This window comes from Anomaloglossus baeobatrachus, chromosome 8, assembly GCF_048569485.1.
Source record: "Anomaloglossus baeobatrachus isolate aAnoBae1 chromosome 8, aAnoBae1.hap1, whole genome shotgun sequence".
Lineage (NCBI taxonomy): Eukaryota > Metazoa > Chordata > Amphibia > Anura > Aromobatidae > Anomaloglossus > Anomaloglossus baeobatrachus.
Genome location: NC_134360.1, coordinates 56,040,333 through 56,102,837, shown reverse-complemented (window position 1 = coordinate 56,102,837; position 62,505 = coordinate 56,040,333). Strand labels below are relative to the sequence as shown.

Sequence of the window (62,505 nt, the reverse complement as noted above, 5' to 3'; positions counted from 1 at the left end):
TAGGAATGACCTCACTACATGGGAGACAGCGGCCCCCTGTGGTCACTAATAGGAATGACCCCACTATATGTGAGACAGCGGCCCCCTGTGGTCACTAATAGGAATGACCCCACTACATGTGAGACAACAGCCCCCTGTGGTTATTAACAAGAATGACCTCACTACATGTGAGACAGCAGCCCCCTGTGGTCACTAATAGGAATGACCTCACTACATGGGAGACAGCGGCCCCCTGTGGTCACTAATAGGAATGACCCCACTATATGTGAGACAGCGGCCCCCTGTGGCCAATAATAAGAATGACCTCACTACATGTGAGACAGCGGACCCCTATGGTCACTAATAAGAATGACCCCACTACATGTGAGATAGCGGCCCCCTATGGTCACTAATAAGAATGACCCCACTACATGTGAGACAGCGGCCCCCTGTGGTCACTAATAAGAATGACCCCACTACATGTAAGATAGCGGCCCCCTGTGGTCACTAATAAGAATGACCCCACTACATGTGAGACAGCGGCCCCCTGTTGTCACTAATAGGAATGACCCCACTACATGTGAGACAGCGGCCCCCTGTGGCCAATAATAAGAATGACCTCACTACATGTGAGACAGCGGCCCCCTGTGGTCACTAATAGGAATGACCCCACTACATGTGAGATAGCGGCCCCCTGTGGTCACTAATAGGAATGACCCCACTACATGTGAGACAGCGGCCCCCTGTGGTCACTAATAAGAATGACCTCACTACATGTGAGACAGCGGCCCCCTGTGGTCACTAATAAGAATGACCCCACTACATGTGAGATAGCGGCCCCCTGTGGTCACTAATAGGAATGACCCCACTACATGTGAGACAGCGGCCCCCTGTGGTCCCTAGTAGGAATGACCCCACTACATGTGAGACAGCGGCCCCCTGTGGTCACTAATAAGAATGACCCCACTACATGTGAGACAGCGGCCCCCTGTGGTCACTAATAAGAATGACCCCACTACATGTGAGACAGCGGCCCCCTGTGGTCACTAATAGGAATGACCCCACTATATGTGAGACAGCGGCCCCCTGGGGTCACTAATAAGAATGACCCCACTACATGTGAGACAGCGGCCCCCTATGGTCACTAATAAGAATGACCCCACTACATGTGAGACAGCGGCCCCCTGTGGTCACTAATAAGAATGACCCCACTACATGTGAGACAGCGGCCCCCTATGGTCACTAATAAGAATGACCCCACTACATGTGAGATAGCGGCCCCCTGTGGTCACTAATAGGAATGACCCCATTACATGTGAGATAACGCCCCCCTGTGGTCACTAATAGGAATGACCCCACTAAATGTGAGATAGCGGCCCCCTGTGGTCACTATTAGGAATGACCCCACTACATGTGAGACAGCGGCCCCCTGTGGTCACTAATAGGAATGACCCCACTACATGTGAGACAGCGGCCCCCTGTGGTCACTAATAGGAATGACCCCACTACATTGGAGACAGCGGCCCCCTTTGGCCACTAATAAGAATGACCCCACTACAAGTGAGACAGCGGCCCCCTGTGGCCAATAATAAGAATGACCTCACTACATGTGAGACAGCGGCCCCCTGTGGTCACTAATAGGAATGACCCCACTACATGTGAGACAGGGCCCCCTATGGTCACTAATAGGAATGACCCCACTACATGTGAGATAGCGGCCCCCTGTGGTCACTATTAGGAAAGACCCCACTACATGTGAGACAGCGGCCCCCTGTGGTCACTAATAGGAATGACCCCACTACATGTGAGACAACAGCCCCCTGTGGTCATTAACAAGAATGACCCCACTACATGTGAGATAGCGGCCCCCTGTGGTCACTAATAGGAATGACCCCACTAAATGTGAGATAGCGGCCCCCTGTGGTCACTATTAGGAAAGACCCCACTACATGTGAGACAGCGGCCCCCTGTGGTCACTAATAGGAATGACCCCACTACATGTGAGACAACAGCCCCCTGTGGTCATTAACAAGAATGACCCCACTACATGTGAGATAGCGGCCCCCTGTGGTCACTAATAGGAATGACCCCACTACATGTGAGACAACAGCCCCCTGTGGTTATTAACAAGAATGACCTCACTACATGTGAGACAGCGGCCCCCTGTGGTTATTAACAAGAATGACCTCACTACATGTGAGATAGCAGCCCCCTGTGGTCACTAATAGGAATGACCTCACTACATGGGAGACAGCGGCCCCCTGTGGTCACTAATAGGAATGACCCCACTATATGTGAGACAGCGGCCCCCTGTGGTCACTAATAAGAATGACCCCACTACATGTGAGACAGCGGCCCCCTGTGGTCACTAATAAGAATGACCCCACTACATGTAAGATAGCGGCCCCCTGTGGTCACTAATAAGAATGACCCCACTACATGTGAGACAGCGGCCCCCTGTGGTCACTAATAGGAATGACCCCACTACATGTGAGACAGCGGCCCCCTGTGGTCAATATTAAGAATGACCTCACTACATGTGAGACAGCGGCCCCCTGTGGTCACTATTAAGAATGACCTCACTACATGTGAGACAGCGGCCCCCTGTGGTCACTAATAGGAATGACCCCACTACATGTGAGACAGCGGCCCCCTGTGGTCATTATTAAGAATGACCCCACTACATGTGAGACAGCGGCCCCCTATGGTCACTAATAAGAATGACCCCACTACATGTGAGACAGCGGCCCCCTGTGGTCACTAATAGGAATGACCCCACTACATGTGAGACAGCGGCCCCCTGTGGTCACTATTAAGAATGACCTCACTACATGTGAGACAGCGGCCCCCTGTGGTCACTATTAAGAATGACCTCACTACATGTGAGACAGCGGCCCCCTGTGGTCACTATTAAGAATGACCTCACTACATGTGAGACAGCGGCCCCCTGTGGTCACTAATAGGAATGACCCCACTACATGTGAGACAGCGGCCCCCTGTGGTCATTATTAAGAATGACCCCACTACATGTGGGACAGCGGCCCCCTATGGTCACTAATAAGAATGACCCCACTACATGTGAGATAGCGGCCCCCTATGGTCACTAATAAGAATGACCCCACTACATGTGAGACAGCGGCCCCCTGTGGTCACTAATAAGAATGACCCCACTACATGTGAGACAGCGGCCCCCTGTGGCCAATAATAAGAATGACCTCACTACATGTGAGACAGCGGCCCCCTGTGGTCACTAATAGGAATGACCCCACTACATGTGAGATAACGCCCCCCTGTGGTCACTAATAGGAATGACCCCACTAAATGTGAGATAGCGGCCTCCTGTGGTCACTATTAGGAATGACCCCACTACATGTGAGACAGCGGACCCCTGTGGTCACTAATAGGAATGACCCCACTACATGTGAGACAGCGGCCCCCTGTGGTCACTAATAAGAATGACCTCACTACATGTGAGACAGCGGCCCCCTGTGGTCACTAAGAAGAATGACCCCACTACATGTGAGACAGCGGCCCCCTGTGGTCACTAATAGGAATGACCCCACTACATGTGAGACAGCGGCCCCCTGTGGTCCCTAGTAGGAATGACCCCACTACATGTGAGACAGCGGCCCCCTGTGGTCACTAATAAGAATGACCCCACTACATGTGAGACAGCGGCCCCCTGTGGTCACTAATAAGAATGACCCCACTACATGTGAGACAGCGGCCCCCTGTGGTCACTAATAGGAATGACCCCACTATATGTGAGACAGCGGCCCCCTGTGGTCACTAATAGGAATGACCCCACTACATGTGAGACAGCGGCCCCCTGTGGTCACTAATAGGAATGACCCCACTACATGTGAGACAGCGGCCCCCTGTGGTCACTATTAAGAATGACCTCACTACATGTGAGACAGCGGCCCCCTATGGTCACTAATAAGAATGACCCCACTACATGTGAGATAGCGGCCCCCTATGGTCACTAATAAGAATGACCCCACTACATGTGAGACAGCGGCCCCCTGTGGTCACTAATAAGAATGACCCCACTACATGTGAGACAGCGGCCCCCTGTGGTCACTAATAAGAATGACCCCACTACATGTGAGACAGCGGCCCCCTGTGGTCACTAATAGGAATGACCCCACTACATGTGAGACAGCGGCCCCCTGTGGTCACTAATAGGAATGACCCCACTATATGTGAGACAGCGGCCCCCTGTGGTCACTAATAAGAATGACCCCACTACATGTGAGACAGCGGCCCCCTGTGGTCACTATAAGAATGACCCCACTACATGTGAGATAGCGGCCCCCTGTGGTCACTAATAAGAATGACCCCACTACATGTGAGACAGCGGCCCCCTGTGGTCACTATTAAGAATGACCTCACTACATGTGAGACAGCGGCCCCCTGTGGTCACTATTAAGAATGACCTCGCTACATGTGAGACAGCGGCCCCCTGTGGTCACTAATAGGAATGACCCCACTACATGTGAGACAGCGGCCCCCTGTGGTCACTATTAAGAATGACCCCACTACATGTGAGACAGCGGCCCCCTATGGTCACTAATAAGAATGACCCCACTACATGTGAGACAGCGGCCCCCTGTGGTCACTAATAAGAATGACCCCACTACATGTGAGACAGCGGCCCCCTGTGGTCACTAATAGGAATGACCCCATTACATGTGAGATAACGCCCCCCTGTGGTCACTAATAGGAATGACCCCACTAAATGTGAGATAGCGGCCCCCTGTGGTCACTATTAGGAATGACCCCACTACATGTGAGACAGCGGCCCCCTGTGGTCACTAATAGGAATGACCCCACTACATGTGAGACAGCGGCCCCCTGTGGTCACTAATAGGAATGACCCCACTACATTGGAGACAGCGGCCCCCTTTGGCCACTAATAAGAATGACCCCACTACATGTGAGACAGCGGACCCCTGTGGCCAATAATAAGAATGACCTCACTACATGTGAGACAGCGGCCCCCTGTGGCCAATAATAAGAATGACCTCACTACATGTGAGACAGCGGCCCCCTGTGGTCACTAATAGGAATGACCCCACTACATGTGAGACAGCGGCCCCCTGTGGTCACTAATAGGAATGACCCCACTACATGTGAGATAACGCACCCCTGTGGTCACTAATAGGAATGACCCCACTAAATGTGAGATAGCGGCCCCCTGTGGTCACTATTAGGAAAGACCCCACTACATGTGAGACAGCGGCCCCCTGTGGTCACTAATTGGAATGACCCCACTACATGTGAGACAACAGCCCCCTGTGGTTATTAACAAGAATGACCCCACTACATGTGAGATAGCGGCCCCCTGTGGTCACTAATAGGAATGACCCCACTACATGTGAGACAACAGCCCCCTGTGGTTATTAACAAGAATGACCTCACTACATGTGAGACAGCGGCCCCCCGTGGTCACTAATAGGAATGACCCCACTACATGTGAGACAACAGCCCCCTGTGGTTATTAACAAGAATGACCTCACTACATGTGAGACAGCAGCCCCCTGTGGTCACTAATAGGAATGACCTCACTACATGAGAGACAGCGGCCCCCTGTGGTCACTAATAGGAATGACCCCACTATATGTGAGACAGCGGCCCCCTGTGGCCAATAATAAGAATGACCTCACTACATGTGAGACAGCGGCCCCCTATGGTCACTAATAAGAATGACCCCACTACATGTGAGATAGCGGCCCCCTATGGTCACTAATAAGAATGACCCCACTACATGTGAGACAGCGGCCCCCTGTGGTCACTAATAAGAATGACCCCACTACATGTAAGATAGCGGCCCCCCTGTGGTCACTAATAAGAATGACCCCACTACATGTGAGACAGCGGCCCCCTGTGGTCACTAATAGGAATGACCCCACTACATGTGAGACAGCGGCCCCCTGTGGTCACTATTAAGAATGACCTCACTACATGTGAGACAGCGGCCCCCTGTGGTCACTATTAAGAATGACCCCACTACATGTGAGACAGCGGCCCCATGTGGTCATTATTAAGAATGACCCCACTACATGTGAGACAGCGGCCCCCTATGGTCACTAATAAGAATGACCCCACTACATGTGAGACAGCGGCCCCCTGTGGCCAATAATAAGAATGACCTCACTACATGTGAGACAGCGGCCCCCTGTGGTCACTAATAGGAATGACCCCACTACATGTGAGATAGCGGCCCCCTGTGGTCACTAATAGGAATGACCCCACTACATGTGAGACAGCGGCCCCCTGTGGTCACTAATAAGAATGACCTCACTACATGTGAGACAGCGGCCCCCTTTGGTCACTAATAAGAATGACCCCACTACATGTGAGATAGCGGCCCCCTGTGGTCACTAATAGGAATGACCCCACTACATGTGAGACAGCGGCCCCCTGTGGTCCCTAGTAGGAATGACCCCACTACATGTGAGACAGCGGCCCCCTGTGGTCACTAATAGGAATGACCTCACTACATGTGAGACAGCGGCCCCCTGTGGTCATTATTAAGAATGACCCCACTACATGTGAGACAGCGGCCCCCTATGGTCACTAATAAGAATGACCCCACTACATGTGAGACAGCGGCCCCCTGTGGCCAATAATAAGAATGACCTCACTACATGTGAGACAGCGGCCCCCTGTGGTCACTAATAAGAATGACCCCACTACATGTGAGGCAGCGGCCCCCTGTGGTCACTAATAAGAATGACCCCACTACATGTGAGATAGCGGCCCCCTGTGGTCACTAATAGGAATGACCCCACTACATGTGAGACAGCGGCCCCCTGTGGTCACTAATAAGAATGACCTCACTACATGTGAGATAGCGGCCCCCTGTGGTCACTAATAAGAATGACCCCACTACATGTGAGATAGCGGCCCCCTGTGGTCACTAATAGGAATGACCCCACTACATGTGAGACAGCGGCCCCCTGTGGTCCCTAGTAGGAATGACCCCACTACATGTGAGACAGCGGCCCCCTGTGGTCACTAATAAGAATGACCCCACTACATGTGAGACAGCGGCCCCCTGTGGTCACTAATAAGAATGACCCCACTACATGTGAGACAGCGGCCCCCTGTGGTCACTAATAGGAATGACCCCACTATATGTGAGACAGCGGCCCCCTGTGGTCACTAATAAGAATGACCCCACTACATGTGAGACAGCGGCCCCCTGTGGTCACTAATAAGAATGATCCCACTACATGTGAGATAGCGGCCCCCTGTGGTCACTAATAGGAATGACCCCACTACATGTGAGACAACAGCCCCCTGTGGTCATTAACAAGAATGACCCCACTACATGTGAGATAGCGGCCCCCTGTGGTCACTAATAAGAAAGACCCCACTACATGGGAGACAACGGCCCCCTGTGGTTATTAACAAGAATGACCTCACTACATGGGAGACAGCGGCCCCCTATGGTCACTAATAGGAATGACCCCACTATATGTGAGACAGCGGCCCCCTGTGGTTATTAACAAGAATGACCTCACTACATGTGAGACAGCGGCCCCCTGTGGTTATTAACAAGAATGACCTCACTACATGTGAGACAGCGGCCCCCTGTGGTCACTAATAGGAATGACCCCACTACATGTGAGACAGCGGCCCCCTGTGGTCACTATTAAGAATGACCTCACTACATGTGAGACAGCGGCCCCCTGTGGTCACTATTAAGAATGACCTCACTACATGTGAGACAGCGGCCCCCTGTGGTCACTAATAGGAATGACCCCACTACATGTGAGACAGCGGCCCCCTGTGGTCATTATTAAGAATGACCCCACTACATGTGAGACAGCGGCCCCCTATGGTCACTAATAAGAATGACCCCACTACATGTGAGACAGCGGCCCCCTGTGGTCACTAATAGGAATGACCCCACTACATGTGAGACAGCGGCCCCCTGTGGTCACTATTAAGAATGACCACACTACATGTGAGACAGCGGCCCCCTGTGGTCACTATTAAGAATGACCTCACTACATGTGAGACAGCGGCCCCCTGTGGTCACTAATAGGAATGACCCCACTACATGTGAGACAGCGGCCCCCTGTGGTCATTATTAAGAATGACCCCACTACATGTGAGACAGCGGCCCCCTATGGTCACTAATAAGAATGACCCCACTACATGTGAGATAGCGGCCCCCTATGGTCACTAATAAGAATGACCCCACTACATGTGAGACAGCGGCCCCCTGTGGTCACTAATAAGAATGACCCCACTACATGTGAGACAGCGGCCCCCTGTGGCCAATAATAAGAAAGACCTCACTACATGTGAGACAGCGGCCCCCTGTGGTCACTAATAGGAATGACCCCACTACATGTGAGATAACGCCCCCCTGTGGTCACTAATAGGAATGACCCCACTAAATGTGAGATAGCGGCCTCCTGTGGTCACTATTAGGAATGACCCCACTACATGTGAGACAGCGGCCCCCTGTGGTCACTAATAGGAATGACCCCACTACATGTGAGACAGCGGCCCCCTGTGGTCACTAATAAGAATGACCTCACTACATGTGAGACAGCGGCCCCCTGTGGTCACTAATAAGAATGACCCCACTACATGTGAGACAGCGGCCCCCTGTGGTCCCTAGTAGGAATGACCCCACTACATGTGAGACAGCGGCCCCCTGTGGTCACTAATAAGAATGACCCCACTACATGTGAGACAGCGGCCCCCTGTGGTCACTAATAAGAATGACCCCACTACATGTGAGACAGCGGCCCCCTGTGGTCACTAATAGGAATGACCCCACTATATGTGAGACAGCGGCCCCCTGTGGTCACTAATAGGAATGACCCCACTACATGTGAGACAGCGGCCCCCTGTGGTCACTAATAGGAATGACCCCACTACATGTGAGACAGCGGCCCCCTGTGGTCACTATTAAGAATGACCTCACTACATGTGAGACAGCGGCCCCCTATGGTCACTAATAAGAATGACCCCACTACATGTGAGATAGCGGCCCCCTATGGTCACTAATAAGAATGACCCCACTACATGTGAGACAGCGGCCCCCTGTGGTCACTAATAAGAATGACCCCACTACATGTGAGACAGCGGCCCCCTGTGGTCACTAATAAGAATGACCCCACTACATGTGAGACAGCGGCCCCCTGTGGTCACTAATAGGAATGACCCCACTACATGTGAGACAGCGGCCCCCTGTGGTCACTAATAGGAATGACCCCACTATATGTGAGACAGCGGCCCCCTGTGGTCACTAATAAGAATGACCCCACTACATGTGAGACAGCGGCCCCCTGTGGTCACTAATAAGAATGACCCCACTACATGTGAGATAGCGGCCCCCTGTGGTCACTAATAAGAATGACCCCACTACATGTGAGACAGCAGCCCCCTGTGGTCACTATTAAGAATGACCTCACTACATGTGAGACAGCGGCCCCCTGTGGTCACTATTAAGAATGACCTCGCTACATGTGAGACAGCGGCCCCCTGTGGTCACTAATAGGAATGACCCCACTACATGTGAGACAGCGGCCCCCTGTGGTCACTATTAAGAATGACCCCACTACATGTGAGACAGCGGCCCCCTATGGTCACTAATAAGAATGACCCCACTACATGTGAGACACCGGCCCCCTGTGGTCACTAATAAGAATGACCCCACTACATGTGAGACAGCGGCCTCCTGTGGTCACTAATAGGAATGACCCCATTACATGTGAGATAACGCCCCCCTGTGGTCACTAATAGGAATGACCCCACTAAATGTGAGATAGCGGCCCCCTGTGGTCACTATTAGGAATGACCCCACTACATGTGAGACAGCGGCCCCCTGTGGTCACTAATAGGAATGACCCCACTACATGTGAGACAGCGGCCCCCTGTGGTCACTAATAGGAATGACCCCACTACATTGGAGACAGCGGCCCCCTTTGGCCACTAATAAGAATGACCCCACTACATGTGAGACAGCGGACCCCTGTGGCCAATAATAAGAATGACCTCACTACATGTGAGACAGCGGCCCCCTGTGGCCAATAATAAGAATGACCTCACTACATGTGAGACAGCGGCCCCCTGTGGTCACTAATAGGAATGACCCCACTACATGTGAGACAGCGGCCCCCTGTGATCACTAATAGGAATGACCCCACTACATGTGAGATAACGCACCCCTGTGGTCACTAATAGGAATGACCCCACTAAATGTGAGATAGCGGCCCCCTGTGGTCACTATTAGGAAAGACCCCACTACATGTGAGACAGCGGCCCCCTGTGGTCACTAATAGGAATGACCCCACTACATGTGAGACAACAGCCCCCTGTGGTCATTAACAAGAATGACCCCACTACATGTGAGATAGCGGCCCCCTGTGGTCTCTAATAGGAATGACCCCACTACATGTGAGACAACAGCCCCCTGTGGTCACTAATAGGAATGACCCCACTACATGTGAGACAACAGCCCCCTGTGGTCACTAATAGGAATGACCCCACTACATGTGAGACAACAGCCCCCTGTGGTTATTAACAAGAATGACCTCACTACATGTGAGACAGCAGCCCCCTGTGGTCACTAATAGGAATGACCTCACTACATGGGAGACAGCGGCCCCCTGTGGTCACTAATAGGAATGACCCCACTATATGTGAGACAGCGGCCCCCTGTGGCCAATAATAAGAATGACCTCACTACATGTGAGACAGCGGCCCCCTATGGTCACTAATAAGAATGACCCCACTACATGTGAGACAGCGGCCCCCTGTGGTCACTAATAAGAATGACCCCACTACATGTAAGATAGCGGCCCCCTGTGGTCACTAATAAGAATGACCCCACTACATGTGAGACAGCGGCCCCCTGTGGTCACTAATAGGAATGACCCCACTACATGTGAGACAGCGGCCCCCTGTGGTCACTATTAAGAATGACCTCACTACATGTGAGACAGCGGCCCCCTGTGGTCACTATTAAGAATGACCTCACTACATGTGAGACAGCGGCCCCCTGTGGTCACTAATAGGAATGACCACACTACATGTGAGACAGCGGCCCCCTGTGGTCATTATTAAGAATGACCCCACTACATGTGAGACAGCGGCCCCCTATGGTCACTAATAAGAATGACCCCACTACATGTGAGACAGCGGCCCCCTGTGGCCAATAATAAGAATGACCTCACTACATGTGAGACAGCGGCCCCCTGTGGTCACTAATAGGAATGACCCCACTACATGTGAGATAGCGGCCCCCTGTGGTCACTAATAGGAATGACCCCACTACATGTGAGACAGCGGCCCCCTGTGGTCACTAATAAGAATGACCTCACTACATGTGAGACAGCGGCCCCCTGTGGTCACTTATAAGAATGACCCCACTACATGTGAGATAGCGGCCCCCTGTGGTCACTAATAGGAATGACCCCACTACATGTGAGATAGCGGCCCCCTGTGGTCCCTAGTAGGAATGACCCCACTACATGTGAGACAGCGGCCCCCTGTGGTCACTAATAGGAATGACCTCACTACATGTGAGACAGCGGCCCCCTGTGGTCATTATTAAGAATGACCCCACTACATGTGAGACAGCGGCCCCCTGTGGTCACTAATAAGAATGACCCCACTACATGTGAGACAGCGGCCCCCTGTGGTCACTAATAGGAATGACCCCACTACATGTGAGACAGCGGCCCCCTGTGGTCACTAATAAGAATGACCTCACTACATGTGAGACAGCGGCCCCCTATGGTCACTAATAAGAATGACCCCACTACATGTGAGACAGCGGCCCCCTGTGGCCAATAATAAGAATGACCTCACTACATGTGAGACAGCGGCCCCCTGTGGTCACTAATAGGAATGACCCCACTACATGTGAGATAGCGGCCCCCTGTGGTCACTAATAGGAATGACCCCACTACATGTGAGACAGCGGCCCCCTGTGGTCACTAATAAGAATGACCTCACTACATGTGAGACAGCGGCCCCCTGTGGTCACTAATAAGAATGACCCCACTACATGTGAGATAGCGGCCCCCTGTGGTCACTAATAGGAATGACCCCACTACATGTGAGACAGCGGCCCCCTGTGGTCCCTAGTAGGAATGACCCCACTACATGTGAGACAGCGGCCCCCTATGGTCACTAATAAGAATGACCCCACTACATGTGAGACAGCGGCCCCCTGTGGCCAATAATAAGAATGACCTCACTACATGTGAGACAGCGGCCCCCTGTGGTTACTAATAGGAATGACCCCACTACATGTGAGATAGCAGCCCCCTGTGGTCACTAATAGGAATGACCCCACTACATGTGAGACAGCGGCCCCCTGTGGTCACTAATAAGAATGACCCCACTACATGTGAGATAGCGGCCCCCTGTGGTCACTAATAGGAATGACCCCACTACATGTGAGACAGCGGCCCCCTGTGGTCCCTAGTAGGAATGACCCCACTACATGTGAGACAGCGGCCCCCTGTGGTCACTAATAAGAATGACCCCACTACATGTGAGACAGCGGCCCCCTGTGGTCACTAATAAGAATGACCCCACTACATGTGAGACAGCGGCCCCCTGTGGTCACTAATAAGAATGACCCCACTACATGTGAGACAGCGGCCCCCTGTGGTCACTAATAAGAATGACCCCACTACATGTGAGATAGCGGCCCCCTGTGGTCACTAATAGGAATGACCCCACTACATGTGAGACAACAGCCCCCTGTGGTCATTAACAAGAATGACCCCACTACATGTGAGATAGCGGCCCCCTGTGGTCACTAATAAGAAAGACCCCACTACATGGGAGACAACGGCCCCCTGTGGTTATTAACAAGAATGACCTCACTACATGTGAGACAGCGGCCCCCTGTGGTCACTAATAGGAATGACCTCACTACATGGGAGACAGCGGCCCCCTGTGGTCACTAATAGGAATGACCCCACTATATGTGAGACAGCGGCCCCCTGTGGTTATTAACAAGAATGACCTCACTACATGTGAGACAGCGGCCCCCTGTGGTTATTAACAAGAATGACCTCACTACATGTGAGACAGCGGCCCCCTGTGGTCACTAATAGGAATGACCTCACTACATGGGAGACAGCGGCCCCCTGTGGTCACTAATAGGAATGACCCCACTATATGTGAGACAGCGGCCCCCTGTGGCCAATAATAAGAATGACCTCACTACATGTGAGACAGCGGCCCCCTATGGTCACTAATAAGAATGACCCCACTACATGTGAGATAGCGGCCCCCTATGGTCACTAATAAGAATGACCCCACTACATGTGAGATAGCGGCCCCCTATGGTCACTAATAAGAATGACCCCACTACATGTGAGACAGCTGCCCCCTGTGGTCACTAATAAGAATGACCCCACTACATGTAAGATAGCGGCCCCCTGTGGTCACTAATAAGAATGACCCCACTACATGTGAGACAGCGGCCCCCTGTGGTCACTAATAGGAATGACCCCACTACATGTGAGACAGCGGCCCCCTGTGGTCACTAATAAGAATGACCCCACTACATGTGAGATAGCGGCCCCCTGTGGTCACTAATAGGAATGACCCCACTACATGTGAGACAGCGGCCCCCTGTGGTCCCTAGTAGGAATGACCCCACTACAAGTGAGACAGCGGCCCCCTGTGGTCACTAATAAGAATGACCCCACTACATGTGAGACAGCGGCCCCCTATGGTCACTAATAAGAATGACCCCACTACATGTGAGACAGCGGCCCCCTGTGGCCAATAATAAGAATGACCTCACTACATGTGAGACAGCGGCCCCCTGTGGTCACTAATAGGAATGACCCCACTACATGTGAGATAGCGGCCCCCTGTGGTCACTAATAGGAATGACCCCACTACATGTGAGACAGCGGCCCCCTGTGGTCACTAATAAGAATGACCCCACTACATGTGAGATAGCGGCCCCCTGTGGTCACTAATAGGAATGACCCCACTACATGTGAGACAGCGGCCCCCTGTGGTCCCTAGTAGGAATGACCCCACTACAAGTGAGACAGCGGCCCCCTGTGGTCACTAATAAGAATGACCCCACTACATGTGAGACAGCGGCCCCCTGTGGTCACTAATAAGAATGACCCCACTACATGTGAGACAGCGGCCCCCTGTGGTCACTAATAGGAATGACCCCACTATATGTGAGACAGCGGCCCCCTGTGGTCACTAATAAGAATGACCCCACTACATGTGAGACAGCGGCCCCCTGTGGTCACTAATAAGAATGACCCCACTACATGTGAGATAGCGTCCCCCTGTGGTCACTAATAAGAATGACCCCACTACATGTGAGACAGCGGCCCCCTGTGGTCACTATTAAGAATGACCTCACTACATGTGAGACAGCGGCCCCCTGTGGTCACTATTAAGAATGACCTCGCTACATGTGAGACAGCGGCCCCCTGTGGTCACTAATAGGAATGACCCCACTACATGTGAGACAGCGCCCCACTGTGGTCACTATTAAGAATGACCCCACTACATGTGAGACAGCGGCCCCCTATGGTCACTAATAAGAATGACCCCACTACATGTGAGACAGCGGCCCCCTGTGGTCACTAATAAGAATGACCCCACTACATGTGAGACAGCGGCCCCCTGTGGTCACTAATAGGAAAGACCCCATTACATGTGAGATAACGCCCCCCTGTGGTCACTAATAGGAATGACCCCACTAAATGTGAGATAGCGGCCCCCTGTGGTCACTATTAGGAATGACCCCACTACATGTGAGACAGCGGCCCCCTGTGGTCACTAATAGGAATGACCCCACTACATGTGAGACAGCGGCCCCCTGTGGTCACTAATAGGAATGACCCCACTACATTGGAGACAGCGGCCCCCTTTGGCCACTAATAAGAATGACCCCACTACATGTGAGACAGCGGCCCCCTGTGGCCAATAATAAGAATGACCTCACTACATGTGAGACAGCGGCCCCCTGGGGTCACTAATAGGAATGACCCCACTACATGTGAGACAGCGGCCCCCTGTGGTCACTAATAGGAATGACCCCACTACATGTGAGATAACGCACCCCTGTGGTCACTAATAGGAATGACCCCACTAAATGTGAGATAGCGGCCCCCTGTGGTCACTATTAGGAAAGACCCCACTACATGTGAGACAGCGGCCCCCTGTGGTCACTAATAGGAATGACCCCACTACATGTGAGACAACAGCCCCCTGTGGTCATTAACAAGAATGACCCCACTACATGTGAGATAGCGGCCCCCTGTGGTCACTAATAGGAATTACCCCACTACATGTGAGACAACAGCCCCCTGTGGTTATTAACAAGAATGACCTCACTACATGTGAGACAGCGGCCCCCTGTGGTCACTAATAGGAATGACCCCACTACATGAGAGACAGCGGCCCCCTGTGGTCACTAATAGGAATGACCCCACTACATGTGAGACAGCGGCCCCCTGTGGTCACTAATAGGAATGACCCCACTACATGTGAGACAACAGCCCCCTGTGGTTATTAACAAGAATGACCTCACTACATGTGAGACAGCAGCCCCCTGTGGTCACTAATAGGAATGACCTCACTACATGGGAGACAGCGGCCCCCTGTGGTCACTAATAGGAATGACCCCACTATATGTGAGACAGCGGCCCCCTGTGGCCAATAATAAGAATGACCTCACTACATGTGAGACAGCGGCCCCCTATGGTCACTAATAAGAATGACCCCACTACATGTGAGATAGCGGCCCCCTATGGTCACTAATAAGAATGACCCCACTACATGTGAGACAGCGGCCCCCTGTGGTCACTAATAAGAATGACCCCACTACATGTGAGACAGCGGCCCCCTGTGGTCACTAATAGGAATGACCCCACTACATGTGAGACAGCGGCCCCCTGTGTTCATTATTAAGAATGACCCCACTACATGTGAGACAGCGGCCCCCTATGGTCACTAATAAGAATGACCCCACTACATGTGAGACAGCGGCCCCCTGTGGTCACTAATAGGAATGACCCCACTACATGTGAGACAGCGGCCCCCTGTGGTCACTATTAAGAATGACCTCACTACATGTGAGACAGCGGCCCCCTGTGGTCACTATTAAGAATGACCTCACTACATGTGAGACAGCGGCCCCCTGTGGTCACTAATAGGAATGACCCCACTACATGTGAGACAGCGGCCCCCTGTGGTCATTATTAAGAATGACCCCACTACATGTGAGACAGCGGCCCCCTATGGTCACTAATAAGAATGACCCCACTACATGTGAGATAGCGGCCCCCTATGGTCACTAATAAGAATGACCCCACTACATGTGAGACAGCGGCCCCCTGTGGTCACTAATAAGAATGACCCCACTACATGTGAGACAGCGGCCCCCTGTGGTCACTAATAGGAATGACCCCACTACATGTGAGATAACGCCCCCCTGTGGTCACTAATAGGAATGACCCCACTAAATGTGAGATAGCGGCCCCCTGTGGTCACTATTAGGAATGACCCCACTACATGTGAGACAGCGGCCCCCTGTGGTCACTAATAGGAATGACCCCACTACATGTGAGACAGCGGCCCCCTGTGGTCACTAATAAGAATGACCTCACTACATGTGAGACAGCGGCCCCCTGTGGTCACTAATAAGAATGACCCCACTACATGTGAGACAGCGGCCCCCTGGGGTCACTAATAGGAATGACCCCACTACATGTGAGACAGCGGCCCCCTGTGGTCCCTAGTAGGAATGACCCCACTACATGTGAGACAGCGGCCCCCTGTGGTCACTAATAAGAATGACCCCACTACATGTGAGACAGCGGCCCCCTGTGGTCACTAATAAGAATGACCCCACTACATGTGAGACAGCGGCCCCCTGTGGTCACTAATAGGAATGACCCCACTATATGTGAGACAGCGGCCCCCTGTGGTCACTAATAGGAATGACCCCACTACATGTGAGACAGCGGCCCCCTGTGGTCACTAATAGGAATGACCCCACTACATGTGAGACAGCGGCCCCCTGTGGTCACTAGTAAGAATGACCTCACTACATGTGAGACAGCGGCCCCCTATGGTCACTAATAAGAATGACCCCACTACATGTGAGATAGCGGCCCCCTATGGTCACTAATAAGAATGACCCCACTACATGTGAGACAGCGGCCCCCTGTGGTCACTAATAAGAATGACCCCACTACATGTGAGACAGCGGCCCCCTGTGGTCACTAATAAGAATGACCCCACTACATGTGAGATAGCGGCCCCCTGTTGTCACTAATAAGAATGACCCCACTACATGTGAGACAGCGGCCCCCTGTGGTCACTATTAAGAATGACCTCACTACATGTGAGACAGCGGCCCCCTGTGGTCACTAATAGGAATGACCCCACTACATGTGAGACAGCGGCCCCCTGTGGTCACTATTAAGAATGACCCCACTACATGTGAGACAGCGGCCCCCTATGGTCACTAATAAGAATGACCCCACTACATGTGAGATAGCGGCCCCCTATGGTCACTAATAAGAATGACCCCACTACATGTGAGACAGCGCCCCCCTGTGGTCACTAATAAGAATGACCCCACTACATGTGAGACAGCGGCCCCCTGTGGTCACTAATAGGAATGACCCCACTACATGTGAGATAACGCCCCCCTGTGGTCACTAATAGGAATGACCCCACTAAATGTGAGATAGCGGCCCCCTGTGGTCACTATTAGGAATGACCCCACTACATGTGAGACAGCGGCCCCCTGTGGTCACTAATAGGAATGACCCCACTACATGTGAGACAGCGGCCCCCTGTGGTCACTAATAGGAATGACCCCACTACATTGGAGACAGCGGCCCCCTTTGGCCACTAATAAGAATGACCCCACTACATGTGAGACAGCGGCCCCCTGTGGCCAATAATAAGATTGACCTCACTACATGTGAGACAGCGGCCCCCTGTGGTCACTTAGAAGAATGACCCCACTACATGTGAGACAGCGGCCCCCTATGGTCACTAATAAGAATGACCTCACTACATGTGAGACAGCGGCCCCCTGTGGTCACTAATAGGAATGACCCCACTACATGTGAGACAGCGGCCCCCTGTGGTCACTAATAGGAATGACCCCACTACATGTGAGACAGCGGCCCCCTGTGGTCACTAATAGGAATGACCCCACTACATGTGAGATAACGCACCCCTTTGGTCACTAATAGGAATGACCCCACTAAATGTGAGATAGCGGCCCCCTATGGTCACTATTAGGAAAGACCCCACTACATGTGAGACAGCGGCCCCCTGTGGTCACTAATAGGAATGACCCCACTACATGTGAGACAACAGCCCCCTGTGGTCATTAACAAGAATGACCCCACTACATGTGAGATAGCGGCCCCCTGTGGTCACTAATAGGAATGACCCCACTACATGGGAGACAAAAGCCCCCTGTGGTCATTAACAAGAATGACCTCACTACATGTGAGACAGCGGCCCCCTGTGGTCATTAACAAGAATGACCCCACTACATGTGAGACAGCGGCCCCCTGTGGTCACTAATAGGAATGACCCCACTACATGTGAGACAGCGGCCCCCTGTGGTCACTAATAGGAATGACCCCACTACATGTGAGACAGCGGCCCCCTGTGGTCACTAATAGGAATGACCTCACTACATGGGAGACAGCGGCCCCCTGTGGTCACTAATAGGAATGACCCCACTATATGTGAGACAGCGGCCCCCTGTGGCCAATAATAAGAATGACCTCACTACATGTGAGACAGCGGACCCCTATGGTCACTAATAAGAATGACCCCACTACATGTGAGATAGCGGCCCCCTATGGTCACTAATAAGAATGACCCCACTACATGTGAGACAGCGGCCCCCTGTGGTCACTAATAAGAATGACCCCACTACATGTGAGACAGCGGCCCCCTGTGGTCACTAATAAGAATGACCCCACTACATGTGAGATAGCGGCCCCCTGTGGTCACTAATAAGAATGACCCCACTACATGTGAGACAGCGGCCCCCTGTGGTCACTATTAAGAATGACCTCACTACATGTGAGACAGCGGCCCCCTGTGGTCACTAATAAGAATGACCCCACTACATGTGAGACAGCGGCCCCCTGTGGTCACTATTAAGAATGACCTCACTACATGTGAGACAGCGGCCCCCTGTGGTCACTAATAGGAATGACCCCACTACATGTGAGACAGCGGCCCCCTGTGGTCACTATTAAGAATGACCCCACTACATGTGAGACAGCGGCCCCCTATGGTCACTAATAAGAATGACCCCACTACATGTGAGAGAGCGGCCCCCTATGGTCACTAATAAGAATGACCCCACTACATGTGAGACAGCGCCCCCCTGTGGTCACTAATAAGAATGACCCCACTACATGTGAGACAGCGGCCCCCTGTGGTCACTAATAGGAATGACCCCACTACATGTGAGATAACGCCCCCCTGTGGTCACTAATAGGAATGACCCCACTAAATGTGAGATAGCGGCCCCCTGTGGTCACTATTAGGAATGACCCCACTACATGTGAGACAGCGGCCCCCTGTGGTCACTAATAGGAATGACCCCACTACATGTGAGACAGCGGCCCCCTGTGGTCACTAATAGGAATGACCCCACTACATTGGAGACAGCGGCCCCCTTTGGCCACTAATAAGAATGACCCCACTACATGTGAGACAGCGGCCCCCTGTGGCCAATAATAAGATTGACCTCACTACATGTGAGACAGCGGCCCCCTGTGGTCACTTAGAAGAATGACCCCACTACATGTGAGACAGCGGCCCCCTATGGTCACTAATAAGAATGACCCCACTACATGTGAGACAGCGGCCCCCTGTGGTCACTAATAGGAATGACCCCACTACATGTGAGACAGCGGCCCCCTGTGGTCACTAATAGGAATGACCCCACTACATGTGAGACAGCGGCCCCCTGTGGTCACTAATAGGAATGACCCCACTACATGTGAGATAACGCACCCCTGTGGTCACTAATAGGAATGACCCCACTAAATGTGAGATAGCGGCCCCCTATGGTCACTATTAGGAAAGACCCCACTACATGTGAGACAGCGGCCCCCTGTGGTCACTAATAGGAATGACCCCACTACATGTGAGACAACAGCCCCCTGTGGTCATTAACAAGAATGACCCCACTACATGTGAGATAGCGGCCCCCTGTGGTCACTAATAGGAATGACCCCACTACATGGGAGACAAAAGCCCCCTGTGGTCATTAACAAGAATGACCTCACTACATGTGAGACAGCGGCCCCCTGTGGTCATTAACAAGAATGACCCCACTACATGTGAGACAGCGGCCCCCTGTGGTCACTAATAGGAATGACCCCACTACATGTGAGACAGCGGCCCCCTGTGGTCACTAATAGGAATGACCCCACTACATGTGAGACAGCGGCCCCCTGTGGTCACTAATAGGAATGACCTCACTACATGGGAGACAGCGGCCCCCTGTGGTCACTAATAGGAATGACCCCACTATATGTGAGACAGCGGCCCCCTGTGGCCAATAATAAGAATGACCTCACTACATGTGAGACAGCGGACCCCTATGGTCACTAATAAGAATGACCCCACTACATGTGAGATAGCGGCCCCCTATGGTCACTAATAAGAATGACCCCACTACATGTGAGACAGCGGCCCCCTGTGGTCACTAATAAGAATGACCCCACTACATGTGAGACAGCGGCCCCCTGTGGTCACTAATAAGAATGACCCCACTACATGTGAGATAGCGGCCCCCTGTGGTCACTAATAAGAATGACCCCACTACATGTGAGACAGCGGCCCCCTGTGGTCACTATTAAGAATGACCTCACTACATGTGAGACAGCGGCCCCCTGTGGTCACTAATAAGAATGACCCCACTACATGTGAGACAGCGGCCCCCTGTGGTCACTATTAAGAATGACCCCACTACATGTGAGACAGCGGCCCCCTGTGGTCACTAATAGGAATGACTCCACTACATGTGAGATAGCGGCCCCCTATGGTCACTAATAAGAATGACCCCACTACATGTGAGACAGCGGCCCCCTGTGGTCACTAATAAGAATGACCCCACTACATGTGAGATAACGCCCCCCTGTGGTCACTAATAGGAATGACCCCACTAAATGTGAGACAGCGGCCCCCTGTGGTCACTATTAGGAATGACCCCACTACATGTGAGACAGCGGCCCCCTGTGGTCACTAATAGGAATGACCCCACTACATGTGAGACAGCGGCCCCCTGTGGTCACTAATAGGAATGACCCCACTACATTGGAGACAGCGGCCCCCTTTGGCCACTAATAAGAATGACCCCACTACATGTGAGACAGCGGCCCCCTGTGGCCAATAATAAGAATGACCTCACTACATGTGAGACAGCGGCCCCCTGTGGTCACTAATAGGAATGACCCCACTACATGTGAGACAGCGGCCCCCTGTGGTCACTAATAGGAATGACCCCACTACATGTGAGACAGCGGCCCCCTGTGGTCACTAATAGGAATGACCCCACTACATGTGAGACAGCGGCCCCCTGTGGTCACTAATAGGAATGACCCCACTACATGTGAGATAACGCACCCCTGTGGTCACTAATAGGAATGACCCCACTAAATGTGAGATAGCGGCCCCCTGTGGTCACTATTAGGAAAGACCCCACTACATGTGAGACAGCGGCCCCCTGTGGTCACTAATAGGAATGACCCCACTACATGTGAGACAGCGGCCCCCTGTGGTCACTAATAGGAATGACCCCACTACATGTGAGACAGCGGCCCCCTGTGGTCACTAATAGGAATGACCCCACTACATGTGAGACAGCGGCCCCCTGTGGTCACTAATAGGAATGACCCCACTACATGTGAGACAACAGCCCCCTGTGGTCATTAACAAGAATGACCCCACTACATGTGAGATAGCGGCCCCCTGTGGTCACTAATAGGAATGACCCCACTACATGGGAGACAAAAGCCCCCTGTGGTCATTAACAAGAATGACCCCACTACATGTGAGACAGCGGCCCCCTGTGGTCACTAATAGGAATGACCCCACTACATGTGAGACAGCGGCCCCCTGTGGTCACTAATAGGAATGACCCCACTACATGTGAGACAGCGGCCCCCTGTGGTCACTAATAGGAATGACCCCACTATATGTGAGACAGCGGCCCCCTGTGGCCAATAATAAGAATGACCTCACTACATGTGAGACAGCGGCCCCCTGTGGTCACTAATAAGAATGACCTCACTACATGTGAGACAGCGGCCCCCTGTGGTCACTAATAAGAATGACCCCACTACATGTGAGACAGCGGCCCCCTGTGGTCACTAATAAGAATGACCTCACTACATGTGAGACAGCGGCCCCCTGTGGTCACTAGCAGCACAGCAGATCGGTCAGTTCTGGGGCAGTCATTCTCTCCTGCACCTTTTCTCCTTTTTCCACGTGTCAGTATTAGCAGGAGGATTGGTACATATACTGTCGTCTCCTGACTCTCCGCCTCGTCTCTGCATCTCCGCAGCGAGCAGACATCGTCTCACACAACGTCATGTTATTGAGCAGTTTGGTCCCAGAAAGTGACTTTTTATTACTTTTATTGTGACATAAGGAAAACAAATGGATATTGCACTTTTCAGTTTGGCCACTAGATGTCAGCACAGCAGGCCGCACTCCAATCTGCTGAAAAACAGCATCTCGCTTTCCTGCCTGTAGTAAAAGAAATCATTGTGACTTCGTTATCGCTGGAGTTTGGTGTGATATGAGGGGCGGCATTATCTATGATCACTTCCCACAATGCACTGCTTTCCGGGATTTCTTCAGACTGGTGAAGACAGCAGCTCATGTGGCAGCAGAGAAGTGAGCAATAATGGTGGATGTGACAGAATTGTGAGCGCAGCTCTGGTTGTGACTCCTCACAGGTGCCTCCTCCCCCACCCTCTCTATTGGTTCTTGCGCCGTCGTACCAGCAGGACCTGCACGTCCATCACGTTAGTCCCGGTTAATCCGGTCACTAGGAGGTGCCTGCCATTTTGGAATTGACTGTAGAAGCCGTATGAGTCGCTGGCGTTCAGGAAGTTCTCTATATCCAGACCGCAGTGTCCTGCCTGCGCCACCAGCTGAGGGGAGGAGATGGCGCCAGCAGCCGGGGTAGGACCATCCTGCCCGTCTGTGCCCCCGCTGAGGAGCACCACCTCACAGCCCTGCATGGCAGCCGCAGACTGATGCCACTGTGCAGCCACCCGCAGTGCCAGCTCCTGGTTTCTTCCTCCTCTGCCCTTTCCCTGCACCTGGACTGTGGTTTCTCCTCCGCAGAGCAAACAGACGCCATCTGAAGCCCCGGCCTCCTTCACTTCCTGCAGACGGGCGGCGAGGTGGAGGCCGGGGATGTCCATAGATGAGGCCACAGCCAGGAGGCTCTCCTCCAGCTCCCGACTCTGAGGCGTCCCCGTAACATAGGAGCAGAGGACCTCGCCCAGGAGGGCATAAAACCGGGAGACCTGATGAACGTCACCGCTAATGGCCGTGGAGAGGAGCGAGGTGACATATCCCAACCTCTGTGCCTCCTGCTCGGCCTCGCGGAGGGAGAGGAGGTTGGAGCCGATTAGGATATTGTGGACGCGGCCGTGGTCCTGCGCAGGGTCCGGACGGGGTCTGGAGAGCAGGACGTCCTCCACCGCGGCTGGCACCGAGCCCCGCAGGCCGTATTTGCTCAGGATCTGCAGACAGTCCTCTGCTCTGTACGAGCTGCAGACAGTGGGGCCGCTGGCGATAACATCCAGGTCATCCCCGATGACATCGGACAGGATGAGACTCACAACCTGGACGAGAAAGACATAAAGCGTCAGAGTCCGAATCCCCTGTACCTTGCAGCATCATGTGCTGGTTCCTCACACTGACCTGTGCCGGGTGGGCCGCCCTGGATAGACCCCCGCCCTTCAGCTGGGACAGGCCTCTGCGGATGGTGTTCAGTTCCTGTATTGTGGCCCCTTTAAGAGCCAGCTGCTTGGTGATCGCCTGTTTATCCTGCAGGGTGAGGGGAGGCACGGGAGCGGGCAGGAGCGCGGAGCCGCCACCTGAAACAGAAAGAGATCGCTGAGAGCGGTGCACCACAACGAGAGAGCGCCACACCGCAGCCGATTCTCAGAAAGCAATGCTCCCTGGGAAAAGTATGCAAATGAGCTCTTCTCCGGGAGGGCGATCAGTGCCCCGCCTACAAATAGCTGCTCTGGCTCGAGACTTCACGGAACCAACGACCTGCGTACAGAAAGATGCGGTATATCGGCCCCGTATGACTGCACCCTGTGGAGCGGGACATGGACCTACAGCGGACCTGCTCCGTATAAACCGCAGGGTGGAGGAACAACCTGAGCTCATGCAGATATTGATGCAGCTCTGGATGTGACTAGAGCATGGCACATGATGTACTCTCTGGTCCTCCGAGGCCTCTGGATCTCTGGTGCTTATTAGGTCAAGAGAATGGAGGCCGCCTCACAGGACCGGACGGGGCTGATCTCTGACACACACAACCATGGTGAGAAACGTCCTCAGAGACAGTGATAGTAGGGGTGGTAGTAATGGAGGATAGGAGTCGCCTTCACCTGAGATCAGCACCAGCAGTACATGCTTCTCCTGCAGCTTTTCTGCCACCTTCTGGATTTCTCCGGCCGCCGTCATTGCTGCCTCATCCGGCATATTGTCTGCAGCTCCTTCCATCACACGGATCCTGGACCCAGGACTCAGCAGCATATCCCTGCGGAGAGAGGAGCCGTGAAAACACACAGCAGGGACGACCCAGACAACGAGGACAGTAATGTGTCTCATTGGGTGTCAAAAATCTGAGAGCACGGTGCTGTAAAGCTACGGGACACACACTTTATATGAAGCAGAGGACGCACCGCATACACTTTATATGAAGCAGAGGACGCACCGCATACACTTTATAAGAAGCCGGGGGTAGCACCGCATACACTTTATAAGAAGCAGGGGACGTACCGCATACACTTTATAAGAAGACAAGGGTAGCACCGCATACACTTTATAAGAAGCCAGGGGTAGCACCGCATACACTTTATAAAAAGCCAGGGGTAGCACCGCATACACTTTATAAGAAGCCGGGGGTAGCACCGCATACACTTTATAAGAAGCCGGGGGTAGCACCGCATACACTTTATAAGAAGCCGGGGGTAGCACCGCATACACTTTATAAGAAGCAGGGGTAGCACCGCATACACTTTATAAGAAGCAGGGGACGCACCGCGTACACTTTATAAGAAGCAGGGGACGCTCTGCATACACTTTATAAAAAGCCGGGGGACACGCCGCATACATTTTATAAAAAGCCAGGAGATGCGCCGCATACACTTTATAAAAAGCCGGGGGACGTGCCGCATACACTTTATAAAAAGCCGGGGGACGTGCCGCATACACTTTATAAAAAGCCGGGGGACGTGCCTCATACACTTTATAAAAAGCCGGGGGACGTGCCGCATACACTTTATAAAAAGCCGGGGGATGTGCCGCATACACTTTATAAAAAGCCGGGGGACGTGCCTCATACACTTTATAAAAAGCCGGGGGACGTGCCGCATACACTTTATAAAAAGCCGGGGGACGTGCCGCATACACTTTATAAAAAGCCGGGGGACGTGCCGCATACACTTTATAAAAAGCCGGGGGACGTGCCTCATACACTTTATAAAAAGCCGGGGGACGTGCCGCATACATTTTATAAAAAGCCAGGAGATGCGCCGCATACACTTTATAAAAAGTCGGGGGACGTGCCGCTTACACTTTATAAAAAGTCGGGGGACGTGCCGCATACACTTTATAAAAAGCCGGGGGACGTGCCGCATACACTTTATAAAAAGCCGGGGGACGTGCCGCATACACTTTATTAAAAGCCGGGGGACGTGCCGCATACACTTTATAAAAAGCCGGGGGACGTGCCGCATACACTTTATAAAAAGCCAGGGGACGTGCCGCATACACTTTATAAACAGCCGGGGGACGTGCTGCTTACACTTTATAAGAAGCTGGTGGATGCGCCACATGCACGTTATAAGAGGCTGGGGGATGCGCTGCATACACTTTATGAGAGGCAAGGGACGCACCATGTCCTCTTTATAAGAAGCCAGGGGTCGTACAGTGTACACTTTCTAAAACGCCATGGGACACGCTGTATACACTTTCTAAGAAGCCGCAGTATGCGTCATGTACACATCCTAAAATGCCGGGAAATGCGCTGCGTGCGCTTTATAAGGAGCCGGGGGACGCACCGCTTTCACTTCAGCAGTCACGGGATGCAGCCCATACCCCATACACTTTATGTGATTACATCCAGTTGTTACCTCTTTCCCGCCTTTCGGAGGGTCTCCTGGATGCCTTGGGGGACGCTGATCACTCCTTCCACTAAATGCTTCCCAACGATCTGCTCCACCGCAGCCGCCATTCCCAGAACGGCCTTCCCAAACCCCACCAGATAGAGGTTGTTCTCCAGGAGGATCTCCTTCCCTCCGCACTCCAGAACGGGGGGTCCGGAGGTTTCCCTGACGGCCAGTGCTCTCCGTAACATGCGGGGCGGTAAGACGGCTGACACCGCACTCCAAAATACCTGATGGGCATCATCCTGCAGAGTCGCCATGTTCCTGATAGGACGGTGCGACAGACGGGAGAAGACGCGTCCTAATAATTGGGCCATAGAGGGAGATCAGCCACCTGCAGGGACAGAGGGGAAATGATATCCATTCAAGACTCGCGCCATATTAACCAGGTCTGAATCTAGAGATCAGGATCAGCATGTGCCCCCGAGTCATGGGGTCAGCATGGTGTCATGGGGACAGAGACATTCAAGGGGGCGCACGTCATGGTGATCTCCCACAGAGGGGCACATATTTGGACACCTCGACCCTCATCTCACGCAGCCGCTTACATTGCCATATGTTGGCCGTGAAGCTGCCAGAGTCCAGGGAAGCCGGATTAGAAAAACATGGCCGCTATCTTTACCCCTTCCCGCCACTAATCATTTTTGCGCTTCCGTCTCTTTCCTCCCTTTCTTCTAGGATGGAGGCTTTTGTATTTTGTGTGCCATTCTCCATGTCAGGGCTGATGTTACAGGACGAGTGCTGGTTCTGTTCACCATATAATGCACTGAAAATGGGAAAAAAGTCAGAGCATGGAAGGAGGGTGAAAAAGAAGGGAATTTTGTTACTTACCGTAAATTCCTTTTCTTCTAGCTCTTATTGGGAGACCCAGACGATTGGGGTATAGCTACTGCCCTCCGGAGGCCACACAAAGCACTACACTAAAAAGTGCAAGGCCCCTCCCCTTCTGGCTATACCCCCCCGTGATATCACGGGTTCTCCAGTTTTAGTGCCAAAGCAAGAAGGAGGAAAGCCAATAACTGGTTTAAACAAATTAACTCCGAGTAACATCGGAGAACTGAAAAACCGTTCAACATGAACAACATGTGTACCCGCAAACAACAAAAAAATCCCGAAGGACAACAGGGCGGGTGCTGGGTCTCCCAATGAGAGCTAGAAGAAAAGGAATTTACGGTAAGTAACAAAATTCCCTTCTTCTTCAGCGCTCTATTGGGAGACCCAGACGATTGGGACGTCCAAAAGCTGTCCCTGGGTGGGTAAAGAAATACCTCATGTTAGAGCTGCAAGACAGCCCTCCCCTATGGGGAAGCCACTGCCACCTGCAGGGCTCTTCTACCTAGGCTGGCGTCCGCCGAAGCATAGGTATGCACCTGATAATGTTTGGTGAAAAAATGTGCAGGCTCGACCAGGTAGCTGCCTGGCACACCTGTTGAGCCATAGCCTGGTGTCGTAATGCCCAAAACGCACCTACGGCTCTGGTAGAATGGACCTTCAGCCCTGAAGGAACCGGAAGCCCCGCAGAACGGTAGTCTTCAAGAATTGGTTCTTTGATCCATCGAGCCATGGTGGCTTTAGAAACCTGCAACCCCTTGCGCGTACCAGCGACAAGGACAAAAAATGCATCAGAGCGGCGCATGGGCGCCGTGCGGGAAATGTAGATTCTGAGTGCTCTCACCAGAACTAACAACTGTAAATCCTTTTCATACCGGAGAACCGGATGAGAACAAAAGGAAGGAAAGGGTATATCCCGATTAAGAAGAAACGCGGATACAACCTTAGGGAGAAACTCCTGAATAGGGCGCAGCACTACCTTGTCCTGGTGGAACACTAGGAAGGGAGCCTTGAATGACAGAGCCGCCAGCTTAGACACTCGCCGAAGCGACGTGATCGCAACCAGAAAGGCCACTTTCTGTGACAGGCGCGAAAGGGAAACTTCCCTCAGAGGCTCGAAATGCGGCTTCTGGAGAGCAACTAGTACCCTGTTCAGATCCCATGGATCTAACGGCCGCTTGTACAGGGGCACAATATGACAAACCCCCTGTAGTAACGTGCGCACCTTAGGAAGACGTGCTAGACGCTTCTGAAAAGAACACGGATAGTGCCGAGACTTGCCCTTAAAGGGAGCCGAGCGACCAACCTCTTTCCCAACCAGATTGCAGGAGGGAAGGCAAAGTAGGCAATGCCGATGGCCAGGGAGACCCTCCCTGAGCAGAACACTAAGATAAGAATATCTTCCACGAGTTGTGGTAGATCTTGGCAGACCGCGGCTGGCTAGCCCGTCTCATGGTGGCAATGACGCCGTGCTCACGGTCGACCGACGGTGAGATGCCACAGATCACGGTACCACGACCTCCCCGGCCAGTCTGGGGCGACGAGGATGGTGTGGCAGCAATCGGTAGCTGGAACTGTGACCAATCCTGAGCCAAGGCGCCTGTCGCCAGAGCTCTTTGATCGTAAGACCGCGTCATGAAAATCGGGACCTTGTTGTTGCCGAGAAGCCATGACGTCGACGTCCGTCTTCATCCTGCGTCTACAGAATTCTTGCAAACAAACGGGTGCAGAGCCCATTCCCCTGCGTCCACGCCCTGGCGACTGAGGAAGTCTGCTTCCTAGTGTCGTACGCCCGGGATGTGAACAGCTGATATGGTGTATGCTCTGTCTTCTACCCATAGCAGAATCCGCCGGACCTCTTGGGAGTCTTGTCGACTGCGTAGTCCGCCTTGGTGGTTGGTGTATGCCACCGCTGTGGATAGTCCGACTGAATTCGGATCTATTTGCATTCCAGCCACTGCAGGAAGGCTTGCAGTGCAAGATACACTGCCCAGAGCTCCAGACCACTGAGTTGAAGAGTGGACTCCTCTGAAGATGGTCTTTGACCGTCTGGAAAAGCTAAAACTCGCCTCTGGATGAGGCGCCTCCTTGAAGGAGAGACTGTCCCCTCGTCTGTAGTGAACGCTGTTTGTCCAGCGGAAGCTTCACTATCGCTGAGAGAGTGTGAAAACTCTCCAGGAGATGCCAGCGATTGGGTTCAACCTTGACAAGTTGAAGACCCACCCGAAACTCTGGGAAGGGTCCAGCGCCATGTTCAGGTTGTGTTGGCATGCTTGTAAAGGAGAGTGCCTTGACCAGTAGATTGCCCAAGTAAAGGATCACAGAGTGACCGTGAGAGCGCGGGACTGCTCCCTCTGCTGCCACGAACTTGGTGAACACCCGTGGGGCTGTCGCCAGCCAAAGGGTATGGCTACGAAACGAAATATTCTCGTCTTTAATAACGAATCGTAGCCAACGCCGGTGCCTCGGAGCAATCGGCACGTGTAGATAAGCATCCTGATGTCTATTGAAGCTAGGAAAACTCCTTGAGACAGAGAGGCAATGACGGAGCGGAGTGATGCCATCCGGAACCGCCTGGTTTTCACGTGCTCGTTAAGCAGTATAAAGTCCCGAACGGGACGGAAGGAGCCGTCCTATTTTGGCACCACGACCAGGTCGGGGCAAAATGCGTATCTGGTTCCTGAAGAGGAACAGGGATTACGGCTCTTTCCGCCTGCAGAAGAGCCTCGGCTCGGTCGGTGCGGTAGTTTGAAAACAAACTGACTCTCACTCACAGGCCCTCAACCTGCGGTAGGTAAATGCCGCTAAAGCGGGGGAGTCTGCCCCCCCGCGGTTGCGGAGTGAGAGGGCTGAAAATTATGAGGAAAACGCTTTGGTAGCGGATCCTCCGGCTGCCTTCCCCGGGCGTGAATTGAGCCCGCTAGGAATCTATGCCCTTCTGGGCTTTTTGAGTCGTCTTGGATAGTTGAATGATTTCATTCAACCCTTACCAACAGACTATCACTAGATAAAGGCAACCTGGTTAAGCACTTCGTTGGAAGCAGCCTCTGTTCCAATCTCTCAACTACTAGCCTCTGCGTAAAAACACGGAGTTGGCGGATGCCACTGACGTCCGGCTCGTAGAGTCTCGGACAGCAATAACAGCATGATTCGCCATGCCGACATTGCGAGTTAAAGACGCTGCTGGGACCGAGAGTACCTGTGACAGCGACCCTCTGCGCAATACTAGCTGAAATAGCTTGGAGTGCCTTCACGGCTGCGACTGCCGGAGCAGCCGACCTGCCGATAGCTTCATAGGCAGATTGCAACCAGAGGCCAATCTGCCTGTCAATGGCCTTTTGAAGTGAAGTCCTATCCACCACTACAACTATAGATCTAGCTGCAAGCATGGAGATTGGGGGATCCACATTTGGATACTGGGTCTAGCGCTTGACCACGTCAGGGGGAGCGACACGTGTCTCATTAATACGGTCGGAGAAACGCTTATCGTGATAAGCGTGTCGTTTCTGGACTGCGTCTCTGGAGTCAGAGTGCTAAACAAGTACTCAATATATAGAGATTTCTCTTGCTGTGAAGCTGACCCCTCCACTGGAGGAGTTGAGGGAGAAATACCCAACCTTTCGTTGATGGACGCAATAAGATTATTCACTATAGCGTCACCATCCGGTGTATCCGGATTGAGAGCGGTGTCAGGAACAGAGTCCTGAACAGCTACGTCTGCCTCATCGTACAGAGAGTACTCCAGCTGGGACCTTGCCCAGTGATGTAGTCGAGGGCTAATGCCAGCGAGCCCGCTGAGGCCATCTGGGACTGTCGACCGTGTCGGATGCCTGCTCTCTGGGATGCCTGGAATCACTCTGGCGCCTTGAGATGCTCCAGATCAGGGCGGCCAGGGTCATTGCAACCATATTGCCCACGGTCTGCTTGGGGTGCAAAGTCTGTAAGATGTCAGTCATAGTCACAGACAAAATATATCAGCGGAAAAACTGCAACTTCGTCCCTGTCTCTGGACAGAGATCACAGGTGGTTCCTTTGGCCACATATAGCAGAGACCCCGGTTGAGCAATTGCACGCACTGGGGGTCCTGAAACCGTATGACATGCAGTACAAGCAGCATAGAAAGCCCGTGCATTGGCAACTTGTCTTTTTCTGCTGTTGTTGTCTAGCTATCTAAGAGCCTAGCCGAGGATAGCGACCGTACAGTGAATAGTCATACAAGCATGAAGTACAAATAAACACTTCAGCACATGTAGTACACGCAGCATTGAAAACTTGTGGCTTGGCACATTTGCTCTTCTGCTGCTGTTGTCTATTTATCTAGGAGCATGAGACAAGGATAGCGACATACAGTGAATGTATAGCATACAAGCCTGACAGTAAACACTGCAGCCCATGCAATCCAAGCAGCATTGAAAGCTTGCGCGTTAGCACCCTAGCCTTTCTGCTGCTGTTGTCTATTTATCCAGGAACATTAGCCAAGGATAGCGACATACAGTGAATGTATAGCATACAAGCATGACAGTAAACACTGCAGCCAATGCAAGTCAAGCAGCATTGAAAACTTGTGCCGTAGCACCATTGCTCTACTGCTGCTTTTGTCTGTTTATCTGGGCGCATTAGCCAAGAATAGCGACATACAGTGAATGTATATCATAACAATAAACCGTGCAGCACATGCAAGCGAAGCAGCATTGAAAGCTTGTGCCTTAGCACAAATTGCCCTACTGCTGCTGTTGCCCAATCTGACAGTAAACACTGCAGCACATACAAACGAAGAAGCATTGAAAGCTTGTGCCTCAGCAGCATTGCTTATTTGCTGCTGTTGCCCAGAATAGCGACAGTACAGTACAGTGCATAGCATATCAGCACACAGCCCAAAAGCCCACTTCAGCATTAGTGGTGTCAGTTGCTTACCGCCCGCACAAGAGCGGGTGCGAGGTCGCCCAAAAACCTGTGACTGGTTCCGTTCTCCCAGAGTGGAAACCATAATGGCTGCCGGCTTCTCTTCCCCGTCCTGTGCAGAGGGGCGGGCCGTGGGCGAGCCCCAGCCAAGAGCGGGAACCCGGCGTCTCACTGTGTTCAGTGAGAGGGGGCTGGAGAATGCAAAGCAGACTCCAGCTCCCTGCGCTGAGCTACTGTACAGCGTCCCGCCCCTCCTCTGACTGGCAGGGCTGGGGCGGGAACGAAACGAAAACTAGGCCGCAAAGCCGGGGACTCTAGTAATAAGCGCGGCCGTCCCATGTGCACGGCCGACGCCGAAGTCCCCCGGCGCACCACAAGTCCCAGCCGCGCCACAATGTAAAAAACAACCAGCAGCGGCCGGCGCGGCCGTTTTCAATACATAAATTCACTCAGCAAAGCTGCAGTGAATAATAGCACCAGCGCTCCGCGCTGTTGTCCCCGGCGCACTAACACTCCCAGCAATGCTGGTGTGTGTGGGCGCGATGTGCATGGGAACACAGAGTACCTTAATGTAGCAGGGCCCTGTCCCTGACGATACTCAGCTCCATATCCAGCAGGTTCTTTTGGGTCTGTGGATGGAGCTCGGTCTCTGTGCCTGGAGACCGGTAAGATCCCACTTCACCCAGAGCCCCTCATGGGGATGGGGAAGGAAAACAGCATGTGGGCTCCGGCCTCTGTACTAGCAATAAGTACCTCAACCTTACAACACCATCCACGGGTGAGAAGGGAGCATGCTGGGGGCCCTATATGGGCCCTCTTTTCTTCCATCCGACATAGTCAGCAGCTGCTGCTGACCAAAATCTGTGGAGCTATGCATGGATGTCTGACCTCCTTCGCACACAAAGCTAAAACTGGAGAACCCGTGATATCACGGGGGGGTATAGCCAGAAGGGGAGGGGCCTTGCACTTTTTAGTGTAGTGCTTTGTGTGGCCTCCGGAGGGCAGTAGCTATACCCCAATCGTCTGGGTCTCCCAATAGAGCGCTGAAGAAAAAGTCACAACTCAACCATTATATACAGCAGACCCCCTGCAGGAGCGGGCATACTGCAGACCCCCTGAAAGAGCATTCACACAGTGGGCCACCTGCAGGAGTGGGCACACAGCAGACCCCCTGCAGAAACGTGCACACAGCAGACCCCCTGCAGGAGCGTGCACACAGCAGACCCCTGCAGGATTATTCACACAGCCACCCCCCTGAAAGAGCGGGCATACAGCGGACCCCCTGCAGAAGCGGGCACACAGCAGACCCCCTGCAGGAGTGTGGATCTCCCACAGGAGCGTGCACACAGCGGACCCCCTGCAGGAGCGAGCACACAGCAAACCCCCTGCAGGAGCGAGCACACAGCGGAACCCCTGCAGCAGCGTGCACACAGCAGACCCCCTGCAAGAGCGTGCACACAGCAGACCCCCTGCAAGAGCATACACACAGCGGAACCTCTGCAGGAGCGTGCACACAGCAGACCCCCTGCAGGAGCGAGCACACAGCAGACCCCCTGCAGGAGCGAGCACACAGCAGACCCCCTGCAGCAGCGTGCACACAGCAGACCCCCTGCAAGAGCATGCACACAGCAGACCCCCTGCAGGAGCATGCACACAGCGGAACCTCTGCAGGAGCGTGCACACAGCAGACCGCCTGCAGGAGCGTGCACATAGCAGACCTACTGCGGGAGCATGCCCACAGCAGTGTATGGATCCAGACTTTCTATTAAGCCCATGCACCGGCGAGCGCTCACGTGCATTGGAGGTGCTACAATATACACACGTACGTATTATACAGCGCCCCACCATCCACAGGGTGTGTGTGATATTGAAGGCAGCCTTTTTTGCTTTGAGCTGCAGTACCAGGCAGAGTCCATGGCCGCCGGTGGCGCTGTTTCAGGATGTGACCAGTGTTTCTAGTCTTGGATGCCCCCATGGAGCAAAGACCCTGTGATGCGCAGGTTTGGATGGAGAATGAAGTCTCCAGCGTTACCTTCCCTGCTCTCCGCGGAGCGGCTGCTGTCACTGTGCAGGCATTGTACCTTCCTGTCGTCCCCCTCGTTCTCGGTACGCAGCACTCCGCAGTTCTCGCAGCAGCGTCTAAAGTCCAGGATTTTGTTTATCGTCCTGAGGCCAAAAAACTTTCCCTGTAACATTAATAATTAGCAGAGGATGACGGCGGACTCGCTGAGAGGGCCTCGGAAAGAGCCGAGAACTAAAGGGGTTCCCGTCCGTCCTCTGAGGTTACCTGCAGGACGAGGGATGACAGCCGAGTCAGACGGTGCCGCAGGCTGCGTACACTTTACGGCTGCTCTCTGGGATCGGGGTTCACGCTGTTTTTACCATTTTAGGTGTTTACTTTGGGGTTTAATTATTTTTTATAGATCGATCTTTTAGGTTTTCTTTTATTTCTGTATTATACATTTGAGGAGGGAATTACATTTTTAGTTTTTATTATATAATTTGAAAACTTTTTTGCCACATTTAGTCCCTCAGACGTGAAGCCGGGCTCCTCTGCTCGCTCAGTGTCCTGCAGTCTCCCAGGCAGCGCGTCTGTAGCGCAGCCTCACAGGAAGACCAATATTTAAGATGTGGGAACTTCTGCAGACCTTCAGCTGGTGTGGTAACACAATGGTGTCCTGGTATCATTCCACTTTAATGCTGCCCTCAATCACTGACTGCAGCATTTAAACTGTGTGATCCTGTCCAGGCAGAAATCTTTCCCCTCCCCGATAGTTAACAATGGAGGCCGTCAACTTGATTAAGGCCCCCGAACTGCCATCTTGGACATCTAGCATTGCCTGTAGACGGTTTTCACAAAAAACCACAAATAGGATAATGCTAAAGTATCACAGCACATATTACAAGCGATCAGATGGTCACAGGTTCGAGTAGACTAAGGGGTATAAAAAATGTTTTTTTTAAAATATTGATGGGGATGAAAGTGTCAGGACATGGCACCATCAGAGGGGCATGAAAGTTTCAGGACATGGCTGCATCGGGGGGGATGAAAGTCTCAGGACATATCGGAATCAGGAGGGGATGAAAGTCTCAGGACATAGCGGAATCAGGGGGGATGAAAGTCTCAGGACATAGCAGAATCAGGGGGGATGAAAGTCTCAGGACATGGCGGCATGGGGGGGATGAAAGTCTCAGGACATGGCTGCATCAGGGGGGGATGAAAGTCTCAGGACATAGCGGAATCAGGAGGGGATGAAAGTCTCAGGACATAGCGGAATCAGGAGGGGATGAAAGTCTCAGGACAAAGCGGAATCAGGAGGGGATGAAAGTCTCAGGATATAGCGGAATCAGGGGGGGGGGTAAAAGTCTCAGGACATGGCGGCATCGGGGGGATGAAAGTCTAAGGACATGGCGCCATCAGGGGGGGATGAAAGTCTCAGGACATGGCGCCATCAGGGGGGCATGAATGTTTCAGGATATAGCGGAATCGGGGGATGAAAGTCTCAGGACACGGCAGAATCAGGGGGGATTAAAGTCTCAGGACAAGGCTGCATGGGATGAAAGTCTCAGGACACGGCAGCATCGGGGGGATGAAAGTCTCAGGACATGGCGGAATCAGGGGGGGGATGAAAGTCTCAGGACATAGCGGAATGCGGGGGGTGAAAGTCTCAGGACATAGCGTAAACAGGGGGGGATGAAAGTCTCAGGAAATAGCAGAATCAGGGGGGGATGAAAGTCTCAGGACATGGCGGCATCAGGGGGGATGAAAGTCTCAGGACATGGCGGCATCAGGGGGGATGAAAGTCTCAGGACATGGCGGCATCAGGGGGGATAAAAGTCTCAGGACATGGCAGCATCAGGGGGATGAAAGTCTCAGGACATGACGGCATCAGGGGGGGATGAAAGGCTCAGGACATGGTGGAATCGGGGGGATGACATTCTCAGGACATGGTGGAATCTGGGGGGATGAAAGTCTCAGGACACGGCAGCATCGGGGGGATAAAGTGAACGGCATCAGTCACATCTACAATTGCTCCTCAAATGGCTGGAAAAGAAAATCTTCTGGACAAAAAGGAGGACAAAACAAAAGAGCAAGAAAAGGGGACATACTAAAAAGAATGATGAAAAAGAATAAATAAAAAGAATGAAGATAATAACTTATTAGGTGTATATTATGTAGATGTATAAAAGGTTTATTTGGCAAGTTAGACATGGAATGAACATTATATATGAGCATTATAGGTGTGGAATGATCATGAAATATCTGTAGATAATATAAAAATGAACGCATATGCCATATAACCAGGTGTATATTATGTTACCTGAGCATTATAGGTGTACAATGATCATGAAATATCTGTAGATAATAGGAGGGTGAACACATATCCCATATAACCAGGTGTATATTATGTTACCTGAGCATTATAGGTGTGGAATGATCATGAAATATGTGTAGATAATAGGAGAATGAACGCATATCCCATATAACCAGGTGTATATTATGTTACCTGAGCATTATAGGTATGGAATGATCATGAAATATGTGTAGATAATAGGAGAATGAATACATATCCCATATAACCAGGTGTAGGTTAGGAGAAAAATGGAGAAAAAAATTATCAGAGAAAATGGACTTCTATATCGGGTTACCAACGCTGACTCCCTAGATAAACCCTGGACTTATAGCAAACAGCTGATTGTTCCTCAGAAATACAGAATTTCCCTATTACACCTTGCTCATGACATTCCTACTGCCGGTTATCAATGGAAAACCCACACTGAGAGACGATTGACTCAAATTTTCTAGTGGCCTGGAATTTCTCAAGCAGTGGCGCATTTCTGCCGAACTTGCGACATATGTCAGCGTAGAGGGCGACCCGGAGATCACCCAAAGGCACCCTTGCAACCACTCCCTATAATAGAAGAACCCTTTCAAAGAGTAGCTGTCGATATCATTGGACCTCTGGCTAAACCAAGTAAATCTGGAAAGCAGTATATTCTCACTGTTGTGGACTACGCCATCCGATATCCAGAAGCCATGGCCTTGTCAAGTATTTCTGCAGCCAAGGTGGCCGAGGCCCTTGTTACCATTTTCACCCGAGTAGGATTCCCAAGTAAAATCTTATCGGATCAAGGCTCCCAGTTCATGTCAGAGTTGGTGCAGTGTCTGTGGCGCACCTGTGGAGTACGAGCAATTCGAACTACAGCATACCATCCTCAAACCAATGGACTTTTTGAACAGTTTAATTAAACACTGAAAAATATGTTAAGGCCCTTCACTGACAGGGATTCCGACTGGGAGAAGTACCTACCCCATCTCCTGTTCGCCTATCGGTAAGTTGCCAGGAGTCCACTGGGTTTTCCCCCTTTGAACTACTCTATGGAAGAAAGGTCAGAGGACCCTTAACTCTGCTAAATGAATATTGGGAGGGGCAAGTTGAAGATACAGGAACCCCTGTTGTTCCATATGTCCTCAAGCTTTGGGAAACCCTGGCTCAACTTGCTAGTTTGCCTCAGGATCATGTGCGGATGGCTCAAACCAGACAGAAGACATGGTATGACCGCAAAGCAACCTATCGAGAATTTGTAGAGGGACAACAAGTCATAATGATTGTTCCCCATCGGCAAAATAAACTCCAGACAACATGGGAGGGTCCCTTCCGGGTTCTCAGAAAACTAAATGACACCAATTACCGTCTTGCTCTAGATGATCAGGGTCTAAGACAAAGGACTGTCCATGTGAATATGATTAAGGAGTACCATGACCGGACATTACCTATGATAGCAAGCTGTTGGCTGGCTTCAGAAGATGGTCAAGAGGATGAGGACCCATTACCTGATATTATTGAAACATCCAGAGCCCCATCCACTGTGGAACCGGTTCCTCTGAGAGATCACTTACAGAAAAATAAATGCTGGGAGTGCTCCATCAGAGACAGGCTGCTTTCTTATCCCGACCAGGTCGAACCACAGTAACCCAACATCATGTGGACACTCAGGGCATTCGTCCCATACAGCAGGCTCCCTACCCGGTACCAGAATCAGTTAGAAACACCATGCAGCATGAGCTGGAGGAGATGTTACAGCTGGGGGTGATTCAGGCCTCCCATAGTCCTTGTGCCTCTCCTGTTGTGTTAATACCCAAGAAAGATGGGAGTACTCGATTTTGTGTGGACTACAGACGACTAAATGACCATACCATCAGTGATGCTTACCCAATGCCCCGAATTTGCCAGTATCCCTTACTGAGATCCAAGGTGGTGATGTATCGTGCCCCAGCTAGCCGGTCTAGAAGTTCATCAATGCGGGGCATTGGGTAAGTCATATATGGGATATGTGTTCATTCTCCTATTATCTACATATATTTCATGATCATTCCACACTTATAATGCTCAGATAACATAATATACACCTGGTTATATGGGATATGCGTTCATTCTATTATTATCTACAGATATTTCATGTTCATTGCACACCTATAATGATCAGGTAACATAATATACACCTGGTTATATGGCATATGCGTTCATTCTCCTATTATCTACACATATTTCATGATCATTCCACACCTATAATGCTCAGGTAACATAATATACACCTGGTTATATGCCATATGCGTTCATTCTCCTATTATCTACATATATTTCATGTTCATTCCACACCTATAATGCTCAGGTAACATAATATACACCTGGTTATATGGGATATGCATTCATTCTCCTATTATCTACATATATTTCATGTTCATTCCACACCTATAATGCTCAGGTAACATAATATACACCTGGTTATATGGGATATGTGTTCACCCTCCTATTATCTACAGATATTTCATGATCATTGCACACCTATAATGCTCAGGTAACGTAATATACACCTGGTTATATGGCATATGTGTTCATTCTCCTATTATCTACATATATTTCATGTTCATTCCACACCTATAATGCTCAGGTAACATAATATACACCTGGTTATATGGGATATGCATTCATTCTCCTATTATCTACATATATTTCATGATCATTCCACACCTATAATGCTCAGGTAACGTAATATACACCTGGTTATATGGCATATGTGTTCATTCTCCTATTATCTACATATATTTCATGTTCATTCCACACCTATAATGCTCAGGTAACATAATATACACCTGGTTATATGGGATATGCATTCATTCTCCTATTATCTACAGATATTTCATGTTCATTCCATGTCTAACTTGCCCAAGAAACCTTTTATACATGTACATAATATACACCTAATAAGTTATCTTCATTCTTTTTATTTACTCCTTTTCGTCATTCTTTTTAGTATGTCCCCAAGAAGAGAAAAATTTCATGGAACTTGGGACAAAAAGCAAGTAAAAACCTATAGGATGTGCGCCATTTGTGTCACGCTCTGACCAATAACAACCATTCCATGCAGAGGGGCCCCGTCTGAAGGTCACAGCATCTCCCTGTTGCGCCCCAAATGTCACCCCCACCCCCAAGGGTCACCCAGTCCCACACTGCAATATTCCGCACTCACACGTGACAGCCAGGAGACCTCTCGCCACACACAATATGGCGGCCATTCTGACCACTTAGAGCGCGTCGCAGGCGCTGACGTCATGACGTTCCACACGTATGGCATCACCGCTTCTACAGCCAATAGGAAACGCCATACGTTAGACGTGCCTTGGACGGCGTGACTTCTCCCCCCGGCTCCTGCAGCAACATGGCGGAGACAATGAGAGCGGCCGAGAGGCGCCAAATCTGAGCCTCCGTTATCCCGGAGCTCCCGGAAGCAGGGACTCACCCTGTGCGGCCTCTCCTCACCGCAGCGCAGCGACATTCCCGGCCGTCCGCTATTGTCTATTATAAGTGGCCCTGAACCTGTCATTTCTCTGAGGGATTCGTCCCAGAGCAGCTCCCAGCCTCACACCTCGGCTGTCACCCACAGGAGCCTGGATTATTACTGACTCCTCCCCCCGGACTCCTCAACACTTTCCTGACAACTTGGGGGCGCCATGAAGTTGAACGACAACGTTCTGCGCAGTTTTCGCGTGGCCAAAGTTTTTCGTGAAAATTCGGATAAAATCAACTGCTTTGACTTCAGCCCAACCGGAGAGACGGTGATCTCCAGCAGCGACGACGACTCCATCGTCCTGTACGACTGCCAGGAGGGAAAGTGAGTGGCGAGGAGCGCGCAGGGGGTGGGGCCTGTTCTGTGGACCACACCGCCAGAACCGGGAACCTGCGGCGTAGATTATGCAAGATCGCTGATGACACCACCCCGTGCGTTATCACGAGGCCCTGAGACAACTCCGCCAGAAACATGAAGCACAGCGTAGATCAGATGATCGCGCGGCCCTCTCTGTCCCCCTCCGCGCGGCCCTGTCTGTCCCCCTCCGCGCGCCCCTCTCTGTCCCCCTCCGCGCGCCCCTCTCTGTCCCCCTCCGCGCGCCCCTCTCTGTCCCCCTCCGCGCGCCCCTCTCTGTCCCCCTCCGCGCGCCCCTCTCTGTCCCCCTCCGCGCGCCCCTCTCTGTCCCCCTCCGCGCGCCCCTCTCTGTCCCCCTCCGCGCGCCCCCCTCTGTCCCCCTCCGCGCGCCCCTCTCTGCCCCATTGTGTTTCCAGATTCGATTTCTGTCAAAAGAAGGAAAACGAAACTGTTCCGAGTCGAATGTTCGGATTTGCGCTCAATACTGAAATAACCGCAGCGAGGAGAAGTGAATGATGGAGATCACAGGACGGAGACGTTGGTGTTCTGTGGATGATGTGAAACGGAAACTTTATCACAACCCCTGGATTTCTCCAGTCTGGAGTCTGAGCCTCGTGCAGAAATCCCAACACTTCTAGCCCTTGCTTCCATCACTGGTCGTCTTAGGAAGGTTCTGCCGTTGAATGCATTTGAAAAATTCATCAAGATCCTCTGTCGGCAGCTCCTGTGAAATCACTAACCAAGGATGTCCCCGATGTGCTTGATGGAGACAAGTCCGGAGACACTGCAGCCATGGGAGCATGTGTAGGCCACGCAGGCTGCAAGGAACATGTGGCCTGGGGTTAACGTGCTGAAAAATGGCTCCTGAGACAATCTGGAGAAGGTCGCACCTCTGGGTCCACAACCAAATCTTATGTACCACCGAACTATGTGTGACTGGGAATGGAGACTAGAGGGGGCTACAGGATATTAGGCCACATTGCTCCACTCCAGTCTCCAGCCTCCATCTGGAGACCACATGGGCAACTCCATAAGACTTCAGCTGGGAACATCCTTCTAGTCCTACTCCCAGGATTGTGGTGGGGTGGGGGATGGTGGCTGGTAGCCGGATGCCTCTTGCCTTACTTCCCTATGCTCTAACTGCTCAGCATTAGTGATTTTCTTGTGGACCCTCTTGCGCATCCATTTATCCGAAGTGTCTCAGGTGCCATTCTTGAGCATGTGAACCCCAGGCCGCATGTTCCTCGCACTACTGTGAGCAGGTTGCATGGTCTATACCTGCTCCCATGGTTGTAGCTTCTCCGGAATTGTCTCCATCATGCACATTGGGGACGTCATTGGTTGGTGATGACGCAGGAGCTGCCAGCAGCGGATCTGGATGATTTGCTGAAGTGCATTTAACTGCAGAATCTTCCTCAGACGACCATTAATAACCTCAGTGATAGAAGCCGAGGCTGGAAGTGCTGGGATTTCTGCACAGGGCTCAGACTCCAGACTGGAGAACTCCAGAGCGTGTGATAATGTGATTTCCATTTTCCCTCATGTGCAGATCAGTGATATCTTCATCCTGTGATCTCCATCCTTCACCGCTTCTCCTTCTTGGTGTATTTTCAGTGCTGAATGTATATTGCCCACCGCCTTTTTTCCTGCTCGTTTCACTAAAGGCCCTGTCACACACAGAGATGAATCTGTGGCAGATATGTGGTTGCAGTGAAATTGTGGACAATCAGTGCCAGGTTTGTGGCTGTGTACAAATGGAACAATATGTCCATGATTTCACTGCAACCACAGATCTGCCAAAGATTTATCTCTGTGTGTGACGGGGCCTTTACTCTTCAGGAGAAGATGGGTGTTGAAGATTTCAGATTGTGCAGTGTCCGACAACTCCTTTTAAAGCAGAAAAAATGTGAAGAATGGAAGGCACTCACCGGTATTGCCGTATCGGAGTCTTTATTCAAAACGTCGGGTGACGTGCTAAGGCAACGGGGGAGGGAGGAAGAAACAACACGCTGGACAATGGCCGTTGCGTGCCTGCTCACGGCGCTTCCACGGGTCCAGGTGGACCTGTTGAAGCACCGTGATCTTGCGCGAAACGGCCGATGTCAGCGTGTTGTTTGTTCCTCCCTCCCCCGTTGCCTAAGCACGTAACCCGACGTTTTGAATAAAGATTCCGATACAGCAATACCGGTGAGTGCCTTCCATTCTTCACAGCCGCAGGTGGTGAGGTGACACGTTCCCGTAAAGCGAATGATTGGTGACTTTTTCTTCTTTTTTTCATCACAGACCCAAGCGAACGTTATACAGTAAGAAGTACGGCGTGGACCTCATCCGCTACACGCACGCCGCCAACACCGTGGTCTACAGCTCCAACAAGATTGATGGTATAACGCTGCACTCGCTGAATAGCCGCTTGGGGCATCAGCTTTCTAATCGCTCTTTTGCTTCGACTTCCTGACTTAATCACCGTCTTTAAAGATGGCGTCCATCGATCCCGGAGGCAGTGACGGACCGCGTGGGCCCGGGCTGAGGTAGTTGTTTGTACAGTTTGAGGGTCTGTGACATCACCCGCGGTCGGAGATAACTGTACAGGCCACTGCCTTGCCCGGGACACGTCACAAGCAACAATGACGCCTACAGAGCTTGTATTTTATAGTTATGTTATATAATTATAGTTCTGTAATATATCACACCTCACCTGGTTATACGTCATGTATGTACGCACTGACTCCACCAGCAGAATAGTGAGTGCAGCTCTGGAGGATAATGCAGGATGTAACTCAGGATAAGTAATGTACAGGCATGACCAAAAGTAGTAAATGCATACAGCTGCACACTGAAAAGCTAAAAATGTATAAGGGAAAATATGGTACTGCAAAAGAGAGATACTTAGTTTATGTATTGGCCAATGCATGCAAGCCTGAAAAACCAACGGCAAGGTAATCTCTGTAATCCGGGAACCTAACTAAAATGCCTTTTGGCATTTTAGTTAGGTTCCCGGATTACAGAGATATACCTTGCCGTTTGTTTCCAAGCTTACATGCATTGGCCAATACATAAACTAAGTATCTCTCTTTTGCAGTACCATATTTTCCCTTCTACATTTTTGGCTTTTCAGTGTGCAGCTGTATGCATTTTATAGTTACTATGTTTTTTCAGTTAGCACCTGTTCACATTTGTTGGATGTACGGGTCAGTTTTTTTTGGATATGACCGAAAGTATTGGCACCCTTGAAATTATTCCAGAAAAGTAAGTATTTTCATTGCAGTTACACGTTTTGTTATACACGTGTTTATATCCTTTGTGTGTATTGAAACACACAGAAAAAGGCAAATTGGACATAATTTCACACAACTCCAAAAATAGGGCCATAAAAAATTCTTGTCCCCCTCAATTTAATATTTGGTTGCACACCCTTTACCTTTTGGAATAAATAACTGCAATCAATCGCTTCCTATAACTGTCCACAAGCTTCTTACTCTTCTCACCTGGAGTTTTGGACTTCTTTATGTAAACTGCTCCAGGTCTCTCATATTTCAAGGCGTCTTCTCCCAACAGCTCTCCACAAGTGTCAATGGGATGTAGATCTGGTGTCATTGCTGGCACTTCAGAACTCTCCAGCTCTTTGTTTCCATCCATTTCTGGGGGCTGTTTGAAGTATGTTTGGGGTCATTGTCCTGTTGGAAGACCCAAGACCTAGGATGCAAACCCAGCTGTCTGACACTGGGCTCCACATTGTGACACAAAATCCTTAGGTAATCTTAATATTTTATGATGTTTTGCACACACTTAATACACATATTGCCAGAGGCAGCAACACAACCCATCTTTGAGCCTCCAGCATGTGTGACTGTAGGTATTGTGTTCTTTTCTTTGTAGGCCTCATTCCATTATTGGTAAACAGTAGCATGATCTGTTTTACCAAAAAGCTCTATCCTGGTCTCATCTGTCCACAAGACACTTTTCCCAGAAGGATTTTGGCTTGCATAAATTTTCATAAACGTCAGTCTTGCCGTTTTATGTCCCTGTATCCGCAGTGGGGTCCTCCTGGGTCTTCTCCATAGTGTTTCATTCAAATGTGGACGGATAGTTGGCGCTGACACTGATGCTCCCCGAGCCTGCAGGACAGCTGGAATTTCTTTGGAACTTGATTGATGCTGCTTATCCACACCCAGACTACCTTGCGTTGCAATCTTTCATCAATTTTTGTCTGCTGTCCACATCCAGGGAGATTAGCTACAGTGCCATGGATTGTAAACTTCTTGATTATGTTGTGCACCATCGACAAGGGAACATCAAGCTCTCTGGAGTTGGACTTGTAACCTTGAGGTTGTTGATATTTTTCAACAATTTTTGCTCTCGAGCCCTCAGACAGTTCTGTTCTCTTTCTGTTCTCCATGCTTAATGTGGCATGCACAATGCAAATATAAAAAGGGGAGAAGTTGATTCTAACAGCTTTCAGGTGTTGTTTTCTTATTGCCCCCACATGTTACTTGCCACAGGTGAGTCAATGAACATCACATGCTTTATACAAAGTTGTTTAACAACAATTTTGGAAAGGTGCCATCAATTTTGTCCAACCCATTTTTGGAGCGTTGTGTGAAATTATGTTCAGTTTGCCTTTTTATTTCTTTATCGTTCCTTATGGGAGACCCAAACCATGGGTGTATAGCTACTGCCTCCGGAGGACACACAAAGTACTACACTAAAAGTGTAGCTCCTCCCTCCGAGCATATACACTCCCCGGATGACAAATCCAACCCAGTTTCATGCTTTGTGTTCAGGAGGTCACACACACACATGCATCCTCTTTTGATTTTTCATTTTTTCTAAAGATTTGGAAGAAAAGCGGGTCCACTGGACTCCCGGCATGTCCCTTCTCACCCCCCTGGCGGTGGTGCTGTTAAGGTTGACTTCAGGGCAGGAGCCCTTCATGCCGCGCTCCTTCACCATCCCTTAGGGCTCTGGCTTGAAGTTAGAGCCAACACGGTTCTCACTGCCTTGCAGGAGACCGGCCTCCATCCGCAGCCCTTTTGCAGGACCCTGCTGGACGGAGCACTGAACCCCCACCCCACCCAGGGACTGGGCCCTGCGTCTCAAAGCTAAGTATAGAGACGTTATTCAGAGGGTCCTTCTGCAATGTGGGGCACTTTTATTGGGGGGGACAGTGATGTACTTTAATAATGCTGCTTTTTACTGTGTTTCCGGCCGGTTCCACGGTTTTTACTGAGAACCGCGCCGATGATGCCTGATTGTCGGCCGCATGCATAACTCTAGGCCCCGGCTTCAGCCGCGGCCTAGTTTCGTTTCGTTCCCCTGCATGTCAGTCATGCAGGGGGACACTGCAGCGCCGCCCGCCGGCCGCTCTGCACAGGGGAGGACACTCCTCTCGGAGGAGATGATTCCCTCCCCTGTACATCTCCTTAGCCCTCCGATTCCCGCCCCCCCCCCCCTCACTCTGGCGCCATTTTCTCAGCGTTCTTAGTACGCTGGTCGGCGCTGGCTGCTCTGCAGAAGGAGTGAATATCTGGCTGGGGGTCCAGGCTTGGTATCCGGAGGGCACACATAATAGCGGTCTGATAAGTCACAACCTCTGGTTGTGCACTTTTATACACTTTCAGGGCATTCTGAAGGAGTTAATTCTTTATTATAGAACCTCCTCCTCAGCAGCATGTCTCACACTAGGAGCAAGGCTCCAAGGCTCTACATACTCTGCATGCAAGCTCGTATTGCAGACCCACACTGTAATGCCTGTTCTAATGTGGTGGTGCCTCAGCCTGGAGTCTCCCCAGGCTGCACCCCCGGCTTGGGTAGCATCTTTTTCCAATGCTATTTCCCAGTCCCTTGCAGACTCCATTGGACAGTTGTCTCGGACGCTGCTAAGCATGCATCAGCCCCCTTCTCAGGGTGCCTCTGCTGCTCCAGCTCGCTCTGCAGAGCTCACAGAGTCTGTTTCACCTAATCCCAGACCCCGTCCTCCTAAACGGAGACGCAGGGACTCCTCTCCTTCCTCGTCCCACGGCTCTGCCTCACGGGCCGAGTCACAAGGCGAGGAGGATGCCCTTATTGTGGGCTCAGACGCTTCGTCTATGTACCCCATTGATACCGATGGTGATGCAGATGTTAGCGTTTTGATAGCGTCCATTAACTCCGTTCTGGACCTTATCCCTCCAGTGTCAGAAGAACAGGCTTCTCGGGTAGAAAAACACCAGTTTATCTCACCTAAGAGAGCAGGCCACTGTGACTAAACCCAGGGCCTGTCCTGACAAACGCTTTAAGCGTACTTCTGACTTACTGGGGGCTCGGACGCTCTCCATGTACCCTGTTGATCTGTCCGAAAGTGACGCAGATGCTAATGATTTGATTGCGTCCATTATATTTGTACTGGACCTCAATCCGCCTGTTTCAGGGGAGCACCCCTCTTTGGCAGAAAAGCATCAGTATACCTTGCCTAGGAGTACAAGGAGTGTGTTCCTTATCCACTCCAGCATTCAGGTCACTGTGACCAAGCCCAGAGCCTGTCCTGACAGACGCTTCCCAGAGCGTGGTTCTGATGACTGTTTCCCCTTTCCACCAATGGTGGTCAAGGAGTGGGCTCATTCACCAAGGGTGGACCCTCCGGGGTCTAGACTTTCAGCCCGGACAGTTGTATCAGTGGCTGACGGCTCCTCTCTGAGGATCCCACTGTCCGCCAGGTTGTCCTTCTGGCCAAATGTATATATGAGGCGGCAGGGGCCTCATTCTCCCCATCTTTTGCAGCAGTGCGGGCTCTCAAAGCCATCTCTGCTTCTCGGGAGGAGATGCATTCCCTCACCAGGGCCTTTATGCCCGAATTGGTTGCCTTAACTTCCAGGCTTCAGTCTTTTCATCCTATAGCTGGAGACTGTCACCGCACTGCGGTGGCCTCGGCTACTTCCCTCGCTATCCCGCAGGTTCCTGTGGCTTCGAGAGTGGAAGGCAGAGGCTTCTTAAGAAGTTCCTTGCTGGACTCCCTTTTGCTGGGACCAGTCTATTCGGTGAACAACTGGATGAAATTATTAAGGAAGCTTTTGGCAGGAAGAGTACTTCCATGCCACAACCCAGGAAACCTTCCAGGGCAGGAACCAGTCGAGGTTTCGTTCCCTTCGTTTCCTCTAACTGGTCGTCCTCTAAGCCCTCGGCCTCGTCCACTAACTCAGCCAAGGTCCGTAAACCAACTGGCGCATGAAGCCGTGTCCTAAGTCGGCAGGAGCTGCTGCCACCAGGGCAGCCTCCTCTTGATTATCTGGCCGCGCCAGTAACGTACTTGGTCGGTGGCAGGCTCTCCCTCTTGGGCGACGTGTGGTTGCGACACGTCTTCGATCAGTGGGTGTGGGTTTCCCTCTCCCACGGCTACAAAACAGATTTTTTTCTGACAACTCCCCCCTGCTCCAAGGCCGCCGCCTTCTCACAGGCCGTGGCATTCTTGCAGGCCAATGGAGTAATTGTACCAGTTCCCGACTGGGAACGGTTCTGAGATTTCTACTCAAATCTCTTCCTAGTCCCCGAAAAGGACGGTGCTTTCCGACCTGGATCTCAAAGCTTCTCAACAAGCATGTTCAGGTGCGGCAATTTTGCAGAAATCTCTGCGATCAGTCAATGACCCAAGGAGATTTCTTAGCATCCATCGACATCAGAGATGTCTCTCTGCTTGTGCCATTCGCAGTTTCACACCAGCGTTGGCTACGTTTTGTAATCGGAGAGGAACATTTCCAATCGTGGCTCTCCCCTTGGGTTAGCCACGGCCCCTCGTGTATTCACCAGTTGCGGTTCTGCTCCTCCAGGGGTTGGTAGTGATTCCTTACCTGGACGCCCTTCTAGTCAGGGCTTCATCCAGTGCAGACTGTCAGCGCTCACTCTCAGCGGAGTGTCTCGCTCACTCTCAGCGGAGTGTCTCGCTCACTCTCAGCGGAGTGTCTCGCTCACTCTCAGCGGAGTGTCTCGCTCACTCTCAGCGGAGTGTCTCGCTCACTCTCAGCGGAGTGTCTCGCTCACTCTCAGCGGAGTGTCTCGCTCACTCTCAGCGGAGTGTCTCGCTCACTCTCAGCGGAGTGTCTCGCTCACTCTCAGCGGAGTGTCTCGCTCACTCTCAGCGGAGTGTCTCGCTCACTCTCGCCACGCTTCCAAGTCCACTCTGACCCCGACCCAGGAACTTACGTACCTGGGGATGCAATTCGAGACTCTGCTGGCACTTGTGAAGCTGCCCTTAGTCAAACAGCAGTCTCTTCATCTGGCGGTCCGCTCTCTGCTGAGGCTCCGCCGTCATTCCATCAGGCACCTCATGCAGGTGCTGGGTCAGATGGTGGCGTCAATAGAAGCGGTTCCCCTTGCCAGTTCCATCTGCGTCCCCTGCAGCTGGACATTTTCCGCTGTTGGGGCAAGGGACTTCTTCCTTGCACAGACTGGTGGCTCTGTCGCCACAGACCAGGAGCTCTCTTTAAGTGGTGGCTTCGGCCCCTCTCTCTGTACCAGGGACGCTCCTTTCTGGCCCCGTCCTGGGTGATTCTCACCACGGATGCCAGTCTATCCGGCTGGGGAGCAGTTTCTCCACCACCGAGCACAGGGCACTTGGACTCCGTCCGAATCAGCCCTCTCGATCAATGTGCTAGAAATCAGGGCTGTAGTCCTTGGACTCGCAGCCGCCTAGCAATGTTGGAAGTTCAACATATCCTTCAGTGGACGGAGGACTCCAAGTCCACCATATCCGCAGTCCACATCCCAGGCGCAATAAACTGGGAGGCAGATTATCTCAGCCGTCAAACCGTGGACAGCGGCGGGTGAGCCCTGCATCCGGCAGTGTTCCGGTCAGGGCACTCCGGAAGTGGATCTAATGGCATCCCGGCACAACAACAAGGTCCCGGTTTACGTGGCTCGCTCCCACGATCCTCAGGCCTTGGCAGCGGACGTGCTGGTTCCAGATTGGTCCCAGTTCCGTCTGGCCTACGTGTTTCCCCCTCTAGCTCTCTTGCCCAGAGTCCTGCGCAAGATCAAAATGGAGGGTCGTCGGGTCGTACTCATCGCCCCAGGCCCAGGCGAGCTTGGTTCCCAGACCTGCTCCGTCTGTTCGTAGAGGTGCTGTGGCATCTCCCGGACCGGCCAGACGTTCTCTCAGAGGGTCCGTTTTCCACAACAATTCTGCGGCTCTCAGATTGACGGCGTGGCTCTTGAACCCTGAATCCTTACGGCTTCAGGCATTCCTTCCGAGGTCATCTTCATTATGACTCAGGCTCGGAAGTCTTCCTCGGCCAGGATTTACCTCAGGACTTGGAGAATTTTCCTGTCCTGGTGTCGTTCTTCCGGCCATGCTCCTTGGCCGTTTTTTCCTTGCCGACCATCCTGTCCTTTCTACAGTCCGGCCTGCAGCTAGGTCTGTCCCTCATTCCCTCAAGGGACAGGTCTCGGCTCTGTCAGCATTGTTCCAGCGGCATATCGCCCGACTGGCCCAGGTGCGCACCTTCATGCAGGGCGCATCTCACATCATTCCGCCTTACCGGCGGTCTCTGGATCCCTGAGACCTTACTCTGGTCCTCATGGCCTTACAGAAACCCCCCTTTGAGCCTCTTAGGGAGGTTTCGTTGTTTAGTCTTTCACAGAAAGTGGTCTTTCTGGTGGCCATAATTTCTCTCAGGAGAGTCTCTTATTTGACTGTGCTCTCTTCGGAGTCACCCTTTTTGTTTTTTTTCACCAAGACAAGGTGGTTCTCCGTCCAACTCCGGGCCTTCTCCCTAAGGTGGTGTCTCCTTTCCACCTTAACCAGGACATTTCATTGGCTTCCATTTGTTCGGCCCCTATGCATCGCTTTGAGAAAGCGTTGCATGCTTTAGATTTGGTGCGGACGCTCCGGATCTATGTGTCACGCACCGCTGTTTCTTAGGCGGTGCACCTCTCTTGTGTGCTGACCACACGTCAGCGCAAAGGTCTCTCGGCTTCTAAACCGACCCTAGCTCATTGAATAGGTCGGCCATATCCGATGCCTACCAATGTTCTCAGATGCCTCCCCCGCCGGGGATTAAGGCGCACTCGACCAGAGCCGTCGGTGCCTCTTGGGCTACGGCTCAGCAGGTCTGTCAGGCTGCCACTTGGTCTAGTCTGCACTCTCTTTCGAAGCACTACCAAGTGCATGCTCATGCTTCGGCAGATGCGAGCTTGGGCAGACGCATCCTTCGGACGGCTGTCGCCCATTTGTGAAGTTAGGTTTCGCCTACTTCTCGGTTTCTGTTTATTTCCCACCCATGGACTGCTTTGAGACGTCCCATGGTTTGCGTCTCACATAAGGAACGATAAAGAAAAAGAGAATTTTGTTTACTTACCGTAAATTCTTTTTCTTATAGTTCCGACATGGGAGACCCAGCACCCTCCCTGTTGCCTGTTGGCAGCTTTCTTGTTCCGTGTGTTTTCACCGGCTGTTGTTGTAGACAGAAGTTCCGGTTGTTCCGGGTTTTACTCTATCTCTACTTATGGGTGGATGTCCTCCTTCAGCTTTGGCACTAAACTGGGTTGGATTTGTCATCCGGGGAGTGTATATGCTCGGAGGGAGGAGCTACACTTTTAGTGTAGTACTTTGTGTGTCCTCCGGAGGCAGTAGCTATACACCCGTGGTTTGGGTCTCCCATGTCGGAACTATAAGAAAAAGAATTTACGGTAAGTAAACAAAATTCTTTCTTTGTCGCTCCTTATTGGGAGACCCAGACAATTGGGTGTATAGCTATGCCTCCGGAGGCCACACAAAGTATTACACTAAAAGTGTAAAGCCCCTCCCCTTCAGCCTATACACCCCCCGTGCTGCCACGGGCTCATCAGTTTTTATGCTTTGTGCGAAGGAGGTCAGACATGCACGCATAGCTCCACAGCTTAGTCAGCAGCAGCTGCTGACTATGTCGGATGGAAGAAAAGAGGGCCCATAACAGGGCCCCCAGCATGCTCCCTTCTCACCCCACTCTTGTCGGCGGTGTTGTTAAGGTTGAGGTATCCATTGCGGGTACGGAGGCTGGAGCCCACATGCTGCTTTCCTTCCCCATCCCTCAATTAGGGCTCTGGGTGAAGTGGGATCCTTTCGGTCTCCAGGCACAGGAGACCGTGCTCCATCCACAGCTCCTGAGGACCATGCTGGATAGGAGCCGAGTATCGTTCAGGGACATGGCCCTGCTACTTTGAGGTACTCTGTGTCCCCGTGGGGACCGCGCACAGCAACACTCCAGCATTGCTGGGTGTGCTAGTGCACCGGGGACAGCAGCGCTGACTGCGTTTGTGCCATTACACACTTCAGCGTCGCTGAGTGTGTTCGTGTAGGGGGACTGCCGCGCTGACCGCCGCTGCCATGGTTATCACTGCGGCGCGGCTGGGACTGTTAGTGAGCCGGGGACTTCCGCGCCGACCGCGCTTATACGGCGGCCGCGCTTATAACTCGAGTCCCCGGCTTTTGCGGCCTAGTCTCGTTTTCTTCCCGCCCCCAGCCCTGCCAATCAGGGGAAGGGCGGGACGCTGTACAGGACGGCAGCACTGAGGGCTGGAGCATGCTTTGCATACTCCACCCCCCTCACTCTGCACAGTGGGGCACCAGTTCCCGCACTTTTCTGGGTCACGCCCACGGCTCCCTCCTCTCCTCAGGACGCCGGCAGCCATTCCTCTCAGCTCTGCTAACGCTGGAGAGGAGAGACAAGCTCAGGGAGACCCAGGCAGGATTTCTGGTGCCCACACAACCGCTTTGCGCAGGCGGTAAGCAGCACCTGTGGTGCTGGCCCCACTAGTGCAGAAGTGTACTTATAGATTATATGATTATAGACTATACTTTACACTGTATGGTGCACTGTTGATTTTTGTCTATATACCCTCCTGTATTGCTCAGAGGAGACAACAGCATGTCGTCCACAAATAGCAAGGGTGCCAAAGCACAGACTTACTATGCTGCCTGTGCAGCATGTACGGCTATACTGCCGGCAGGTTCCACTGACCCTCATTGTGTGCAATGCTCGGCCCCTGTGGCACTTTCTCAGCCGGAGCCTCTGCTAAGGGTGGCCCAGGGAGAACCACCTGTTAACACTGTCCAGGTGACAGGGACGGAGTTTGCAGTTTTTACTGAAAGACTTTCTGAGACTATGGCTAAGATATTAGAAGCCTTGCAGTCCAGGCCGGCATCTCAAGCCAGGGGCACTGTGGAATCATTGCCCCCTGGTCCCCCTCAGTTGGAACAGCAATGTCCTCCCGGGGTGTCTCATGGATCCCAGGGTGAGGTCTCTGACACGGACCGCAGCCCCAGACCGATTAAGCGAGCTCGCTATGATATCCCCTCGACATCATCACAATGTTCAGGGTCTCAGCGAGAGAACTCTCTGTATGATGAAGCGGAGGTAGCTGATCAGGATTCTGATCCTGAAGCCGCTCTCAACCTTGATACTCCTGATGGGGACGCCATAGTGAATGATCTTATTGCGTCCATCAATGAAATGTTGGATATTTCTCCCTCAGCTCCTCCAGTGGAGGAGTCAGCCTCTCAGCAGGAGAAATTCCGTTTCAGGTTTCCCAAGCGTACAAAGAGTATGTTTCTGGACCACTCTGACTTCAGAGAGGCAGTCCAGAAACACCGAGCTTGTCCAGATAAGCGTTTTTCCAAGCGCCTTAAGGATACACGTTACCCTTTCCCCCCTGACGTGGTCAAGGGCTGGACTCAGTGTCCCAAGGTGGATCCTCCAATCTCCAGACTTGCGGCTAGATCCATAGTTGCAGTGGAAGATGGAGCTTCACTCAAGGATGCCACTGACAGACAGATGGAGCTATGGTTGAAATCCATCTATGAAGCTATCGGCGCGTCTTTTGCTCCAGCATTCGCAGCCGTATGGGCACTCCAAGCTATCTCAGCTGGTCAGGCGCAAATTGACGCACTCACACGTACGTCTGCGCCGCAGGTGGCGTCCATAACCTCTCAAACGTCGGCATTTGCGTCCTACGCTATTAATGCTGTCCTGGACTCTGCGAGCCGTACGGCGGTTGCAGCCGACAATTCGGTGGCAATACGCAGGGCCTTGTGGCTGCGGGAATGGAAGGCAGATTCGGCTTCCAAAAAGTGCTTAACTGGATTGCCATTTTCTGGCGACCATTTGTTTGGTGAGAGATTGGATGAAATCATCAAACAATCCAAGGGAAAGGAAACATCCTTACCCCAGGCCAAACCAAAAACACCCCAACAGAGGAGGGGACAGTCGAGGTTTCGGTCCTTTCGGGGTGCGGGCAGGTCCCAATTCTCCTCGTCCAAAAGGCCGCAGAAGGATCAGAGGAACTCCGACGCATGGCGGTCTAAATCACGCCCTAAAAAGACCGCCGGAGGTGCCGCTACTAAGGCGGCTTCCTCATGACTTACGGCCTCCTCACACCGCATCCTCGGTCGGTGGCAGGCTCTCCCGCGTTTGCGACACCTGGCTGCCACAAGTAAAAGACCGTTGGGTGAGAGACATTTTGTCTCACGGTTACAGGATAGAGTTCAGCTCTCGTCCTCCGACTCGATTCTTCAGAACATCTCCGCCTCCCGAGCGAGCCAAGGCTCTTCTGCAGGCGGTGGGGATTCTGAAGGCAGAAGGAGTGGTGGTCCCGGTTCCTCTTCAGCAACAGGGTCACGGTTTCTACTCCAACCTGTTTGTGGTTCCAAAGAAGGACGGGTCCTTCCGTCCTGTTTTGGACCTAAAACTGCTCAACAAACACGTAAGGACCAGGCGGTTCCGGATGGAATCCCTCCGCTCCGTCATCGCCTCAATGTCCCAAGGAGATTTCCTAGCATCGATCGATATCAAGGATGCTTATCTCCACGTACCAATTGCTCCAGAGCATCAGCGCTTCTTGCGCTTCGCCATAGGAGACGAACACCTTCAGTTCGCGGCACTGCCGTTCGGCCTGGCGACAGCCCCAAGGGTTTTCACCAAGGTCATGGCTACAGTAGTTGCGGTCCTCCACTCTCAGGGTCACTCAGTGATACCTTACTTAGACGATCTGCTGGTCAAGGCACCCTCTCAAGAGGCATGCCAACACAGCATCTACGTTACTCTGGAGATTCTCCAGAGTTTCGGGTGGATCATCAATTTTCCAAAGTCAAATCTGACACCGGTCCAATCGCTGACATATCTTGGCATGGAGTTTCATACTCTTCCAGCGATAGTGAAGCTTCCGCTGGACAAACAGCGTTCACTACAGACAGGGGTGCAATCTCTCCTTCAAGGTCGGTCACACCCCTTGAGGCGCCTCATGCACTTCCTGGGGAAGATGGTGGCAGCAATGGAAGCAGTCCCTTTCGCGCAGTTTCACCTGCGTCCACTTCAATGGGACATCCTACGCAAGTGGGACAGGATGCCGACGTCCCTAGACAGGAACGTCTCCCTCTCTCAGGCAACCAAAGCTTCCCTTCGGTGGTGGCTTCTTCCCACCTCATTATCGAAGGGGAAATCCTTCCTACCCCCATCCTGGGCGGTGGTCACGACGGACGCGAGTCTGTCAGGGTGGGGAGCGGTCTTTCTCCACCACAGGGCTCAGGGTACGTGGACTCAGCAAGAGTCCTCACTTCAGATCAATGTTCTGGAGATGAGGGCAGTGTATCTTGCCCTAAAAGCGTTCCAGCAGTGGCTGGAAGGCAAGCAGATGATCCGAATTCAGTCGGACAACTCCACAGCGGTGGCTTACATCAACCACCAAGGTGGGACACGCAGTCGGCAAGCCTTCCAGGAAGTCCGGCGGATTCTGCTGTGGGTGGAAGCCACAGCATCCACCATATCCGCAGTTCACATCCCGGGCGTAGAAAACTGGGAAGCAGACTTTCTCAGTCGCCAGGGCATGGACGCAGGGGAATGGTCCCTTCACCCGGACGTGTTTCAGGAGATCTGTTGCCGCTGGGGGATGCCGGACGTCGACCTAATGGCGTCACGGCACCACAACAAGGTCCCAACATTCATGGCTCGATCTCAAGATCAGAGCTCTGGCGGCTGACGCCTTAGTTCAGGATTGGTCGCAGTTTCGGCTTCCTTATGTGTTTCCTCCTCTGGCACTGTTGCCCAGAGTGTTACGCAAGATCAGGGCCGACTGCCGCCGCGTCATCCTCGTCGCTCCAGACTGGCCGAGGAGGTCGTGGTACCCGGATCTGTGGCATCTCACGGTCGGCGAACCGTGGACACTGCCAGACCGACCAGATTTGCTGTCTCAAGGGCCGTTTTTCCATCTGAATTCTGCGGCCCTCAACCTGACTGTGTGGCCATTGAGTCCTGGATCCTAGCGTCTTCAGGATTATCTCAAGAGGTCATTGCCACTATGAGACAGGCTAGGAAACCAACGTCCGCCAAGATCTACCACAGGACGTGGAAAATATTCCTGTCGTGGTGCTCTGCTCAGGGATTTTCTCCCTGCCCATTTGCCTTGCCCACTTTTCATCTCAATCAGGACATCTCCTTACCCTCGTTTTGTCCTCATCCAGTTCACCAATGTGAAAAGGATTTGCACTTGTTAGATCTGGTGAGAGCACTCAGACTCTACATTTCTCGTACGGCGCCCCTGCGCCGCTCGGATGCACTCTTTGTCCTTGTCGCTGGCCAGCGTAAAGGGACACAAGCTTCCAAGTCAACCCTGGCTCGGTGGATCAAGGAACCAATTCTCGAAGCTTACCGTTCCTCGGGGCTTCCGGTTCCCTCAGGACTGAAGGCCCATTCTACCAGGGCCGTGGGAGCGTCCTGGGCCTTGCGACACCAGGCTACGGCTCAGCAGGTGTGTCAGGCAGCTACCTGGTCGAGCCTGCACACTTTCACGAAACACTATCAGGTGCATACCTATGCTTCGGCAGATGCCAGCCTAGGTAGGCGAGTCCTTCAGGCGGCAGTTGCCCACCTGTAGGACGGAGCCGTTACGGCTCTATTATGAGGTATTATTTACCCACCCAGGGACTGCTTTTGGACGTCCCAATTGTCTGGGTCTCCCAATAAGGAGCGACAAAGAAGAAGGGAATTTTGTTTACTTACCGTAAATTCCTTTTCTTCTAGCTCCAATTGGGAGACCCAGCACCCGCCCCTGTTTTTGTATACACATGTTGTTCATGTTAAATGGTTTCAGTTCTCCGATATTCCTTCGGATTGAATTTACTTTAAACCAGTTTATAATTTTTTCCTCCTTCGGGCTTTTGCACCAAAACTGATGAGCCCGTGGCAGCACGGGGGGTGTATAGGCTGAAGGGGAGGGGCTTTACACTTTTAGTGTAATACTTTGTGTGGCCTCCGGAGGCATAGCTATACACCCAATTGTCTGGGTCTCCCAATTGGAGCTAGAAGAAAAGGAATTTACGGTAAGTAAACAAAATTCCCTTCTTTTTTGTGTTCCAGTACAAAGGAAATAAACATGTGAATGACAATGTGTAATTTTCTAGATAAAAGGAAACAAAAGCGCAAAATAGGGTCTGATCTGAGATATAGTGATAGGAAAAAAAAACTTGGAAAACCAGCTTCTGCTGCCCCGATATCGAGGATACTTTGTGATAGCCAGTAGGAGAGGAAAGGTTAATTGCTGTGCTTCTGTGCAATAAGGATTCTCATCTTTATTGCATAGCTGCTCTTCAATAATTTTCTGGGAGAAATACTTCATTTTTTGGAACAATTTCAAGGGTGCCAACACTTTAGGCCATGACTGTATGTACACAGTGACTCCAACAGCAGAATAGTGAGTGCAGCTCTGGAGTATAATACAGGGTGTATCTCAGGATCAGTACAGGATAAGTAATGTAATGTGTATATACACAGTGACTGCACCAGCAGAATAGTGAGTGCAGCTCTGGAATATAAAACAGGATGTAGCTGACCACACTTATGATGGATAATTTTTCTATATTTTCTCCTGCAGATACTATCCGATACTTGTCTCTCCATGACAATAAGTACATCCGGTATTTTCCAGGCCACATGAAGAGGTGAGTGCAGGCAGAGTTGCACTTTCTGTAGTTATAGTTGGAGCTTTGCTCTTCTTTCGCCTTCAGTATTTGTGGTCTCTATTGTGCCGTTACATCGGTCAGGGTCACACTTTCTGATGACTATTTCACTTTTCTGGGCTCGGTACATCCTCATCATGGTGGTTAACCCCTCTCCCAAATTATTGGTGCCTCCTTCTTTGTCATCAAATTCTTCTCTTGTTTCTCCAGGGTTGTGGCTCTCTCCATGTCTCCTGTAGATGATGCCTTTATTTCTGGATCTTTGGATAAAACCATCAGGTTATGGGATCTTCGCTCTCCAAACTGTCAGGTCAGTGTTGTCTCCCCCGCTGTGCCATTCCATTGATACAACTTGGAACCTTCCTGCTGACGGGCTCCCTCTCTTCCCTCTACACAGGGTCTGATGCAGCTGCAGGGGAAGCCAGTGTGCTCATTCGACCCCGAGGGCCTTATATTTGCAGCGGGGGTGAATTCTGAGATGGTGAAGCTTTATGATCTGCGCTCCTTTGATAAGGTACATGAGGCCGTTATTGAAAATTTATGGTCTATGGATCAAGGGCGGTTAAGGGTTATATGGATATATGGGCAGTTGCTCATCAAGAGCTGATGTGATAGAAAGCAGGTGATTTAGTGCAGGGTTCCATCTTTATTTTTGCAGGGTCCATTCGCCACCTTCAAGATGAATTATGACCGGACCTGTGAGTGGACATCGCTCAAATTTAGCAACGACGGGAAACTAATACTTCTGTCGACTAATGGTGGCTCCCTGCGGCTTGTGGATGCGTTTAAAGGGGCCGTGCTGCACATGTTCGGGGTGAGTAGTTGGATTGAGTGACCATGTGCCCGATGGGAGTGATGTCCAGAATAACAATGGATTCTCTTCGTGGCAGGGGTATAATAACAATAAAGGCGTCACCCTGGAAGCCTCCTTCACTCCGGATTCTCAGTTCATCATGATCGGTAAGATGAGGGCAGATCCCACTTCTCCTATCTTGTCTTTTCTGTGCACATTGCTAATGTCTTGTCTGTGCAGGGTCAGAAGATGGGAAGATCCATGTGTGGAATGGGGAGAGTGGCATGAAGGTGGCCGTGCTGGACGGCAAGCACACCGGGCCCATCACCTGCCTGCAGTTCAACCCCAAATTCATGACCTTTGCCAGTGCCTGCTCCAACATGGTGAGGAACTTGCTGGTTATACGCCCCACCATACACTTGACCCGTGATACTGAAGATCCATGACCACTGCCGTCAGCATTTCCCAACACTTTATGGAACTATTTACTATTGGTAGGAAAAGCAGACTTCAGCCCCCAAGTTATCTTGGCCTCCAGACTAAAGATGACCAAGCCCTACCGGACCTGGCAGTTAAAGGGAACCTGTCAGGTGCAATATGCACCCAGAACAACGAGCAGTTCTGGGTGCATATTGCCAATCCCTGCTTATTGGTCCCTGTATCTAGTGTAAGACGGGTCTCCCACGCACCACTCCAACCGTTTGTGCAGCTTTCTGCAGCCCTCCAAATGCTGCAAAGCAAATCCAATTTTGGAATATCCAAGGCACCGAAGACTCCTTCACCAATTAGAAAAATCTTTATTGGTCCCAATGTACATGAGGGAATAAAAACAGCGATGTTTCAGCCAATGCAGGGCCTTTATCAAGCCATAAAAAGGTTTACATTTTTATGACTTGATGAAGGCCCTGCGTTGGCCGAAACGCCACTGTTTTTATCCCTTCATGTATATTGGAACCAATAAAGATTTTTCTTATTGGAGTCTTCGGTGCCTTGGATATTACAAAATTAGTCCCTGTATCTAGTTGCTTAGATAAAAGATCTTTAGAAAAAACTATTTCTCAAGATCCTTTATGATATGCTAATGAGCGAGGGGACTAGTCGCAAAGGTGTTAGTTCCTGCTCTCCTTCTTTCCTCTTTGCATGTTGGCACACCCACAGGGGCGTGCTAACATGCTATTCAGCCCAGCATCATAAGTGGTGACGCATGTACCTGTGTCCGTTGTCACTGCTTCAGTCGCCAGCTTTAGGGTCAGTGCGCGTGATCAGAAGTCATCACACTTCCGGTCATGCGCACTATGAAGCCGGGTCTACTTGTCCTGGCTTCAAAAAGGTCTAGTGCGCATGACCAGAAGTGCTTTGACTTCTGATCATGCGCACTGACCCTAAAGCTGGCGTCTGAAGCAGTGACAGCGGACACAAGTACGCGTGTCACCGCCAATAACAGGCAATAGGAATTGTATTAGCATGTTAGCACATCCCTGTGGGCATGCTAACAAGGTGGAATGAAAGCAGGAACTAACGCCCTTGTGACTAGTCCCTGGCCTCATTAGCATATCATGAAGGATCTATTGAAATACTTTTTCTAAGATCTCTTTATGTATACTACTATATACAGGGACAGTTAGGCAGCGATTATTAATATGCACCCAGAACTACTCATGGTTGAAGGCAAATGTTAGACCCCAAGAAGCACCTAAAGCGACAGACCCCCCTAGGTTAAGGGATGAAAGTCAAGGAAACACCAGCCTAAAATGAATGGGACACCCCGGATATTAAGTCCCTGGTACCAATGTGAGCACCCCAATCTTTTGGGTGCCTTTTTAAGTCCCAAGTCGCGGTGATGCACATCATTTTGACAATGGTCAGTGCCCCCTCTTGACTCAGGCCCTGGCACTGCTCTCCTCCAGTTTGAGATTCTGACAGATGGGGGGCTCTTGCCCGGTTTCAGTTGAGTACCTTCCATTATGATACATCCACCTCTATCAGGCATTTTCCTGTGTTGTCTGTCCTGTATGGTAATTCTTTCTCTTACTCTAGGCTTTCTGGCTGCCGACCATTGATGACTAAAGAGCGCCCATCCCCCACCCCGGCTGACCTCCCTGCGTTCTCCATCGTTACCACTCCCGTCAGATGTGACACAGCGTCCACTTTTCGTGTCACTGCTGATTAAAGAGTCTTCGTCTCGTCCCTTACAGATGGCGGATTTTTTTTTTTTTCCTGTGCCGCTCTTTTCTTTTAATTCCCGTTATTCCCCACTGCTGGGGGTCCCTCTGTGGTGCCACGGACGGTGCTCTGCAGTTCTTTTTTTATATATGTATATTTTTGGGCACATTGACTTATCCCGGCCCCCGCAGAGGGTTGAAGACTTACATTTACAGCCACTTTCCAGAAGCCTTTGGTGCCGGGGAGCGAGGACTCTTCAGGGGGCGATTAATTATAAACTTTTATCTTTATGATGGACAGTAAAGTAAAGCCGAGGAGTGGCGCTTGTGCCCATTCAGCCTAGTATTTCCTCTCCAGTGGAGGGGTTCTGCTTCTGTTTTTGGGGGTTTGGTTAATGTTTCCAGCTCTTTCAATCCTCTGCTTTGTCTCATGCCCCGGAGCTGTTCATCCGGGTCCTGAATATGGGTTTATGTATGTTAGTGCGGCCACATATCAGGCCCAGATTTCCCCTGGAAGAAGACTTTCTTTTTTTGGTTCCTGATACTCAAGGCGGCTGTCACACTTCAAGGGCCCAATGCAGTTCACCATAGCAGCAGACACATATACCTTAACTACTATCATTGGGTATTGGAGTGCTGCTCCATACATGCCCAGCATCCGCAGCGTCCGATCAATCAAGATTGCAGCTTTGGATGCATCTGGAGCAGAAGATAAAGCATAGAATTTGCAGAGGTTCCCCCCCCCCCCATGTGAAATGTTGTATCCCGTTATCAGATTTTCTGGTTCTGTTCTTCCTATTTTTTTAGACATCAAATTTCACCATGAGACATCAATTCATTTTGTGATTTTTATATATATAATAATAATATAATATATATATATATATATTATACGTATATAATTATATTTTATATATATATATATATATATATATATATATATATATATATATATATTATCCGTATATAATTATATTATATATATATATATATATATTATATACGTATATTATATAATATATAATTTACGTATATTATACATATATTATATAATATACATATATTATATAATAGACGTATATTATATAATATATGTATATTTTTATAATTATTATTTTTTTTGTTGCAAAAATGAAGCTGATCCATAACAGGGTTAGTATTGGAGGCATTACATGTGTATTCTCTCTTAAAGGGGTCTTCTAGGTAAAATATGCTCGCTACCTGGGGTTGGATTTTGTTAAAGCTGGATAAATCCCCCTGGATCAAGCGCAGGACTTTTCTTTGTTGTCAACAGTCAACCAGTTGGGGGACCGGTGCAGCTTGTGATGGGCTGCAGTGGTCAGATGACTTGAACCTCATGCCAACTGAGTTTATTAGACCTGGTTCACATCACCTGACCGCTGCAGCTGATCACAGGCCGCAGCATCTGGATAAATGGTGAAAATGTAATTTCTGATGGCGGCTTATAACATGGAGCGTCCATTGCTGGATCCATTAAGAAGATAGATGGAGTCTGATTTGTTATTTTTACATAATCCAGCCCTCGGGTAACAAGTATTTTTTTTGCCAGACAACCCTGAACGACTATAGTTTATGAAAGGGGCTGATGGCCTTAAATGTGTCCTGGGGCTTATCGGAGGAGCGGCTGATATTTGTGACCTGTAGAAAGGTCTCAGCCCTGGTGATAAGTGATGAAGGGATCATGAGTGACACGGAGGTTTCCTGTTACTCATCCCATTGAAGAACCGCACTGTCAGCCTGAAATGGCTGATAAGAGAAAGCAAAAGTGTACATTGAGCGGCACAGTCAGTGAGCAGCTGACAGGTGGATGTGCCGCACAATGGGGCTGTCTGAGGATCCTGACCTCGCAGGAGCTAGAGTCCTGATGTATTTTATCTTCCAGTATTGGTCGGCTCGGAGGGGTTGTGTCCCCGCAGTGTTCTCAGCGGCTGGTTTTACAGTATATATGCTGCATCCTGCATGTATTTCGTCTAGTGTGGACAGTGATGTGGATGTTTCTGCAGTAGCTGTCCGCTCACATTCCTTGTATATATGTTTTTACACAAATAAAAATATGGTTACATGTTGTACTTACGTGTCCAGGATGTGGTCACTGCTGGAGAGGGGAGTATAATGAACAGTGGTGGTATTTCGGGGGTCCAGACTCTTCTGATCCTTCTGCTTGCTGTGGTAATGACATTGGATGAATGGAATGGA

General features: G+C 51.3%; 2 protein-coding genes across 4 annotated transcripts; one reads left to right on the top strand and one right to left on the bottom strand.

Moving 5' to 3' along the window:
* Nucleotides 1-22,634: 22,634 nt before the first annotated feature.
* GLYCTK (glycerate kinase) lies at nucleotides 22,635-39,779 on the bottom strand. Of its 3 annotated transcripts, none has more exons than XM_075321628.1 (5): nucleotides 39,708-39,779; nucleotides 26,409-26,775; nucleotides 24,660-24,811; nucleotides 23,959-24,134; nucleotides 22,635-23,879 (listed from the first exon to the last, which is right to left on the bottom strand). In XM_075321628.1, exons 2-5 carry the CDS (start codon nucleotides 26,756-26,758, stop codon nucleotides 23,001-23,003), a joined length of 1,557 nt encoding a protein of 518 aa, XP_075177743.1. In that variant the 5' UTR covers nucleotides 26,759-26,775; nucleotides 39,708-39,779; the 3' UTR covers nucleotides 22,635-23,000. The 3 variants fall into 3 exon arrangements, with proteins under 3 accessions (XP_075177743.1, XP_075177744.1, XP_075177745.1); XM_075321629.1 differs by lacking the exon at nucleotides 39,708-39,779 and adding an exon at nucleotides 34,207-35,296; XM_075321630.1 differs by lacking the exon at nucleotides 39,708-39,779 and adding an exon at nucleotides 34,001-34,195.
* A 73-nt stretch (nucleotides 39,780-39,852) lies between these two features.
* Nucleotides 39,853-61,147, top strand: WDR82 (WD repeat domain 82). Its single transcript, XM_075321627.1, has 9 exons — nucleotides 39,853-40,349; nucleotides 42,663-42,760; nucleotides 57,249-57,315; nucleotides 57,544-57,643; nucleotides 57,731-57,847; nucleotides 57,992-58,147; nucleotides 58,224-58,293; nucleotides 58,367-58,509; nucleotides 60,164-61,147. Exons 1-9 carry the CDS (start codon nucleotides 40,189-40,191, stop codon nucleotides 60,191-60,193), a joined length of 942 nt encoding a protein of 313 aa, XP_075177742.1. The 5' UTR covers nucleotides 39,853-40,188; the 3' UTR covers nucleotides 60,194-61,147.
* The last annotated feature ends 1,358 nt before the right edge of the window (nucleotides 61,148-62,505 follow it).

Excerpts from the sequence above, each read along its gene's own strand:
- GLYCTK (XM_075321628.1), bottom strand. The coding sequence starts at position 26,758 with ATGGCCCAATTATTAGGACGCGTCTTCTCCCGTCTGTCGCACCGTCCT. Across the intron at positions 24,812-26,408 it reads CTCCGAAAGGCGGGAAAGAG|GGATATGCTGCTGAGTCCTG; the intron begins GTAACAACTGGA and ends CTCTCTCCGCAG. Across the intron at positions 24,135-24,659 it reads ACTGCTGGTGCTGATCTCAG|GTGGCGGCTCCGCGCTCCTG; the intron begins GTGAAGGCGACT and ends TTTCTGTTTCAG.
- WDR82 (XM_075321627.1), top strand. The coding sequence starts at position 40,189 with ATGAAGTTGAACGACAACGTTCTGCGCAGTTTTCGCGTGGCCAAAGTT. Across the intron at positions 42,761-57,248 it reads CAGCTCCAACAAGATTGATG|ATACTATCCGATACTTGTCT; the intron begins GTATAACGCTGC and ends TTTCTCCTGCAG. Across the intron at positions 57,848-57,991 it reads ATCTGCGCTCCTTTGATAAG|GGTCCATTCGCCACCTTCAA; the intron begins GTACATGAGGCC and ends TTATTTTTGCAG.